Source organism: Paramormyrops kingsleyae, chromosome 9 (genome assembly GCF_048594095.1).
Source record: "Paramormyrops kingsleyae isolate MSU_618 chromosome 9, PKINGS_0.4, whole genome shotgun sequence".
Lineage (NCBI taxonomy): Eukaryota > Metazoa > Chordata > Actinopteri > Osteoglossiformes > Mormyridae > Paramormyrops > Paramormyrops kingsleyae.
Genome location: NC_132805.1, coordinates 22,110,287 through 22,182,375, shown reverse-complemented (window position 1 = coordinate 22,182,375; position 72,089 = coordinate 22,110,287). Strand labels below are relative to the sequence as shown.

The following is a 72,089-nucleotide window of genomic DNA, read 5'->3' as shown; positions in this document are numbered from 1 at the left end:
GGAATGGCTGCACTTAACACTATTTCAGCAACTCTGCTGGTCTCTGCAACCCATCTCTCGGGTCGGCGACCCTGGCATCTTGTTTCTCCTGCTGTTTCATGAAAGCCAGATCTTCTCCCACCATTATCATCTTCCGTGGCCCACACTGATCGACAAGAAAATCCCAGTCCTGGCGGATAGTTATCTTTTTCTCTGCTTCTACGTATGCCACGTCAAGCAGTTGTATTAGGCAATTTTTTAACTTTTCCTCGTTATCCCTTTGTATCTGAGACTTCCTTGGTTTGTTTTTTAACAAACCGACATAAGCTTCATACAACAACTTAAGCTTGGAGATGGCGTTTGGCTTCTGAGTCATAGGTACATTGGCATTAAGCCAGAATTGAAATATCTCGTCGATAGTTTGGGAAGCACTGTCTTACAATGTTCTGTTTTCCTTTGTCAAGAAGAAAAACAGGCATCCCAGGACCTGCTCGTTGGTTGGTAGCTGGTTTCCAACAATATTCGTCAACATCCTCCCAATCAATCAATCAGAAGTCTTTGCATGTATCTGCCTTCTTTGCTACAGCGGTCACCATATTCCACTAAAAAGCAACAGTGGTTTGCTGTAGAACAGCAATTTTAAAAGTCAAAATTTATAAGTCAATATTACAGTCAACACTCTATACTTCTGACATCAATCATCAAATGGTACGTTACAGCAATATCAAACAAAAACAAAACATATAAAGAATTACAAATTCAACAGCATTATTTTATATTTCAAGAAAGAACAGGAAAGTGTGATTATATAAGTGGGAGCAGCAGGATGTAGTGTATGCATATTGCACAATTAGCACAATGCACAATTGCACATGACAAATGCCAAAGACTTCAGCTACGTTGAGCGCCCAGTAAACGTTGATACACTGAACTCAAATTTTGCCCATTGCATTTGCTCATGGAACCTCATGATTTGAAAGGTTATGCGTTTTGATATTACAATTTTTTTCTTCTAAACAACTTAACGAGTACACAAGTATGGTCAAGTGCACATACTGAGATTCATCCTGAATGAGAGCATTAAGGCCAATTCATACTTTTTTCGTACACTTTTGGTTGTGGACGAGAGTAAATGATGTAAATCATCATCATCAAGGGTTGGCTGTGGATGGGTGTGACTGGCATGCGTGCGTGTAGCCCAGATTTTTGTCTGATGGAAACCATGAGTATCTGTGCATATTGACTGCACATGTGCAAAATAATTGATTATTTCCAATAGGTGGCAGCCAAGACTTTCACAGATCAGTGGCCAATGATGAAAGAGTAGAGGAAGAATAGCTGTTGTTGTACTAGCTATGGTGAGCAGCTGTATAAGGAGGGTTGGAGGTACCCGCATATCTAATTTTTCATACTGTCCAGACATTATACCTAGGTAAATGGTATTTTTAAAAACATTTTTCCGGCATTTTTAAATATTAATGATAAAATTCTTCAGGTGCGAGGAATTATGTGGTAAGTATCTGGTAAGGATTTCAAAATACTGTGGTAAGCTTTGTTACCTTATTACCGTAATACCACCCGAGCCTTGACTAATAACTTTAAAACAAAAGCGTGGCATGGCTGTTGGTGCCAGACGGGCCGGTCTGAGTATTTCACAATCTGCTCAGTTACTGGGATTTTCACGCACAACCATTTCTAGGGTTTACAAAGAATGGTGTGCAAAGGGAAAAACATCCAGTATGCGGCAGTCCTGTGGGCGAAAATGCCTTGTTGATGCTAGAGGTCAGAGGAGAATGGGCCGACTGATTCAAGCTGATAGAAGAGCAACTTTGACTGAAATAACCACTCGTTACAACAGAGGTATGCAGCAAAGCATTTGTGAAGCCACAACACGCACAACCTTGAGGCGGATGGGCTACAACAGCAGAGGACCCCACCGGGTACCACTCATCTCCACTACAAATAGGGAAAAGAGGCTACAATTTGCACGAGCTCACCAAAATTGGACAGTTGAAGACTGGAAAAATGTTGCCTGGTCTGATGAGTCTCGATTTCTGTTGAGACATTCAAATGGTAGAGTCAGAATTTGGCGTAAACAGAATGAGAACATGGATCCATCATGCCTTGTTACCACTGTGCAGGCTGGTGGTGGTGTAATGGTGTGGGGGATGTTTTCTTGGCACACTTTAGGCCCCTTAGTGCCAATTGGGCATCGTTTAAATGCCACGGCCTACCTGAGCATTGTTTCTGACCATGTCCATCCCTTTATGACCACCATGTACCCATCCTCTGATGGCTACTTCCAGCAGGATAATGCACCATGTCACAAAGCTCGAATCATATCAAATTGGTTTCTTGAACATGACAATGAGTTCACTGTACTAAAAGGGCCCCAATCAGTCACCAGATCTCAACCCAATAGAGCATCTTTGGGATGTGGTGGAACGGGAGCTTCGTGCCCTGGACGTGCATCCCACAAATCTCCATCAACTGCAAGATGCTATCCTATCAATATGGGCCAACATTTCTAAAGAATGCTTTCAGCACCTTGTTGAATCAATGCCACGTAGAATTAAGGCAGTTCTGAAGGCGAATGGGGGTCAAACACCGTATTAGTATGGTGTTCCTAATAATCCTTTAGGTGAGTGTATATAGAGAGAGGGATGGTTCAAAATAGGGAGTGGATAAGCATCTGTGTTCGTTTCTTTTTCTAATTAAGTGCACACATACTATTACCTAAACTGGCCGGATGCGTACTTTCCTAAAACTGGTAACAAAACAAGTTATCCAAAGCGTGTTAATAAATTAATACGAATCGAGAGCAAGAGAAGTTCTGAAGGTAAGCCTCGGGTAGTGAGTTCCCCTATAGGTTCAATCGTGTCATTACATCCAGCTGCGCAGCATTTAAGGTAATTCACATAAGTCAGGTAATTAAGGTAATTTATGGCATTTAATGAAAATTCGAATAAGGGGCTGCCAATAAGGAGTCTAAATGAAGAGGGTGTACACAGTACATAAATAAAGGTCAGGAAACCTGATGCCTTACCACATATCAATGTCACGGTAGTAAAGTCAATGCATACAAGACTAAGGAGGGAGTAACCCATTAAGCCTCCATGAAGCCAATCAGCAGTGATGCAGGCCAAGAGGACCTGGCTGCAAAACACGGGGTGATCTCCACTAGGAGAACCTCAACAGCGGGGCCGGAAATCGCATGACCTCCACCTCTGGCCCGGACATGACACTACTGAATTGATTTAATTTGCAGATTAAACCAAGGTGGGTGGTGTAGCAGATACTGAACTAGTGGCACAAAGGCTACAGTGGGATCCTGATTTAATTAGTGACTGGGCTGATACCTAGCAGTTGAAATGTAATGTAGTCAAATGTAAGGTAGTCCATGCAGGGAGCAGAAGTATAAAGTACAGATATTTTATGGGTTCCACTGAAATAAAGGTAGCTGATTATGAGAACGACTAAGGTGTGTATGAAAGCCGGAGGAGGAGGCGGAGGAGGAGCTCGAGTGGGACCCCACGGGGATCTCCCTGACACTTCCTCTGGACCCCTCCAGCAGAGGACCAGTCACTGCACCAGCATGGCAAATTCCGACCAGGTCCCAGCTTTTCAGTCTCCTGGAAGGGGAGAGGACACCTGCGGTGGGGTCGTGTTCTACCCGCCCTACCGCCTGGGTCGCCTGCGGGTTCTCCCGCTCTGACTCGTCAGACGCCTGCAGGTTCGCCCACTGTGGCTGCGCCATCGCCTGCCGCGGCTTCACCTCCCTCCTCACCTTCGCCGATGTCCCCTTCACCTTTCTCCTCGCCTCCTCTGGTGCCCTTTCTCCTCGCCTCCTCTGGTGCCCTTTCTCCTCGCCTTCTTCGCCTGTCCCTCCGTCTGCCTCCTCGCCTCCTATGAGGTCCCCTTATATACCCACTACTGTATATATAGAAATAGACGGTTTCTTTGTTGTTTTAATGCCTGTCAATGAAAGTGTTGAGGTAAACATGCCACATATGCGAAAACATTCCATGTCGTTTCGATGTTTCTGTGTTTTTGAAAATAATTAAAATTATCTTATTTCCTGTAATAAATGTTTGCTGGGAAAATAGAAAACGGTAGTATTGCTTGCAGGACTTGTTATGCGTGGCGTTCCATGTGATATTGTTTATTCTAATTATAACTTACTGTATAATTGTAGAAACATACTCCTTACATTTATCAGCTCAGCTAACAACGATGTCTGCCAACCAATTCAAACATAATTGGGTGATTCCTGTTTTGGGCCACATATTCATGTCCTCGTGTTTAACTGGCTCTTATTCTTTTATAAAATTACACAAATCTTTACACTGTAAAATTTTTTGTTGTGAATTTACAATAAATAATTGGATAAATTTTGCATGACTTTCACAGTAAGGATTACAGCAATATAATGTGAAATATACTCACAGTAATTTACTTTAATTTTATATCTGTGATATTACAATGCATTGTTGTAAAAGCACAACTGTATACTGTAACTCCACAGCTTCAATGACAAAGCAATTACTGTGATATTACAGTATATTACTGGGGAATTACAACCTTTTGCTGTACATCATTACAACAAGGCCCTGTACTTTTACAGTGTGCACTGTGAAAGTAATGTACAAGTTGACAATAATTTACTGTGAATTTACAATGTACACTGTGGAAGTCATGCTAAAATTGTCCAGTAACTTACTGTAAAAGTAATGCAGATGAAGCTTCCATTTACTGTGAATTTACAATCATTGTACAATTAACCCCCTCCCCCCAACAAACAACTCTGAGGTAAAGTCAATGTTAGCCCAATGGCATACTTATTAAAAAAATAAATATTTTTCAATGTACAGGTACATTACAGTACACGTACTTAAAATGCAGAAAATGCAGAGAAATTGTGCAAACTTGCAATTCAACTACCTGTGTCACAATAACAGTAATAAATCCATCTTAAAATAGAGAAATTGTGCAAACTTGCAATTCAACTACCTGTCTCACAACTATTCAGCTAGCTGTGTCACAATAACAGTAATGGACAGGATGAGTCCTTCATGAGGCCTTCATGGCAAGATAAGAGAGCAAGGGAGAGAGCGATGAAGGAATGTCGTAAAGGGGTCAGGCGCTCCTCTCAGTCTCAAACATTATAATGAGTCCACACGCAACAGCATTGTGTAAAAATCTTGTAGTGCAAAGTTGTCTTGAAAAATTACAAAAAGAACTAGAAACTGCAGGCAGTTACTGAAGGGTCCAAAGGGTATGACAAGTAGGACAGGTAGGACAGGTAGGACAACAGATGGTTTGAGTAGAAGGTAGAAATCAGGATGGAGATTGTTGAGTGTCCGTCTAACAGGTCAGGAAATGTAGGACAGAATGTAGGACCCTGTGGTGTAGTGCCTGAACCTGACTGAATGCAATGTTTTGGTCAGATAGTCTGAGTTGTAGGTAGAAATCAGGATATAGATTAGTTAGTATCGGTCTAACAGGTCAGCAAATGCAGGACAGAATGTAGAACCCTGTGGTGGAGTGCCTTAGCCTGACTTAATACATGTTTTGGGTCAGATGGCCTGACTAGTTGGTAGATTTAGGGACCTTCATACCTGGTCTGGTAAGTGTAGATATTACAGAGTTGCTTTTTTATACTGCCTGTGTAAACATAGGCTGTGTTGCATATTCTTAACAAAGTGCTGAGTTGCGTATTGTGACATGTAACAGCAGTAATATCGAGCTGTATCCTATTCTATGTTTTACATTTAGACAGGAGAAAGGCTAAAAGTATTGAAGGCATTATTGAAATGGAGCGCTGACTCCACCTGCTGGCCAATTTATTATAAAATTGTAATTGCTGCAGTGTACACAGGCTGAAGAAAGATTGAAGTTTGAAAGATTTGTAAAAGTCAAATGGCAGGAAAATATAAGCAGATTAAAAATATGGACTTAGATGAAGGGAAAGGTGATTAATATTTTAATTTTTAAATAAACAATAAGCAGATTTCAGCTGCATTAACCAAGGTTGGTCTTAGACATATTATGACAGTGGCTGTAGTGCCCCCGTTTGACCGATTGCCACCAAACTTGGAAGGTGTTTCTGAAGTCTAGTAACACAGATGTGCGTCACATTTTGTGAGGATTGGATGAAGCATGCCAGAGATATAGCTATTTGAATGAAATAGGCATGGAAACAGTGTGGCCAGCAGGTGGAGTCAGCGCTCCATTTTAGAAATTGTATTCAATACTTTCAGGCCTTCTTATGTGTAAATTAAGTCTGATAATGTTCTATGAGACAAATGGGTGAAAAATAAAAGTGAATAAAAAACATGGACTCAGGTGAAGGGAAAGGTAACAATTCTTTCAAGGTTTTATGAGAAATAAGGACATTTCAACTGAATTTGCTAAGGTGGGTCTTAGACATATATGGACAGTGGCTGTAGCGCCCCCGTTTGACCGATTGGCACCAAAATTGGAGGGTCTGTCTGAGGTCCCTTACTACATTAGGCCGTCAAATTTGATGAGGATTGGCTGAAGCACGGCTGAGATTTAGATGGTTGATTTGGTCAGATGGTTTGAGTAGAAGGAAGAAATCATGATGTAGATTGTTGAGTGTCGGTCTAACAGGTCAGGAAATGTAGGACAGAATGTAGAACCCTGTGGTGTAGTGCCTGAACCTGACTGAATGCATTGTTTTGGTCAGATGGTCTGAGTAGTAGGTAGAAATCAGGATATAGATTAGTTAGTATCGGTCTAACAGATCAGCAAATGTAGGACATAATGTAGAACCCTGTGGTGGAGTGCCTTAGCCTGACTGAATGCATTGTTTTGGTCAGATGGTCTCGGTAGTAGGTAGAAATCAGGATATAGATTAGTTAGTATCGGTCTAACAGGTCAGCAAATGTAGGACAGAATGTAGAACCCTGTGGTGGAGTGCCTGAACCTGACTGAATGCATTGTTTTGGTCAGATGGTCTCGGTAGTAGGTAGAAATCAGGATATAGATTAGTTAGTATCGGTCTAACAGGTCAGCAAATGTAGGACAGAATGTAGAACCCTGTGGTGGAGTGCCTTAGCCTGACTGAATGCATGGTTTGGGTCAGATGGCCTGACTAGTTGGTAGATTTAGGGACCTTCATACCTGGTCTGGTAAGTCTAGATATTACAGAGTTGCTTTTTTATACTGCCTGTGTAAACATAGGCTGTGTTGCATATTCTTAACAAAGTGCTGAGTTGCGTAGTGTCACATGTAACAGCAGTAATATCATGCTGTATCGTATTCTAGGTTATACATTTAGACAGGAGAAAGGCTAAAAGTATTGAAGGCATTATTGAAATGGAGCGCTGACTCCACCTGCTGGCCAATTTATTATAAAATTGTAATTGCTGCAGTGTACACAGCCTGAAGAAAGATTGAAGTTTGAAAGATTTGTAAAAGTCAAATGGCAGGAAAATATAAGCAGATTAAAAATATGGACTTAGATGAAGGGAAAGGTGATTAATATTTTAATTTTTAAATAAACAATAAGCAGATTTCAGCTGCATTAACAAAGGTTAGTCTTAGACAGATTAAGACAGTGGCTGTAGGGCCCCCGTTTGACCTATTGCCTCCAAACTTGGAAGGTCTTTCTGAAGTCTAGTAACACAGATGTGCGTCAAATTTTGTGAGGATTGGATGAAGCATGCCAGAGATATAGCTATTTGAATGAAATGGGCATGGAAATAGTGTGGCCAGCAGGTGGAGTCAGCGCTCCATTTTAGAAATTATATTGAATACTTTCAGGCCTTCTTATGTGTAAATTAAGTCTGATAATGTTCTATGAGGCAAATGGGTGAAAAATGAAAGTGAATAAAAAATATGGACTAAGGTGAAGGGAAAGGTAAGAATTCTTTCAAGGTTTTATGAGAAATAAGGACATTTCAGCTGAATTTGCTAAGGTGGGTCTTAGACATATATGGACAGTGGCTGTAGCGCCCCCGTTTGACCGATTGGCACCAAAATTGGAGGGTCTGTCTGAGGTCCCTTACTACATTAGCCGGTCAAATTTGATGAGGATTGGATGAAGAATGCCTCAGATTTAGCTGTTTGATTGAAATGAGCATGGAAATGCTGTAGGTTCAGTGTGGCTGGTGGCCATACTGTACAGGCAGGTGAAGTTATCTTTATAAATTATACATAAGGGCAGTGTCCTGATTGATCTACTACCAGAATGACCTACTTCGGCTGGACATTGCAGTAGTGATAGTAATATGTTATTTATTAAGTTTTTAAATATGACAAGGGAATGCAAATGACTATCATGCGACATTGCATATATCTTGATTTGGCATGAATCACTGAAATTGCTGGACAAATGATTTTAACCAGTGAAATGTCACTGGATCAACAATTAGATAAATGTAAGATGAACTGATTTTGCAGGTTTACACAGACATGTTATGTTGCTGTAGCGCCCCTGTTTGACCGATCGGCACAAAATTTGGAGGGCCCTTCCGCAGTAATGTCTTACATTATGGATTTAAGTTTGGTGATGATTTGGTGAGACATGCCTGAGATATAGCTGTCTGATTGAAATGGGCGAGGCACCAGTACAGTCAGGGTGTCCCTGGTGGCCATACCTTACTGAAAGTTTATGTTTTTTCTGTAAATCTTTAAAAGGACTGTCTCCTGATTATAATGACAACAGACTTATGTAGATTGGCCGAAAATCCTAGGAGATGAATGAAAAAGCCTGTTTTTATAAAAATATAAATTGTGCAAAAACGCAAAGATGAAGAGAAAAGCTCTATATGTTGTTTGATTTGTCATGACATAGTGGATTAGACTGGCAATAAATTTCAACTGTAGGCATGACAGTTCTGCAGATATAGGCAGAAATGTAAATCAGGGCACTGTAGCGCCCCCATGTGGCTCAGTGAGGTGTCCTTTGTATAGTGGGCTGCGGGTCGTAGGCCAAATATACAACCAAAAGTTGGTCTTGATTGGTCATTGATAAGCCTGTCAAATGGCTGCTCGATTTTGATTGGCTGATGGCGGCCACTCTTTAAGCAATAATGACTGCCATTGTATGTGACTGACCTCAGGCTGGGCCCTAGTACATATCTGCCAAATTTCAGTTTGATTGGCCAAGGCAGTCAGGAGATATTGCCAGTTTTTAGTTGTAGCGCCCCCTATGGACGAAATGCAGCCCGCCTTGGACCGTGTCCCCAGAATGGTGTAGGGAGGTAGCATTTCAAATTTGGTCAAGGTAGGCCAAGGCACGGCCAAGTTATAGCCGTTAGACCAAAACGGGCCAAATTTGGATATTGTTTGGGCATGGCTAATGGCCGTAGGATATAAAAATGTCTGAATTTTGTTAATGATTCTTGATCAGCTGAGAATTCTGATTCGTCTGACACCTCATTTGTCTGATTTGGTAGGACAAGCTTTGACTGTAAGGAAAAAGTATGATTTGCAAATTATGCAAATTAGCAAAAAATCTAAGTAGGCGGAGCTTCATGGTCCCATTGACTTTTTGGTAGGGCATGGCTGTCTGCATCAGTAGAAAAAAGAATTTCGAACGTAGGACAAACAGGACAGGAGATATCGTCCAAAACGCGTTGGGGGGCGCTACGGCGCCCCCCTTTGGCTGAGTCGGACGGGTCGGACACGCTGAGTAGTGGGTAGGAATTGCAATCATCCTACCAAATTTGGTCGGCCTAGGACTTACGGTTTAGGCTGGGCATTCAGTTTTACGGCAGAAAAATAATAATAATAACTAGAAACTGCAAGCAGTTACGAAAGGGTCCAAAGCGGAGGACGATCGGACTGGTAGGACAGTAGAGGAATAACAGCAGAGAACCGGTGGCCAGGGTAGTAGAAAGTCAGACAGAATTAGACTGCCATAACAGGACAGGCGATGTAGGACAGAGCTGGACGGTCTCAGTAGTTGGCAGACATTAGGATGTAGATGCTTTTTGTGCAGGTGTAACAGGCCAGTCAACATCAGAGAGTACACTGTGCACATCAGGATACCTAGCTGAAATAGCATCCTAAACTGGGTTCGAACCGGCGACCCTCTGATTACAGGCACACAGGATTAGCACACTGAGCCATCCGCTCCTGTGGGTAAGATGAGTGAGATCAGTAGACACCTTCCTACCTGATCTGGTAACTCATTATAGCTGAATTAGACTAGGTGAGGTTTAGACATATATGGACAGTGGCTATAGCGCTCCCGTTTCACCTATTGACACGAAAATTGGAAGGTCTCTCTGCGGTACAGCCTTTCATCCGAGATAGATATTTGGAAATGATTGGCTGAAGAGTGCATGATATATAGCTGTCTGATTGAAATGGACGTGGCACCAGTAGAGTCAGGGTGTGGCTGGTGGCCATACCTTACCAAAAGTTTCATTTTTTTCTCTAAATCTTTAAAAGGACTATCTTCTGATTTGAAGGACAACAGATGTAAGTAGGTTTGTTGAAAATCAAAGGAGGTTAACAAGAAAAGCTGTTTTCAGACAAATATAATTTATGTAAAAACAGAAAGAGGGAGAACCAAGTTATATATGTTGTTAGATTAGTCATGACATAGTTAATTGTAGTCGCAATAAATTTCAACTGTAGGCTTGACAGTTCTGTAGATATAGGCATAAATGCAAATCGGGGTGCTGTAGCGCCCCCATCTGACTGACTGTGATGGGTCAATGGTACTGAGTAGTGGGTAGGAATAGGAATCTTGTTGCCAAATTTGGTCAGCCTAGGACTTACTGGTTAGGCTGGGCATTAAGTTTTAGGGAAGAAAAATAATTATTGTTTAACCATCTGAAGTAGTGCCTTAGCACGTCTAAATTAACAATAATATAAGCTTCACTGATCCTCGTGAGGAAAACGCCTTCACGTCTCCCCAGCTCACTTCACGGAGGATATGCTGTGCACATCGGGCTGCCTAGCTCGAGTACCTACCAAAGCTGGGTTCGAACCTGTGACCCTCTGATTACAAGCATACAAGTTTAGCCCACTGAGCCACCCGCTGCTGTGAGTAAAATGGGTGGGATCAGTAGACACCTTCCTACCTGATCTGGAAACTGATTTTACCTCAATGAGCCTAGGTGGGTCTTAGATGTATATAGACAGTGGCGTAGCGCTCCTGATTGACCGATTGACACGAAATTTGGACGGTCTCTCTGTGGTACAGTCCTACATCAGTGAGCCAACTGTTGTAATGATTGGCTGAAGCATCCCTAAGATATAGCTGTCTGATTGAAATGGGCAAGATACCAGTAGAGTCAGGGTGTGGCTGGTGGCTGTATCTTACCGAAAGTTTAAGATTTTTCTGTAAATCTTTAAAAGGACTGTCTCCTGATTTGAATGACACCAGATTTATGGATGTTAGTCGAAAATCCTAGGAGGTTAACAAAAAAACCTGTTTTCAAAACATCTGTAAATCATGCAAGAAGGCAAAGATGTAGAACCAAGATCTATATGCAGTTTGATTCGTCAGGACATAGTGAATTGGACTGGCAATAAATTTCAACTGTAGGCTTGACAGGTCTGGAGATATAGGCAGAAATGCAAATCGGGGTGCTGTAGCGCCCCCATCTGACTGACTAGGACGGGTCAGTGGGACTGAGTAGTGGGTAGGAATAGGAATCTTGTTGCCAAATTTGGTCAGTCTAGGACTTACGGTTTAGGCTGGGCATTCAGTTTTAGGGAAGAAAAATAATTATTGTTCAACCCTCTGGAGTAGTGCCTGAGCACGTCTAAATTAACAATAATATAAGCTTCATTGATCATCGTGGGGAAAACACCTTCACGTCTCCCCAGCTCACTTCACGGAGGGTATGCTGTGCACATCGGGCTGCCAAGCTCGAGGACCCACCTAAGCTGGGTTCGAACCTGCGACCCTCTGATTACAAGCATACAAGTTTAGCCCACTGAGCCACCCGCTGCTGTGAGTAAAATGGGTGGGATCAGTAGACACCTTCCTACCTGATCTGGAAACTCATTGTACCTCAATGAGCCTAGGTTGGTCTTAGATGTATATAGACAGTGGTGTAGCGCTCCTGATTGACCGATTGACACGAAGTTTGGAGGGTCTCTCTGTGGTTCAGTCCTACATCAGTGAGCCAAATTTTGTAATGATTGGCTGAAGCATCCCTGAGATATAGCTGGCTGATTGAAATGGGCAAGACATCAGTACAGTCAGGGTGTGGCTGGTGGCTGTATCTTACCGAAAGTTTAAGATTTTTCTGTAAATCTTTAAAAGGACTGTCTCCTGATTTGAATGACACCAGATTTATGGATGTTAGTCGAAAATCCTAGGAGGTTAACAAAAAAACCTGTTTTCAAAACATCTGTAAATCATGCAAGAAGGCAAAGATGTAGAACCAAGATCTATATGCAGTTTGATTTGTCAGGACATACTGAATTGGACTGGCAATAAATTTCAACTGTAGGCTTGACAGGTCTGTAGATATAGGCAGAAATGCAAATAGGGGTGCTGTAGCGCCCCCATCTGACTGACTGGGACGGGTCAGTGGGACTGAGTAGTGGGTAGGAATAGGAATCTTGTTGCCAAATTTGGTCAGTCTAGGACTTACGGTTTAGGCTGGGTATTCAGTTTTAGGGAAGAAAAATAATTATTGTTCAACCCTCTGAAGTAGTGCCTGAGCATGTCTAAATTAACAATAATATAAGCTTCATTGATCATCGTGGGGAAAACGCCTTCACGTCTCCCCAGCTCACTTCACGGAGGGTATGCTGTGCACATCGGGCTGCCTAGCTCAAGTACCCACCGAAGCTGGGTTCGAACCTGCGACCCTCTGATTACAAGCATACAAGTTTAGCCCACTGAGCCACCCGTTGCTGTGGTTAAAGCTGGTGAAATCGGTAGACACCTTCCTACCGGATCTGGTAACTCATTTGAGCTGAATTGGCCTAGGTTGGTCTTAGTAATATAAAAACAGTGGCCATAGCCACTGTTTACAGGGTAGGCTGAGGGTCAGAGGACAAATGTACCAGCTAAATTTGATTTAGATTGGTCATCATTAAGCCAGTCAAATTGCTGCTTGATTTTGATTGGCCGATGGCAGCCACTGTTTCAGGACTCATGACTGCCATTGTACGTGACTGACCTCAGGCTGCGTCCTAGTACATACCTTCCAAATTTCAGTTGGATTGGCCGAGGCAGTCAGATGATATTGGCAGTTTTTAGTTGTAGCGCCCCCTATGGACGAAATGCGGCCCGCCTTGGACCGTGCCCCCAAAATGGTGTAGGGAGGTAGGATTTGAAATTTGGTCAAGGTAGGCCAAGGCACGGCCAAGTTATAGTAGTCAGACCACAATGTGTCAAATTTAGATATTGTTTGGGCTAGGCTAATGGCCGTAGGACATAGAAATGTCTGAAATTTGTGGATGATTCTTGATCAGGTCAGAGTTCTGATTCATTTGACACCTCATTTGTCTGATTTGGTAGGGCAAGCTAGGACTGTAACAAAAAAGTATGATTTGCAAAATATGCAAATTAGCAAAAAATCTAAGTAGGCGGAGCTTCATGGTCCCATTGACTTTTTGGTAGGGCATGGCTGTCTGTATCAGCAGAAAAAAGAATTTCGATTGTAGGACAAACAGGACAGGAGATATCGACTGAAACGTGTTGGGGGGCGCTACGGCGCCCCCCTCTGGCTGAGTCGGACGGGTCGGACAACCTGAGTAGTGGGTAGGAATACCAATCATCCTACCAAATTTGGTCGGCCTAGGACTTACGGTTTAGGCTGGGCATTCAGTTTTAGGGAAGAAAAATAATTAAAAAAAAAATAAAAATAAAAATAACTAGAAACTGCAAGCAGTTACGAAAGGGTCCAAAGCAAAGGATGATCGGACTGGTAGGACAGTAGAGGAATAACAGCAGAGAACCGGTGGCCAGGGTAGTAGAAAGTCAGACAGAATTAGACTGCCATAACAGGATAGGCGATGTAGGACAGAGCTGGACGGTCTCAGTTGTTGGCAGACATTAGGATGTAGATGCTTTTTGTGCAGGTGTAACAGGCCAGTCAACATCAGAGAGTACACTGTGCACATCAGGATACCTAGCTGAAATAGCAACCTAAGCTGGGTTCAAACCGGCGACCCTCTGATTACAGGCACACAGGATTAGCACACTGAGCCATCCGCTCCTGTGGGTAAGATGAGTGAGATCAGTAGACACCTTCCTACCTGATCTGGTAACTCATTATAGCTGAATTAGACTGGGTGAGGTTTAGACATATATGGACAGTGGCTATAGCGCTCCCGTTTGACCTATTGACACGAAAATTGGAAGGTCTCTCTGCGGTACAGCCTTTCATCCGAGATAGATATTTGGAAATGATTGACTGAAGAGTGCATGATATATAGCTGTCTGATTGAAATGGATGTGGCACCAGTAGAGTCAGGGTGTGGCTGGTGGCCATACCTTACCAAAAGTTTCATTTTTTTCTCTAAATCTTTAAAAGGACTATCTTCTGATTTGAAGGACAACAGATGTATGTAGGTTTGTTGAAAATCAAAGGAGGTTAACAAGAAAAGCTGTTTTCAGACAAATATAATTTATGTAAAAACAGAAAGAGGGAGAACCAAGTTATATATGTTGTTAGATTAGTCATGACATAGTTAATTGTAGTCGCAATAAATATCAACTGTAGGCTTGACAGGTCTGGAGATATAGGCAGAAATGCAAATCGGGGTGCTGTAGCGCCCCCATCTGACTGACTGGGACGGGTCAGTGGGACTGAGTAGTGGGTAGGAATAGGAATCTTGTTGCCAAATTTGGTCAGTCTAGGACTTACGGTTTAGGCTGGGCATTCAGTTTTAGGGAAGAAAAATAATTATTGTTCAACCCTCTGAAGTAGTGCCTGAGCAGGTCTGAATTAACAATAATATAAGCTTCATTAATCCTCGTGGGGGAAAACGCCTTTATGTCTCCCCAGCTCACTTCACGGAGGGTATGCTGTGCACATCGGGCTGCCTAGCACGAGTACCTACCAAAGCTGGGTTCGAACCTGTGACCCTCTGATTACAAGCATACAAGTTTAGCCCACTGAGCCACCCGCTGCTGTGAGTAAAACGGGTGGGATCAGTAGACACCTTCCTACCTGATCTGGAAACTGATTTTACCTCAATGAGCCTAGGTGGGTCTTAGATGTATATAGACAGTGGCGTAGCGCTCCTGATTGACCGATTGACACGAAATTTGGACGGTCTCTCTGTGGTACAGTCCTACATCAGTGAGCCAACTGTTGTAATGATTGGCTGAAGCATCCCTAAGATATAGCTGTCTGATTGAAATGGGCAAGACACCAGTACAGTCAGGGTGTGGCTGGTGGCTGTATCTTACCGAAAGTTTAAGATTTTTCTGTAAATCTTTAAAAGGACTGTCTCCTGATTTGAATGACACCAGATTTATGGATGTTAGTTGAAAATCCTAGGAGGTTAACAAAAAAACCTGTTTTCAAAACATCTGTAAATCATGCAAGAAGGCAAAGATGGAGAACCAAGTTCTATATGCAGTTGGATTCGTCATGACATAGTGAATTGGACTGGCAATAAATTTCAACTGTTGGCTTGACAGGTCTGGAGATATAGGCAGAAATGCAAATCGGGGTGCTGTAGCGCCCCCATCTGACTGACTGGGACGGGTCAGTGTTACTGAGTAGTGGGTAGGAATAATAATCTTGTTGCCAAATTTGGTCAATCTAGGACTTATGGTTTAGGCTGGGCATTCAGTTTTAGGGAAGAAAAATAATTATTGTTCAACCATCTGTAGTAGTGCCTGAGCACGTCTAAATTAACAATAATAGAAGTTTCATTGATCCTTGTGGGGAAAACGCCTTCATGTCTCCCCAGCTCACTTCACGGAGGGTATGCTGTGCACATTGGGCTGCCTAGCTCGAGTACCCACCGAAGCTGGGTTCGAACCTGCGACCCTCTGATTACAAGCATACAAGTTTAGCCCACTGAGCCACCCGTTGCTGTTGTTAAAACAGGTGAGATCGGTAGACACATTCCTACCTGATCTGGTTACTCATTTTAGCTCTATGAGCATAGGTGAGTCTTAGACACATATAGACAGTGAAAGTAGCACACCCATTTGACCGATCGACACAAAATTTGCAGGGTATCTCTGCGGTACAGCCCTTTATTAATGAGAGATATTTGGTAATGATTGGCTGAAGCATCCCTAAGATATAGCTGTCTGATCGAAATGGGAAAGGCAGCAGTACAGTCAGGGTGTGCCTGGTGGCCGTAACTTACTGAAAGTTTATGTTTTTTCCCTAAGTCTTTAAAAGGACTGTCTCTTGATTTAAATGACAACAGACTTATGTAGGTGTGGTGAAAATCCTAGGAGGTAAATGAAATGACCTGTTTTCAGAGAAATATAAATCATGTAAAAACGCAAAGATGCATAACCAAGTTCTATATGTAGTTTGATTCTTTGGGACATAGTGAATTGGACTGGCAATAAAATTTAAGTGTAGGCTTGGCAGTTCTGGAGAAATAGGCAGAAATGCAGATGCGGGTGCTGTCACGCCCCCATCTGGCCTAATGAGATGTCCTATACAGGGTGGGCTAAGGGTCAGAGGACAAATGTACCAGTTAAATTTGATTTGGATTGGTCATCATTAAGCCAGTCAAATTGCTGCTTGATTTTGATTGGCCGATGGCGGCCACTGTTTCAGGACTCATGACTACCATTGTACGTGACTGACCTCAGGCTGCGTCCTAGTACATACCTTCCAAATTTCAGTTGGATTGGCCAAGGCAGTCAGGAGATATTGGCAGTTTTTAGTTGTAGCGCCCCCTATGGATGAAATGCGGCCCACTTTGGACCGTTTCCCCAGAATGCTGTACGGAGCTGGCATTTCAAATTTGGTCAATGTAGACCAAGGCACGGCCAAGTTATAGCCATCAGACCAAAACGGGACAAATTTGGACATTGTTTCGGCGTGGCTAATGGCCGTACAATACAAAAATGTCTCAATTTTTTTAGAAATTCTTGATGAGCTCAGAGTTCTGATTCGTTTGACACCTCATTTGTCTGATTTGGTAGGAGAAGCTATGACTTTAAGAGATAAGTAGTATTTGCAAAATATGCAAATTAGCAAAAAATCGAAGTAGGCGGAGCTTAATGGTCCCATTGACTTTTTGGTAGGGCATGGCCGTCTGTATCAGCAGAAAAAACAATTTCGGTTGTAGGACAAACAGGACAGGAGATATCGACCGAAACGTGTTGGGGGGCGCTACGGCGCCCCCCTCTGGCTGAGTCGGACGGGTCGGACAACCTGAGTAGTGGGTAGGAATTCCAATCATCCTACCAAATTTGGTCGGCCTAGGACTTACGGTTTAGGCTGGGCATTCAGTTTTAGGGAAGAAAAATAATAAAAATAATAATAATCTTAACAAAAACAATAAGGTTCCATAGCACTACGTGCTTTGGACCCTTAATAATCCTAACAAAAACAATAAGGTTCCATAGCACTACGTGCTTTGGACCCTTAATAATAAAAGAGAAAAATCCTAAGAAAAACAATAATGGTCCATAAGGACTTCGTCCTTTGGACCCTTAACAAGGCTACTCAAAACTGAGCCTGATAACTACCGCTGCAAAAAAAAAAAAAAAAACTATGATGCCCACTCAAAGTCAATAACTTTCCTCAAAAGGGTGCTCACATGAGGGTTCATTGTTGTCCGCTTCTTGGTCTTTGAGCCTCTTTCAGGATTGATGCCCAGGAAGCACCTGTTAATAAGCAAAGATAGTTTCAGTTTTAAATAGACTTACAGTATGTATTGCAGACAGCATTTATCAAGGTGTGCTTTTTGCTGTGCTTTTTCCCCACATCAAACCCTAATAGATTTATAATCCAAACTTGTTAGATATTACTCTCACCATACTTTTTTTTTGCCATTTTTAGCCAAGGTGCCTCAGGTTAGGTTTGCCTGAGGCAAAGTGGTTGATTTTCTACTATGAGAGGCCATATCAACGTGCAACGCCACTGAAATGCGTCTTCACGCAATTGGCCAGTTGATAAATTAAAACCAAACCCTGTTGAAAGTATGACAAACATCTTTTTCAATTAAGGGCCTGAGAGCATTTTGTTTTGCTTTTAAAGAAAATTTCATCTACTTCATTCAATACATTAGCATTTCGCAATAGACGTTTCAAAATCATCATCACATAGCCTAGAAACTCAGACTGATCTGCAGAGCGAAATTGAATGAGTTCGCGAGATCAGGATGGTCTCACCAGGCTAACCTCAGTTACCTCGTTTGTCAGCATTTTAAACCTCAAGACAATCATTGAGTTGGAAGCCTGTACTATAATGTGAATTACAAGATTAAATGTGATCTTTATAAAATACCTTTGAATGAACTCCAGCGTTGACGATCCAGTGGCAGGATACTCAAGGTTGAAGACGTAATAAGAAGTCTTCAAAAAGAAAGGGTGTGGGCCCATCACGACATGTCCTCGATGGATAAAAGCCATCCAGAGGGCTTCATCATGTCACCTGAAATGAACAGATACAACATTATGTGTTATGAGCACTTTGTGATCTGCTTAAGATACAAAGGGCTATACAAATGTAATTCTTATTATAATTATAATTATTTATTTATTGTGGCCATATAGATTTCTAGAATGAAAACAAAATAATGAGAAATGTCGATACTAGATCAAAGTAACATTACCTTGAATGATCAAGCAGGGGGTGCTGGGGAGTTCTGTAGTATTGACGTCCACAGCAGTGGCACATGGCTGTAACATAGTAAATAGCATGGATGTAGGATAAAGGATAAATATTGTTCATTGGTCAGAGGTAGTAATTCATGCAAGGTAAATGTTGATAATGCAATCACTCATTTTGCATTTTAAATATTTGAATAAAAATCTTACATCAACTTCAAGCATCAAACTCTCTTTCGGCTCTTTGAAGTACAACATTAGGAGCAGCAGGATGCAGGCAGCCTTGTCAGAGTCTGGATCATAGCAGGCCAGAACATCACGGATCTTGGGGTTGTCCAGTGTTGCACAGTAATCCAGGATGGTCTGTCCTCGTCGACTAATTGCCTCCTGTAGCTTCTGAAGGACATCGACGTCCGTCAGGAGGCCAAAGTGTGAGAATAGGCATTTCTGAGAGAAGAGAAATGGCCATTCCTGTTTGATCTCAGACATCGCTGCAGCAGGCACTTTGTTAAGGTATTTCCGCAGGATGACGTATGTCTTTTCCATCATTGGTTCTGCTCTCTCTGCCCCACTCATTCCTTCCTCTGTGTTCACAGACATACAAATGTATTGTTAGTACCCAAGTAACAATTTGGTCTTGTAGCCTCCCAACACACACAGATCTTGACCAATTACTAAAGTCTAAACAAAATTACTTAAAAAGACAGTAGATGCCTGAGTAGATGTTCAGCAGATCCCTCTTCATATTCTCCAACGTTGCCTCGGTCTCCCCCTCTGGCAAATCTGCTGGGCCCCACCTGACACACCTAGGAGCGGGCATCACAGGGTAACAATACTATTGGGGACGGTTATAGCTCAGAAGATGGAGCAAGTCGTCTCATGACTGAAGGATCAGCAGTTTGATTCCCTGTTGTGACTGTCTAAATAGTCCCATCCCACAGAAGTTATGTTACAGTCATGGACATCGCTAGGCCATTTTTACGGGGGCTTTAGCCCCCCTAACATTTGTACTCAGCCCCCCTAAAAATTCTCCATAAACTTTACACAAATTGGTGATCGGCCACGTCCCCTTTAAATTTCATATGAAAACGGCGGCAGACTTCGGCTCCGCAACGTCTTTCAGCGCGGTCTTCAACTGAAGCATCACAGACTGCGGCATCACAGAGCGAAGATTAAGCCAAGGTGTGTGTTTTTCGATAAATTGTTATATCTGCATCAGTGCAGTCCTTTTTCATAAATACAGTTTACAAAAAATGTCAAAATTTTCGCTGTGTTACGTCATCACACTAGCTGTTTCCTCTAGCGAAAAGGAAGCCCTTAATACTTACCCTATTAATATAGTCTACTTTATAAAACAATGATGCTGTTTTAATTGGAAAACCTAACTGTCTATATAAAACATTACACAGTGCATGGCATTAACTGCCATAGAGTTATGCACATAAATGATTAAAAACAGTGACAGACAGCATTCAATGCACTCGTTTTAACTGCATAGCAGTGTGATTTACAGAGATAGAAAAATCCTGTTTTTTTTGTAATAAATATTGTATTAAATAATGTCCCAGATCGTGAAAAACATTTATTAGCCTTAGAGTAGCGTTTTTTTTGTCACTTTGATTTAGAAAAAGTTACTTTTTTAATGAATAGAAACAAAAAAAGAATGATATAAAAAAGATGTTTTGTTTAATTACATTAAAACAATGTTTGTCTATATTAATGAATTAGAATAAATAGCCTAGTAGATATAAAGTTTTAAGGGGTTGAATGTAGAACCTACTGTCTTATTTATGAGGAATCAGGAAGACTCATTTGAGTACTGATTCTGAACAAGCCAAATATGTGTTAAACATCTACTGTATGGGGGCCCGGGGCTGAGCATTAAATAAATAAATAATCCGTCTCCAGCAATATCACCGTGCTTGCCAATGTCGCTTCTAAATATACATATATCGCTTCTAAATTAAACACATGAAACAAATAAAATGTCATTTCTATGACATTACATGTCACTTACACTAACACATAAGAACATAAGAACATAAGAACTATACAAACGAGAGGAGGCCATTCGGCCCATCGAGCTCGCTTGGGGAGAACTTAACTAATAGCTCAGAGTTGTTAAAATCTTATCTAGCTCTGATTTAAAGGAACCCAAGGATTCAGCTTGCACTACGTTATCAGGAAGACTATTCCATACTCTGACTACACGCTGTGTAAAGAAGTGCTTCCTTAAATCCAGTTTGAAATGTTCTCCCGCTAATTTCCACCTATGGCCACGAGTTCTTGTATTTGAACTAATGCTGAAGTAACTATTCGGTTGAACAGCATCCAAACCTGTTAGAATCTTATAGACCTGGATCATGTCCCCCCTCAGTCTCCTTTGCTTGAGGCTGAACAGATTTAGCTCAAATAACCTTTCCTCGTATGACATTCCTCTAAGACCAGGAATCATTCTTGTGGCCCTACGCTGCACCTTTTCTAAGGCCGCTATGTCCTTTTTAAGATATGGTGACCAAACCTGTACACAATATTCTAGGTGAGGTCTCACCAAGGAATTGTATAATCTTAGCATTACCTCCCTTGACTTAAACTCCACACACCTGGAGATGTACCCCAACATCCTATTGGCCTTTTTTATTGCTTCCCCACACTGGCGAGAATGAGACATGGAAGCATCAACATACACACCAAGGTCTTTCTCATAATCAGCTACCTTTATTTCAGTAGGTCCCATAAAATACCTGTACTTTATATTTCTGCTCCCTACATGGAGTACCTTACATTTGTCTATGTTAAATTTCATCTGCCAGGTGTCAGCCCAGTCACTAATTAAATTAAGATCCCGCTGTAGCTGCTGAGCCGCTAGTTCAGTATCTGCTACACCACCCACCTTGGTGTCATCTGCAAATTTCACCAGTTTACTGTATATATTGGTGTCTATATCATTTATGTAAATTAGGAACAAAAGTGGTCCTAAAATTGAACCCTGCGGTACCCCACTATGAACGCAGGCCCACTGTGACATCGAGCCTCTTATAACTACTCGCTGCTTCCTATCCGTTAACCAGTTATCAATCCAAGTCGCTACAGTTCCTAAAATACCTGTCGCTTTGAGTTTAAGTGAGAGCCTCTTGTGGGGAACAACATCAAAAGCCTTTTGGAAATCTAAATAGATGACATCATAGGCCTTCTTATCATCAACTTCCTGAGTAGCTTCCTCAAAAAACTCCAACAGATTTGTTAAACAGGATCTACCTCTCCTAAATCCATGCTGGCTATCCCTCAAAATGTTATTTGAGTCCAGGTAATCTACCATTTTCTCTTTGATTATAGCCTCCATAACTTTACCAGTTATACAAGTTAGACTGATTGGCCTATAACACGGTTATGTTATTCGTTTTTTAACACCAGCTCACCTGTAGAAAAATACAAAATACTCAGTAGATGACAACGAACATTCACGTCTTACCTCAACAAAAAAACTCAGTTAATCTACTATGTCCCTGCTGAGATTCTCGTGAATACAGACTGATTCCACAGCGCGCGGCTGGTGTACTGAATAACTAAATACAACCAGAATGTCTAATGATACAACCCAAACTCTTGAACAAACACCACATCCCTGTTATCTTTCTTCTCAAATCACTTACATCGAACTGAGGGCACTACATATGCAGCAAAACACTTACATGTACCGCCGCAGGCTCTCACTCTAGAGCAGACTAGACCCCGCGAACAAACATGAATACAACAGGTAGTACTGAGTCCTGAACGAGAACACATCCGGCGGCTAACTGACCAGCATCCTCCAGTTCAGCTTCAAATCAAACATGGGCTACATGGCCTAACCATATAACACATTGAAAAATACACGTCGCGACAATAAACACTAGCTCAGTCATGTTGTAACTACTGTAGGATATCCGCTGGAATTTTTTTTATCTGTATTGTTATTTTTTTGCTGATCCTATGGATCCTGTCCTTTTTTTGTACTGTCTTTTTTTTCATTATTGCTGCTGTTTTCTCAAAGAATTTCCCCATTGTGGGATTAATAAAGTCTAATCTAATCTAATCTAATCTAAAGTTAAACCGCTAACGGTTAGCCCTGCTAATCTATGATAACCTTGACTAATTACAGAAATGTGCACACATAAATAGTAATGTTTGTCCCATCATTGGTTTTATAAACTTTACAAACACCAGATTTGTAGTGATGTTAAGCTTGACACCGAAGCTCCGAGGCATGTGTAAAAAAAACGATACAGTGCGTTCTGAAGCAGAACTTCGATGCTTCTTCTGTTCTACCCAAAACACATGACCATGGTGATCCGAAGCTTCGTTCTGCGCTCAACCACGTGACTGCTTCAGAAAAGTGAAAATGAGGCGTGAACCTCAGTGACCCCAATATACCACATACTGAAGACCCTTTGAGGTTCTGGGATATGCACCAGGCTGTGTATCCACACTCATACGAACTTGCAGTACAGTTTTTATGCACTCCAGTGTCCTCCGATCCATGTGAGCGGGTATTCTCCAAAGCAAGTGGCGAATAAAAAACGTAACCAACTTAGCCCCCGCACTGTTGAACAAATACTGTTCCTGAATAAAAATCTGTAGACTAATGCCCCCTCTTCCGTTACACAAGCACCCCTTCCCAGTTAAGTCAATGGTTTCCCAGTCCACAAGAAGTCACATTCAATTTCACCAGGTCATTAATGTTCATGACGCACTACAGACCATTAGAATTTTTGCCAATTTATAGATATTCAGATTGACTGCACTCATTCAAAATTAAGTGTTCTTTCCTTATTTGACCACTTGGTGGCACTAATGGTCACCATTTCGGAAGGCTTCGAGTACTGAACCATTTTTCGACACACTTGAAAAGGAAGCTTCAGTGCTTTGAAAAGCTTCATTTTGCCATCACTACAGATTTGTCTAAACGGTGATAGTCACAGTGACATGAAAAATTATTAGCGAAACTGTCGTCATTACTAACTACTATTAGCAAATGCTGTGAGAGAACTTTCAACAATTCCGGGCACTTGCTAACAAAATGTGAACTGTGTCATGCGATAAACGTTCATTTGAAAGTAAATTATCATATTAAAATAGCATGGGTGTAAGTGCTGCAAACATGCATGCTTCTCACCTTCTCCATTCAGCCCGGAAGAGAAGAGGGACACGACGGCGCCTTCAGTTTAAAACAGTTCGGTTATGTCATGTGACTTCCCAGGGCATATTTCAATACAATATTTCACTGTAATAATACTGTTTAATGCTGTGAAATCCTTAATTTTTTTTCATTGTGTTGCTGTGATATTACCGACCTTGTTGTGATATAACAGCAAGTTTTAGATTGCAAGATTTTACTGTAAAATAAGAGTTAAATGCTGTAAAATCCAAGGATACTGTAGTTTTTACAGGTATTCATTGGGATATTACAGGGAAACTTAATTACAACAAGTTACTGTAAAATAATACTGTTAATTATTGTGAAATGCTGGTAATTTCTAACAGTGTATAACAAACCTATTTTATTATGTGTTTAGGTGTTTTCTATTGCTCTAACAAAGATAAATGACTATATATATATTTTTTTACATCTCTTTAAAGCGCCATTTCTCTGGAATATGCTCTCATTTTAGCATGTCCCAAATTCAATGTATTCAACTTCCTCAGTAAATATAAACTATAAAATTATAAAAAACAAAACTTATTCTTTATTATTTTGATAGATTAGAGTATACTACCTTTAGAGAAAGAAACTGTCACGCCCAGCTCCGTACGATCCTTGTGTGTGCCACACCCACCTCGTTACCTCATGTTCATGCCTGATTGTTCTCACCTGTTGCTCGTTAAACTCAGTTTGTCTTGTGTATTTAGTCCTCGTCTGTGTCAGTCTGTCCCAGATTTGTCATTGACGTTCGTACATGTGCTTCCCCCGGTCCTGTCCTCCGATTAAAACCCCGTTTATTCGACTTCCTGGCTCCTTTTCCCTGTTTCCCTGCTCGCCTTCTTGCCGTGACGTGCCAGAAACAAATCTGGTGAAACTTATTTTGTTTTCTGTAATTATATATTATACACTCACCTAAAGGATTATTAGGGACACCTGTTCAATTTTTCATTAATGCAATTATCTAATCAACCAATCACATGGCAGTTGCTTCAATGCATTTAGGGGTGTGGTCCTGGTCAAGACAATCTCCTGAACTCGAAACTGAATGTCAGAATGGGAAAGAAAGGTGATTTAAGCCATTTTGAGCGTGGCATGGTTGTTGGTGCCAGACGGGCCAGTCTGAGTATTTCACAATCTGCTCAGTTACTGAGATTTTCACGCACAACCATTTCTAGGGTTTACAAAGAATGGTGTGCAAAGGGAAAAACATCCAGTATGCGGCAGTCCTGTGGGCGAAAATGCCTTGTTGATGCTAGAGGTCAGAGGAGAATGGGCCGACTGATTCAAGCTGAAAGAAGAGCAACTTTGACTGAAATAACCACTCGTTACAACCGAGGTATGCAGCAAAGCATTTGTGAAGCCACAACACGCACAACCTTGAGGCGGATGGGCTACAACAGCAGAAGACCCCACCGGGTACCACTCATCTCCACTACAAATAGGAAAAAGAGGCTACAATTTGCACGAGCTCACCAAAATTGGACAGTTGAAGACTGGAAAAATGTTGCCTGGTCTGATGAGTCTCGATTTCTGTTGAGACATTCAAATGGTAGAGTCAGAATTTGCCGTAAACAGAATGAGAACATGGATCCATCATGCCTTGTTACCACTGTGCAGGCTGGTGGTGGTGGTGTAATGGTGTGGGGGATGTTTTCTTGGCACACTTTAGGCCCCTTAGTGCCAATTGGGCATCGTTTAAATGCCACGGCCTACCTGAGCATTGTTTCTGACCATGTCCATCCCTTTATGACCACCATGTACCCATCCTCTGATGGCTACTTCCAGCAGGATAATGCACCATGTCACAAACTTCGAATCATTTCAAATTGGTTTCTTGAACATGACAATGAGTTCACTGTACTACAATGGCCCCCACAGTCACCAGATCTCAACCCAATAGAGCATCTTTGGGATGTGGTGGAACGGGAGCTTCGTGCCCTGGATGTGCATCCCACAAATCTCCATCAACTGCAAGATACTATCCTATCAATATGGGCCAACATTTCTAAAGAATGCTTTCAGCACCTTGTTGAATGAATGCCACGTAGAATTAAGGCAGTTCTGAAGGCGAAAGGGGGTCAAACACCGTATTAATATGGTGTTCCTAATAATCCTTTAGGTGAGTGTATATTATGGGACATATTTATTAAATATTATATTTTTAAAAACATGTTAAAAATAGCTATTTAAATACTGATCAGCTGTAGAGTGTGTGCTAGCTAAATGTTGCTCACTCAAAGAGCTAGAGCTAAATTAGTTAGAAATATTCCTCCCTGTTAGGTTCCACCCTGTTGCTATGTATGGGATATGCAGCCTACTGAGTAGAAATTGTACAAGAATATTTATTATTTTCATTAAAATGACTTGTAGATTTATTATTTGAGTGTATGATAATGAATAATAATGGTATAATCAAAAAGTATTATTATTATTATTATTACCATTATTATTAGTTGTAGTAGTAGTAGTATACTAATAATCCTTTAGGTGAGTGTATATTCTAGCCTTAAGGTAATAATGTTGCCCATTCATATCTATCTACAAACCTTTAATTGCTGGCTAAAAAAGTAATTCAGTTATGCATTAAACAGATTTGTATCACCAATTTCGTGTCAGTATCTGTGTGTTAGCACAGGAAACCATGCATCACATTATTTTACTAGAACTGAATTATATGTTTGAATTGGTTCAAATACATCATTTTTAGCAGTAGCTGATAAATGTAAGGAATAAGTTGACTACAATTATATATAATTGGAATAAACAATATCACATCGATTGTTACGCATGCTAAAGATTGTCCTACAAGCAAACAGCAATCATCTTATAGCAAGCGATTTAAATAATTTAGCTTATCTTTAAAAAATACACAAATATCGAAAAATACGGTTATGTTTTCGCATAAATGGTTTGACTCAACACGTTCGTAGAAAGACATATTAAAATGACAGTAAAACCGTCTAACAACAAAGTAGTGGCTGGGTGGCGTTATGATTCAAATCAGCGCGCGATGGGGGAACAGAGAGGAACTGAATTTTCCGTAGGCTAACAGGTGTACCGGTGGTTTTCAATCTAATTTTCCGATACAGAAGTATGGGGGTGCAAGCAAACATGTATTAATTGGTGCATTAAATGTAATTGGGGTACAAAACTAATTACATCTGCTCAATTTTTGCCGTTACATCTCTTTTTTTTGCGCTTTCGCGCAACTTTCATGTTAGCCCCAGTGCTTGTTGTGAACTAATCAGCAAGCCAACTCTGTAAGCGCCTCCCCATTAGTTCTTGTTCGAACGAAAGTACCTTAAGTTCTAAAAAAAGGGTTCTGGGACTACCTCCGAGGAACTACAATCTGGCGGTGTGAACAGAACAAAAGTCCCTGGTTCCAGAAAAAAATATCCAGTGGTGTGAAAGTACCTATTGAATCTGATGTCTGTGACATAAATATAGTATTGCGTTGTCTAAAAGAAAAATAACCGACAGTAAGAAACTAGGAAATTACTTTCATTGAGAGGTTTGCAGACGCCTGTAGGTGGGTATACCTACAATCCAGACAGACTTTCTCACAATATAATTATATATTTAGTAACTTCGTTTAAATGAAAATGACTATAGGCCTATACAGTGTTGCCAACTTAGCGACTTTGTCGCTAGATTTAGCGACTTTTCAGACCCCCTTGACGACTTTTTTTCAAAAAAGCGCCTAGCGACAAATCTAGCGACTTTTGGACAAACCTTACCAACTTTCCAAATGTCGCCAGTACTGTCCTGTAAGCGCGAGGTCTTGCTTTCCCGGTACAGCTACTCATCTCCCTGTGTCTGCTCTGATCAGTGAGCGCTAGCTCCGGCTGAAAGGAGCAGCATATTCCCGTGACCGCACGGCACCTGACATAGATGTGAATGAGCTGCGCATGTGCAAACGGTGTTGCCACGGACCAATCACTTACCTGCTTCTCCTTTGCTTGAAATAAAACTATTTAATTTGACCGTTTCTTCTTATTTTTTCTTATTTATTTATTTTTTCTTCTGATGCACTTATATTACTCACTGTTACAGAGCTTAAGTTCATTCCAGTTTCTGAACTCGTCTGAGATCGTTTACTGAGCTACATCTGATTGACTGTACGTGATTCTACTTACTCATACACAACGATAAACTTCATTAAACTTATTAAACTCATATACACATAAAAAACATATATACGTATAATATAAATGTTGTCTGACAGAAAATATGTAACGTATTTGACAGTTTTATATTGGACACGTGAGGAAGGATTAGGGAAAACACGCAGAATGCAAATACGACGTAATTACGTCATTAATATTCAAATATACGCATGACGTCATCTAGCGACATTTGGCGACTTTTCGAGCAGACTTTAGGTATGGAGTTAATTTAGTGCCAAAAGTATCAATCAAAATTTTGAAAACCGCAAGCAAATCATTAAGTATCAGAATGAAAATTTGTATTCCAAATATCAAAAAAGTCAAATAAAATAATTTTATCCTTCTTCTCTAATTTGTTTTGCTTTTGGAATGTTTTTCTTTGCTTTTGGAATTTTTTTTTTTGCTTTTGGAATATTTTTCTTTGCTTTTGGATTTTTTTTTTGCTTTTGGATTTTTTTTTTGCTTTTGACTTTTGGCACTGTTTTAACGGGTGGGCGGGCCTTAGCAGCTTACACGTCTATTGGTCAGCTGGAATTTGGAGAGAACACGCCTTTAACCATCTGAGCACGCCCACTCCATGACGCATCAGAACATCGCAACATAGCGGGAAGCTTCGGAGCCAGTTTACAGCATGGAATTGCATCTTTGTAGTTGTATAATAGTGTACTTTTATTAGGAATCGGTGTATGCAACACATATTTCGCGTTCATAAAATGTCACCAACCCATCCAATTCAGTAACTTTCGCTATTCCACCAACGCGCTGACCAGGGAAGTTTCTAGCTATTGAAAAGATGAGAGGCTAAGTCAAGTTTACCTGGGGCACCGCAGTTAAGTTAGCTTCATATTCGATATTCAGTTTTCAGGCTTTAATAACATTTAACGGAAGTAAGGTGGGGCGTTTTTAATGTCAGAATCTTGATGTCCAGTACACAGACAACGATGCACACCGATTATTTTTGCGCTTCAAACCATTTCGTGATTTGTGCAAAATCGTGTTAATAGCTAATATAATAGGCCCTGTCAGCTATAATGACATGGTGGTTTAGCATTTTGGGCTCATGGTGACTGTTGCACACCCCTTTCTTTCCCAGATTGCTTTACATACGATTTTTAATTAATTTTTGAATGTTCGAAGGTATCCGTATAATGTGCAATGGGATAATACATGAATGGGTTAATAACTTTAAAACTAGATAAGACAGGCACACATCTAGTGAAGTGTGCTTTGATCAGTGGACTACAGGGAACAATGCACACCCCTTGGATTTTCAGATTATTTTTGTCTGTAATAGTTACTAATTATTATATTGCATCCATTTAAAGTGCAATGGAGCAACACACACACTATAAGGGGTTAACAGCTCTGAAACAATTTTAAAATGGGACAGCCATGTCCTATGAAGTGTGCCTTGATCAGTGGACTCTGGAGGACAATGCACACCTCTTGCATTTTCAGACAAGTTATTAATTAGTACGCTGTATCCATATTATATATGGTCGATACCCGATATAATCATGGGCGTCGCCGCCATTAAATCTCAAGGGGACGTGTCCCCCTCACATTCCATAATTATTCGTTTGGACCCCCCCCCCCCCCCACATTTAACATAAAATATTAGTTTTATGCCAGTGCGTCCCCCTCCCCCCCTCACATTCAAAATGCTTCTGACGCCCATGGGTATAATAGAGATAACACATATTAATCAATAAATAAGTTGTAAAGTGTGATTAAGGCAGTGCACCGTGGGACAAAGCAAATGTACCGCAGCTGAATTGCTTGATTATGTGTTTCGTCACATTTAATACATTAGCATTAAGCTTTAGTGTGTTGCCTCAATGACATGTAATATGGATACAGCGCACGAATTAATACCTGTTAGAGAGAAAGTTATTCTGAAAATGTAAGGGGTGTGCATTGTCCCCCAGGTTCCCCTGATCAAGGCAAACTTCAGCTGGAAGCTAGAAGCTTTAGCTAGAAACTTCCCTGGTCAGCGCGTTGGTGGAATAGCGAAAGTTACTGAATTGGATGGGTTGGTGACATTTTATGAACGCGAAATATGTGTTGCATACACCGATTCCTAATAAAAGTACACTATTATACAACTACAAAGATGCAATTCCATGCTGTAAACTGGCTCCGGAGCTTCTCGCTATGTTGCGATGTTCTGATGCGTCATGGAGTGGGCGTGCTCAGATGGTTAAAGGCGTGTTCACTCCAAATTCCAGCTGACCAATAGACGTGTAAGCTGCTAAGGCCCGCCCACCCGTTAAAACAGTGCCAAAAGTCAAAAGCAAAAAAAAAATCCAAAAGCAAAGAAAAAAATTCCAAAAGCAAAGAAAAACATTCCAAAAGCAAAACAAATTAGAGAAGAAGAAGGATAAAATTATTTTATTTGACTTTTTTGATATTTGGAATACAAATTTTCATTCTGATACTTAATGATTTGCTTGCGGTTTTCAAAATTTTGATTGATACTTTTGGCACTAAATTAACTCCATACTATGGGCACTAAATTAACTCCATACCTTTAGCTACTTTCCATTGAAAATAGTTGGCAACACTGGGCCTATAGGCTAAATTTACACTCAGTTGTTCCACTTTTACCAGAGGGGGCGCACAGCTACGCATACCACCTATACATATTTTTTTTCTGGTCAGCGCAATGGGGATATGTTGCCATTTTCAGAAAAACTTCACCGGACATATTAAAATTCTACTTTCTTTCTTGCAATGGTTGTCTCCCTGGGGACCAGTCAAGTTGTGGTCCTCACCAGGATATAAAAACAAAAGCGCACACACACACGCAAACACACAATAATGGGCGGTTAGGTGTTTCTACAGATGGATGTATGGATCTTGATCTTTTTCTAGCTTTCTCAAGCGCAGACTTAAAATGTTCATAATACTAATGCTTATAAATTATTACTTGCACATATGTGTAGTTTAAGGGCGGTAATGCGCGTGTATGTGCTTTATATCTACTGGGTTATCTTAAATAATTGCATGCGATAAAAGCGTTGTACTTTGGTACCTACTGTTTAGTGCAATACCCCAGTGCGGCCATAATTACAACAATAAACGCAAGTAGTTCTCAAGAATGCAGGAAGAACGCACATTGCCTGCCCTCCGAATTTCACTTCCTGTGTACGGTCTGTTCTCATTCTTACAGATCTGGGTCTCTAAGATCTCTAAATAGTATACAATATACCCTACTTGTTTGAATTTTAAAGAAACATTTTCCCAGTGATTTGAGACAAAATGCCGAAAACGGTAAAAGATTGTTTGATTGACACATTCGACGATTTGGACGATGTAGAGTTTAAGAAATTCAAAAGTAAACTCGTCGATCGAAAGGAAGAGCCTAGAATACGTAAGGGTACGGTGCAAAATGCAGATAAATTGGACCTGATTGACAAACTCGTGAGCACTTTCACAGAGAAAGACGCGGGACAGGTCACAGTTGATATCTTAAGATCTGCGAATTTTACACAGGAGGCCAACGATTTGCAGAAGAATTTGGAAAACGGTAAGATTTTTTTCAAAAGTACGAATACTATAATATGAACTGTCTAAATCATCAGGTACATTTAGCATTATTGTAGTTAATAAATATGATTAATAGTGAATAATAACCAGAAGCAGTGAAACATAATTTAAATCATATTCGCATATGGACGTTTTATATTCAATTAAGAAATATAGCCCCCATGCATGTTTATTGTGATAAGTATTTTGCATATATTATTATTATTATTATATATTATTATGTAATGGGGAATAATAGGAAAATATTAAACTGTTCTTTATATGCAAGGACAAGATTTGTCATTTTCACTCACAGACTATGAACTGTGCTCGGTGGTATACACAGTATACTTAGGCCTATTTGCCTGTAAAAAGGTACTTCAACACTTTGTGTTTATAATATAAATACATACGTATATGACTATGGATTTCAACTTAATTATCATAATATATTCTCATGTGCCAGATATATTACACTGTTATACATTGATTTTGGTGCCAACGATGTCTGAAGGGTTTTATATTAAATTTATGGTGCTGCTTAAAAATATGACGGTTTCGCCAGATTGGCTCTAGTTTCTGAGATATTTAATAGTTAATTAACGGAACACGTTTGAAAAGCATTCAGAATTGCAAGAATATTTTTATTTTAGTTACAACTAGTAAGTAAACAGTTAGGGAAGCGCACTCGTAATCGGAAGATTGCAGGTTCAAATCCCCGACCAGCAAGACACCACTGAGGTACCCTGAGCAAGGTACCGCCCCCAAGCACTGCTCCCCGGGCGCTGAATTAGCTGCCCCCTGTTATGTCACGAAAGTCACATAGCCTATGGGTTAAATGCAGAGGACACATTTCGTTGTTGTGCACTGGTGCTGTGGTGTGTCAACAATGACAAATAATCACAAATAAAATAAATAAATAAATAATATCATTAAAAAACTAAATTAAAAATATCTAACAGTGACAGGAAAAAGTTATGTATGATTTGATAAATTAATACAATATTAATTAGTTATTAATTGTTATTAATGTCAGTGCTTCGAAAAACGCTGTTTATGCAATTTCCTTTTATGTGTGTCATCAGGACAATCACGTTGGAGACTCCAACAGTAGTCTGCCATCATGTGTATGTCCCATCTGCCTTGATATCTCTCCTCAATCACCTTCATATCCTGGTGGAACCTCTCGTCTTGTTCCTCGCTGTAGTCTCCAAGGATATCTGGAAATCTGTTTAAATGGCTATGGAGATGGAGTGCATCTTTATGCTCATATTAACTCCCAAATTTCTGAAGTTAGCAAGCATATCTTGCACTAATTCTTCATAATTGTCTGCTCTGTGATTACCCAAGTAGTTCTTCACAACAGACACAAAACTCTGTTAAATGTTAAAGGTAAATGGACTGCATTTATATAGTGCATTTTTGCTACTCTTTTGAGCACTCAAAGCGCTTTACAGTTATGTCTCACATTCACCCATCCATACACACACCGGTGGCGGAGGCTGCTATGCAAGGCAGCAACCAGCTCACCGGGAGCAATTCAGGGTTCAGTGTCTTGCTCAAGGACACTTCGATGGGGTCAGGAGGACCCGACGCTTGAACCTGCAACCCTTCGGCTGCCGAACGGTAGCACTACCTCCTGCACCACCATCACCCCAAGGTCACCCAGGCTGAAGCCTCAGTGTCATTCATGCATTTGGTAAATGCAGGCTCTTCTTGATGAAGTCATAATTTTTACATGTATTTATATATTTATTAAGACAGAACTTTTTGGGTATAAACCAAGACTGGGTTAACAAACTTATACTGTAGCCGACTTCTATCCTCTGCAAATTCACAGTTGAATTCTGGCTTCAAAAAGTGGCTTTTATAGCATTGTAGGCCTACAAATTGAAATACAAAATAATCATATGTGTCATGCCCCAATCGTCCGCTCCTCTCGTGTGCCACGCCCCCTCATTAACCTCATGTGGATTCCCAGTGTTTTACGGCTGTTTCTGATTGTTGTCATTAGTTCATTGTATTTAGTCCGCGTTTCCATTTGTTTCCCCAGTCCGGTCATTGTAATGTTATGTGTGTCTTGCAGTGTGTCGTCCCGGAAACAAAGCCCTTTTCTTTATATTCACGGCATCTGTCGCCTGCTTCCCCGTGGAACGTGACAATATGGGATATTTCATTACCTAAGACATTGTTAAAGAGTGAAAAGACAGACCAAAAGCTATTGCATTTGTTATCACACACAAGCCACATTGGGGGAATGCATTATTTTCATGGATGTCCATTATCCCAAAAACTAGAATCAATTCAGCAAAAGTAATGGAATTTTTTAAATTCAGAACCCTCAAAATACCCTAAATCTATTCAAAAAACCTTGGCACCTGAAAAAAAAAAATTGTAGACTTGTGTTATTCATCTGTCTTTCAACCACTTTCTCTAGACAGGGACATGGTCAGTTTGGAGCCTATTCCAAGCTGCACTGATGCAACTTGAAAGCAATGTAGTATTTAATGGGAACATTTTACAGCAGGGGTCTCCAACTCTGATTATCCAGTCGATTTTCTATTCTATCTGGCTTTTGATGACTCACACCTGTTCCGGGGAATTTACCTGAGAACAGGTGTGTCTCATCAGTAGCCAGGTAGGATAGAAAACCTCTACTGGACAGTAGCTCTCCAGGATGGAGTTGGAGGCTCCTGTTTTACAGTATCAGTTTAGTATTGATACTGGGGTACTAAAACTGGTAGCACTGTCAGAATTTTAGTATTGATCCAACTGCTTTGGGCCATGGGAGGAAACCTGAAGAACACCCACCTGGGGAGCACATGCAAACTCCACACATTCAGAGCAGAGGCAGGACTCGAACTTCCAGCCTTGGAGGTGCGACCCACTGTGCCACCATGGGCCCTATATTTAACGGGATGTTTCTCTTTTGTTGATGTGGTATATGCATTAATATATAAGGGCAAACCGTCTTTCAAATGATAGTGTGCTGATGTTTATGGTTAATTCTCTATTGTGTTTTTTCTAGTTTCAATGTCTTTTGGACTGACTGGTCAGAGTAGACCTACTTATGGTCCATCTGCAGGATGTTCAACTTCCATGGTGAATGGTAAGTTTTTAGAATGCAGATAGGGTTAGTGCTTATGTTTTAAGCACTTTCTTTAAAAAAAAATTGAAAGGAGTAAGTGAGAAGTAAATGAAGTATATTTACTTGTAGTGATGTATTTTCACTGTATTTTGTGATTCCAGAATCATGTGCTCATAAATGAAAATATCTCCTAATTATTAGTGTTCTTTGGCCATCATATTTAACTGTGGACAGACTCGGATTGTTTAAACACATACCACACACTTCTTTATAGGTTTTAACAAAAATGATTTTTTTCCCAATAGTCACAGTGTAATATCAGTGTCAATTTCTCTGAAATTTCAAAAGAAATTATATTATATTTCTTTACTAAGACCTGGGGTCTATTTTCCCAACAGGCGCTTAAGTTGAAAAAGGGCTTAAAAGGTCATGCGCTTTATGTGTATTCTCTCCTCATAAGGGTGTAACCCTTTAAAAGAGAAATCTAATTAATTCAAGAAAAAAAAAAGAAAATCAGGTTACATCCTCAGTGATTTTGTAAACCAGCAAAGCGTGGAACATGTAGGCCTACTCTTTAATCTAAATTGTGAACCTAATTGAAATACGTAGAATCCCACTCAGAAAATGAAAGCATGGTGGTATAGCTGAACATGGTGGTATAGCTGAACATAAGTATCTTTAGACAAATGAAATGTTATGGTGAAATGCAGTGTTTGAATTTTATGTATAACAATTGACAATACCTTATTAGCTGTATCAAAATGATGTCATCATTAGCTCCGATTTAATTATTTCTCAACCATTTTCCCCAAATAGGCACTACCGTTCAGTTTTAAGATAAAAAATAACACAAAACTAGATAAAATATTCTTAAGAATTTCAGCTTTATTACATGTAACCCATAATAGATACTTATTTAGATGTACATTCATTTCTTCAATTGTTTTGTATTGTATATTGCATTACTCCACAACTGATTAACTACCCCAGAGAAGTTGTATAATGTGAGTCTGTTGACAAACTTATTTTAAAAATTAGAAAAAATGTATATGTTGCTGTAAAGAATTCATAAGAAAATGGAATTTTAACATGCCCGTTTAAGAATGAACTCGTATAGGCCTGCTTCAGCTTTTTTCCTTCATTTAGAAAAATTCTGTAAACAGATATCCTTAACCAATAGATATGGTGTAAATGTTAGTTTTATTAGTAGCATGAACTGAAAGTTTATAATGCATTGCTGAGAAAATAATAGTGTAATCAACTGCATAGTCCAAACAAGCTTATAAGGCTGCAGTGTAGGCTACGATGTATTATTCCAAACCAACTGCTAGTCACTGTCACTAAAAACTGGCACGCCTACCCAAGTGTAGAATGGTTACCAGTTAGGCAAGTGTCCTCGTCAAGTAGTTCCTTTGGGGACCCCTGACGTAGTGTATGTATGAAGTATACATATGTGCACAAAAACACGGCACAAATTCACCTGGAAACATGATGCATTCAACCCATTATATTGCTGTAATGTGCAACACAAAGCTTATGCAAGTATTATATATGCACAGTTTGAGGACACATCGTCATATGTGTGTTTAAGATGTTCAACTCTATGGTTTGTTTCATGATGTTCAGAAATCCATACACAAACATGAAATGCTAAATAAAGTTATGTTAATAAAATGTATTTATATTTTAGTATTGTGTTTCTTAATCACATGAACAATCACAGATCATCCTACATTACTTATTGCTTTATCTGAATATGGCTTAAGTTATTTCCTGTAGACTACTGTCAAATTAATTTTAGTAAACCCTATTTCTCACCCCCAGAAAAGCACTTTTTGGATGAGCACCGAACCGCCCTCATCGAAAGAGTTAACAATGTGAATTCCATCTTGGACCGTCTCCTGGATAAACACATTCTCAACTCAGTCAGCTACAGTGATATTTCTACCTTGCCCAATGATCAGAGTAAGATGAGGACGCTGTACAACGGCCCCTTAAAATCATGTGGGAATAGGGGAAAAGATGAGTTATTCTCAATCCTACAGGACCTCCAGCCATATCTAATGGCTGAACTGATGAACAACAAAGGAGACATTTAAGCACAAGTAATGTTTGTTGAGCTTAACAGAATAAGTCAACAATTTGACAGGTTTTTAACAACAGGGCTATAACACTGAGCCAGTTGGTCTAGATAAAAATATACAATATAGAACACATTAATGGTGTACTTGATACATGCAATGGTATGTTATGGTAAAGAAGATACAAATGCCATTTAATTAAAATACTACATTTTAATTTCTTTGATTTTGTGTTTCTTGTGAAAGGTCTTTTTCAAGAACTTTTCAACTACAGAATAGTCGGTTTTTAAAAGTAACATTCCATATGAAATCAACATGAATATTAGCAAGTCAGTAGGTACTTTAACCTTTACTATGCATTAAATTGTAGCATGGTATGTAGGACATATATGCAGTCTTGGTAGAATATAGGCCAAATGAGCATGAAATACAGCCTTTTGAAAACCTCCTTAATGAATAATGCCTGCTTCTTCAGTTTTATGAGTGTGTGTTTCTGGTATAGGAAGTGTGGCTTTTTAAGGAGTCTTATTTCATAATTAGTATTAAAATATTGATAATTATGGTTATAATAATTCCATTTTGTAATATAGCAGGGGACAGAATCCTGCCGTCTCTGGTTGTGATTCTTGAAAAAATAAAAAAATGCTTCACACATAAGCTAAACCAAGTGTATGTGACATTTTTACACATGAATGTGACCAGTCCTTCACATACTATAGAAACTACAAGCCTGCATGGTGAATCTTTATATGAAACAATTGAAATAGTAATTATCAAAAGACTAACAATAAAATGTGACATAAAGTCATGTGAACATTTTAAAAATCATTCTGTTCCAATGTTTCCATGATAAGGTTGACCTTTGCATGGAATTGGCCATAAATATAGAAATACAAATATGTACAAAAAATGTACAGGAAACTAAATGGCTATCCCTCAAGTAATCCATGATCAAACAGGGTAATGGATGAGCCAAAATAATTTAACTAGCTAGCCCACTAACTACGAATCTGTCACGCTCGCGGGTAGGGCGAGTAGGAAGCAGGCGAGCGTAGCCAGGTAGTCAGGGTAACGGGGTTTAATAGCAGGCAGACGTACAGGCACGAACATCAACGGACACTACACAATGACTGATCTGGGGATAACTGACTCTGACAAGGACTAAATACACTAGACAAGCCACGGACAACAAGCCACAGGTTAGAACAATCAGGGCAAAACAGGAGGTAATGAGGTGGGCGTGGCACACATCGGGAGCGGACGGAGCGGGGCGTGACATAACCCCCCCCCAAGTGGGCGCGCCCGAGAGGAGGCGACGGACGGGACGAGGGAACAAGACCTGAAAGACAAAAAGCAAAAACCATCAACGAGACCAGGGAAACAGGACCGAAACACAAAACAGAAACAAGGACGAGAAGAAGGACAGGACGCGACAGAGGACGGGGAACGCAGACAGGCAGAGAGAAAAAGGAGACACAAAGGGGACACCCACAGGCGACACGAAGGGGCCAGGAGTGCACAGAGGAGGAACAAAGGGACCAGGAACAAAGACAGGCGGAACGAAAGGGCCAGGAGGGAACGGAGGAGGAACAAAGGGCGCCCGAAGGAACCCAGGCGGGCGACGGGCAGCGGCCGGAGGGGCCGCAGGGGAGAGGGAGAAGGAGGGGACCACCCAGGGGCCAAGGGAACGGGACGAGGGAGTGACGGAGGGGACACGGAGGGAGCAGAAGGGAACACCAGTGAAGGCAGGCAGGAGGGGGAAGCCGCGGCAGGCGGAGGCGCAGCCGGAGCCGGCGAAGGCGCCGTCCGACGCCAAGCCGGAGCAGGGGGGCCCGGAGGCGGCCGACATGGAGCCGGAGGCGGGACCGAAGACCGGCACCGAGGATCCAGGGGGGGACCCGGCGGCGACCGCCGACCCCGAGGCGCAGGACCCGCAGGCAGCCACCGAGCCACAGCCAGGGGCTGAACGGGCGAGCCAGGGGGCAGGGCGGGCGGGACCCGGGCCCGACGCCTGTGTCCCCGTCCCTTACGGGACACTGACAGGCGGGGTCCTGGGGGGCGTCGGCCTTGCTGGGGTAAGGGCGAGGGAGTCGGGGCCTCTAATGAGGCAACAGGCGTGGCAGTCATAGCCGCGGGCGTGGCCGCAGGCGGGGCAGTCAGAGCCGCGGGCGTGGCCGCAGGCGGGGCAGCCAGAGCCGCGGGCGTGGCCGCAGGCGGGGCAGCCAGAGCCGCGGGCGTGGCCGCAGGCGGGGCAGCCAGAGCCGCGGCCTCAGGCGGGGCCGCGGGCAGGACCGGAACGGCGGCCTCAGGCGGGGCCGCGGACAGGACAGGAACGGCGGCCTCAGGCGGGGCCGCGGGCGGGACCGGAACGGCGGCCTCAGGCAGGGCCGCGGGCGGGACCGGAACGGCGGCCTCAGGCAGGGCCGCGGGCATGAGTCCAGCAGGGGGCGCCTCGGTGGGCTTGGGTGCAGGCGGAGGCGGCATCGGGACCTTAGATGCAGCTGCAGGCACCACCAGCACGTGGCCAACAGGGGGCGCCGCAGCAGGCACCACCAGCACGTGGCCATCAGGGGGCGCAACCGCGGCGTGCACCTCAGGCAGAGCGGAGGCAGCTGCGGGCGTGCGACCAGCAGGGGCCGCTTGGGCAGGACCGGAGGGGCCGCAGGGGAGACAGGCAAAACCGGCGGGTCAGGTGGTGCCGCTGGCATAGCGGCGGAAGCTGCAGCAGGCGGTGCCGCGGGCAGAGCGGCGGCCGCTGCAGCAGGCAGGACAAGCAGGGCAAGCGGGTCAGGCAGGACAGGCGGAGCTGCTGGCATCGCAGCGGCATCAGCAGCAGGCGGTGCCGCGGGCAGAGCGGCAGCATCAGCAGCAGGCGGTGCCGCGGGCAGATCGACGGCGGCGGCAGGCAGCGCAGCCGCGGGCAGATCGGCGGCGGCAGCAGGTAGCGCAGCCGCGGGCAGATCGGCGGCGGCGGCAGGCAGCGCAGCCGCGGGCAGATCGGCGGCGGCAGCAAGATCCGGAACATGCAGGTCCGGAGCCGGCAGGAGGGGTGCCGAGCGCGTAGGCGCCTTCCCTTTAAGGGCTCTCGGGACCCGGGGAATAGCGTCTCTTACGGCGCGGATACCTCCGACGCCCAGACGCTCCAGTCGGTAATAATACGCCTCTAACGGCGGTGGCTTTTCCGGGTGGAGGCTGGTCAGGCGGATAGCGGCGGTGTCTTCCCAGACGGGGAGGAGAGAGCAGGCTCCCAGGTAGAGCGAGGGAGTCGCCTCCTGCTTGTCCTCTCCCGGCTCGGTGAGCCGGCGCTGTAGCCGACGGAGGCATTTCCGGGCTTTCGTCAGCGGGTAATGCTGTCCGGGCGGGCGCTCCTCTTGGAGCAGGTCCCGGCCCCGGCTAGCCAGCTCCAAGGCTACCGGGTCCTCCAGGACCTCTGGCTGGGATTGCCAATACACGAAGGTTTGCAGCAGTCCGAGCCGGTGGTGCTCGGACTGCTGCTTCGTGCTTTCGCAGAGATCAGTCATTCTGTCACGCTCGCGGGTAGGGCGAGTAGGAAGCAGGCGAGCGTAGCCAGGTAGTCAGGGTAACGGGGTTTAATAGCAGGCAGACGTACAGGCACGAACATCAACGGACACTACACAATGACTGATCTGGGGATAACTGACTCTGACAAGGACTAAATACACTAGACAAGCCACGGACAACAAGCCACAGGTTAGAACAATCAGGGCAAAACAGGAGGTAATGAGGTGGGCGTGGCACACATCGGGAGCGGACGGAGCGGGGCGTGACAGAATCTGGCTAGCTAATTGATATAATTGACTTATTAGTACTGTTTATTCTGTTAGAGGGAACTTGGCATCAAACTGGTGGAAGGGTGTTTGCTGATCGAAGGCCCTGTTACCAGTTATAGCAATAATCTCCCAACATAATGCTTCTGACCATAACTGGTCTCTTTTTGGCAATACGCAAAAAGAAAAATACACAACAGTTTCACAAATGTACAAAGTCCTATGCCAGTGGATTTGATGAAGCAACTGATGACATTTGCAATTTCATGAACCCTATTGGTTCATGAAGTGTATTGAGTCAAGCGAGTACTGAATCACAGTAAGGAATTAATACCATTGACTGGTCCCCATGCTTGTCTCATTTGGAGCATGCCCCAATGTTGTCAGGCATACAAACAAGCATGTGGGGGCCATACAAACTAGAGGTCGACCGATATATCGGCCGGCCGATATATCGGGCCGATATTTATCATTTTTTAATGTATCGGCATTGGCCGATATCCGAGTGCACTACGCCGATTTTCAGACAGGCACGTCTGCGGGCAGCCCAGTGTTATTGTTGCTGTGGAACACGTGACCCATGCTGCCTTGTGCAGGACCACAGCCAGAAGTTTTGGAAGAGTCCTGGGATAAAACGGTAAGGCTTAAATTCTGATCTTTTAATGACCTGTTTATTTAAGTAGTTTGCTATGAAATGTTGCTTTAAAAGAAAACGCGAATTACGCTATTTGGAACTGGGGTAATGATAATGAGCCTTCAACCAACTGTAGCTCACAGGTAACATTAAGGATCATTGATTCTAATAGAGTTCGTTTTGTGCGCTTATTGGTGGGCTCACAGACGTTTTTTAATCGTTAAAAATCATTTTAATTGTTAAGATTTTAATTATTACCATATCAGCCCGATGTTATCAGTTATGTTTTTTTTCTTGTGTCGGAGAGTTTCACTCTGTGAGTGTGTGGGGCGGAGCGGGCAGCTCTCAAATACTGCAGCGTGTGTGAGAGTTGCGTTACTCTGCCCTGATCACAGACAGCGCCGTCCTCGGAGACACAGAGCTGCTATAAGAACAATGCATGGCGGAGAAAAGTGTTTGTTCGAAAGCGTGGTTACCATTTACTTGAGCTGATGCTGACAATGGTCCTTCTGTGCAACTTTTTTTCATTTGAGACCGGAGATTCAAACAATTTGTCAGACGTCTAGATAAAAAGTGCATGACTTTGCGCAGTTAGTTTCCTCATTAAACATGTCTATCCTTTATACGGGCTTATGCGTAGACAACGTCACAATCACTAGGGGCTTATGTTGTCCTTGCATACAAGGCTGTGCAATACGACAGTTATTTTATTTTATTTTCCGGGATCACTAGATTCTGATTGTGAATTTGGCTTTAAGCTATCTGTCTGCTAACAACAGAAACAACATGTTAGTGTACACTACTCATCATACCATGATGCACTTAGTGTTTTTTTTTTCTTCAAAATGTATTAGAGTGTAATTGTTTTAATGTGCATGGAATACTGGAATTGTAGAATGAATTGAAGATGAAGGTACTATAATAAAAATTCTAACCTTGCATTTATTCTTCTGTTTTAGTAATTGCTGTCTGATGGCTGAACAAAAATCTAATCCTGTATGGCAGCATTTCACAAAGCCAACACCAGGAAAAGCCAGGTGCAATATCTGCAGCAGACTGGTGAGCTTGGGAGCTGAAGAATGAGTTTGCTGCTAAAGTGATTCTGATGCTGCTATCTTTATTGTTTATAAGTTTAAGTTGTTTATAAGTTGTATTGTGTTTTTGTTATTTAAGTTTATATTTAAATTTACACAAGTCAGTATTCAATAAATGCTAAGTTGAGAAATTTTGTGTATCGCTTGTTATTATTAATGTGATATTTTATCATGCAAATAGAGCGGAAAACGTCCAATTTTCGGCCAAAAAATATCGGCCCTGACTCCTAAATATCGTCATCGGCATCGGCTATTGAAAAACCCATATCGGTCGACCTCTAATACAAACCACTGAGTACGTTTTTGAGTTGCTGCAATGAAATTCTCCAAAATGGACTAGCCTGCATTTTCTTACTTTCATTTTTGGGGTGTCTTTCAATTCAGCCCTCTGTAGGTTGATAATTTTCATTTCCATCAAACGATGTGGCATCCTTTCATTCCTAGCACTTTACCCAGTCCATATCAGTATAGATATCCAGCATGAATTTTTTCACATTGAGGTCTGATATGTTTTCAAAGTGTTCCCTTATTTTTTTTGAGCAGTGTATATACAATTACGATGCAAATGGACATAAATTATATGGGTTGGAAAGTGCAATAATGTATTATGGTTACAGTATTGAATATGCAGTATGGAGTTTTGTTACAGTTATGACAATATAGACAAAGTAAGATCAGACTATTCAGCAGTTAAACTGCCTGGGGGAAAAACAAACTGTTTTTAAGCCTCACTGTCTCAGTTTGTTTCTCAAAAGCTCCAATTAGCAACTTACATAGTTGGACCGATTCAGCTGCATAAATCCAATTTGCTAATGCTAAGTGGCTAATGTAGTACTCATATACTTCCCACATACAGTGTCAGAAAAGTAAAATATGTGATATATTTGTAAAGTATCAAATTAATATGCTCATGTCTAGAGGTTGGTTAGCTTATTTTTGGTTATCATTGAAATTCATACTAACATACTTTAGTTTCCACAAATCTTATTCAATGAGATTATCTTGGTGCTCCTCATCCAGCCTGCCTACTAGTGGTCTTCAGTCCATCAGATGTCACTGTTCAATGTACTGAAATAGCAACACTTTTCCAGATATATTGAGAGGGACATCTCCTGTGCCTCATGAGGCGCTGCCCATTCTTAGTTAGAACTAAATGCAAGGAAGGCAGAGGAATTGCTAGGAAGATACACGTACAAGAAACACATTCAACATCTACAAATTCTAGTGACCAACAGTGGAACAGGGCATGGATAGGCAAATTTATACACAGATGATGAGGAGAGGGCTATTTCCAATACACACAAGCAACTGGGAGTTACAGGGAACAGGTGAGGGTCATTAACAAGCACAAAGCACTAAAGAATAAAACACTAGGAAATATAAGGGACATAGGTGAATCAGACCAGAATTACAAAGCTATACACAAACAAAAATAACTAAAAACAAGTGTACAAAACAAGAACCATAAAGAACTACATAAACACCGGAACAAAACATAGAACACCAGATAACTAAAATCTCTAGCATAGTAGAGACTGGATTTCCTTGATTGCCCCAATGAACCCCTCCAGTGGGTCACCCCAGCCACCATCCCAGCTTGGTACAACCCGGCCATGTCCCGTCTCTCAGTCTCCCAGAGAGGAAGAGGATACCTGCGCCAGGGTCAAGTCCCACCCGCCCAGCCCACTGGTTTGCCTTTGGTCCCCCTGGCTCCTGCTCAGTGATCACCTGCGGGTCCTCCGACTCGTGGTCTCCGAGGGTCCTGCTTCCTCCGGTCTCACGGTTGCCCATTGCCCCTGCAACTTCCCTCCGGCTCCCTGTTTCCCCCCGCCCTTTGCTTCCTTGCCCCCTGGTTTTGTGCCCCCTGTATTTGCTCCTCGTCCCTCTGTTCCACCTTTGTTACCTCCTAGTCCATTTGTTCCTCCTACTACTAAATACTGTAGTAGCACTAAAATTAAGCAACAATAAAACTACACTGCTTGTATTTCAAGATTGCTTTAATTGTTATTTTACGCACAGTTTCACCTGTACGTTAGGGTTATGACAAATCTCAAATTTATTAGCCTGGGGTTGTAATTGATGAAGTTTTACCTAAAACTCACAAAAATGACTTTGGTTTTGCCAGAACATGAAAAAACCTAATATTTCACATTGAAACACCTAGCGGCTCAAACACTCTTTATTATAACATGTAAGTTTTACATACAATACACATGAGGAATACATGGAAATGAGTACATATAGCATTTTAGTGTATTTAATAGTGTTTCAGATTTGTGTATTAGTGTTGATAAATTTGCTGTTAAGATATTTGTCAGTTTTGCAAGTAGAATGAACCTCCTCCATCAACTTTACAGCTCTCTCAGCTACTATGTTGGAGCGAGGCACATCAAGCACTGATGGTTCATTTTTCCAGTGAGTAGAGAAGCATTTTACAGCTTTGGGACACTGAAGTTTGGATATTGCTGACAGCAGGTCTTCATAATCCATCTCTGAGTAGTGTTGGTTAGAAAACCAGACCCGCGGCCATGAAGCAATTACCTTACAAATAATATTATGCAGTGCAATGATAATTGAACTACTTACAGTCTTTGGCCAATTAATTGTGAAAGTCCACTTTTCACAAATCCGGTTTGTTCGAAACGTTATCCAGGTAAAATTGAATGTCTACTGGAACAATTCTAGAAGTTCCGGAATTTTCCATGGATCCACAGACTTCTTGAAATCTTAATAGCTTGATTACAATCAGATTGTCCACTGCAGAACCAATATTTCTAGACAGTTTTGTACTCTCAATGGAGCCACAATCTTCTTAAATTGGTAGTCCCTCTAACTACCCACACATGATTAAGAAATGCCAGATGGGGTGCTAGGTGCGGGAGATTTTTCCATTTTCCAATAAAATTAACTTCGAAAAAGTGTTCTATGGGTAAAAGTTCAACAAATGCAACATCAGGAAAATTCAAGTTTTGAAAGAGATTTTGTAGTCATAACCATAATATATATATATATATATATATATATATATATATATATATATATATATATATATATATATAATAGCAATTTGATAGACTATACTAAACTTTATTTTATTATGCAATTGAATCTGGTATAACTTATTTACTTTTTTCTTCATATTGTACTTGTCCCAGTAGTAATTTTCCACCCTGTTAGAATGTTGCCTTAAAAAAACTACAATTCCATAAAAGCCATTTACAGGAAGTGACATCATTTTTGGAGGGAATTCAACTGTGGAAACTGAGGTCTCTCACTTTAATTTTTTTATCTTAAACATGTCACACCTGTATGGGTCACTAGGGTTATGACTACAAAATTTTTTAAAAAACTTGAATTTTCCTGATGTTGCATTTAATGAACTTTTACCCATAGATCACTTTTTCAAAGTAAATTTTATTGGATCATGGAAAAACCTCCCCCCCCCCCCCAAAAAAAAGTTTTAGGTAAAAGTTCATCAATTACAACCCCAGGCTAATAAATTTGAGATTTGTCATAACCCCAATGGGTCACTCTTAAAGTTCCACCCTGGTAAGGTAAATTATGGAAAATGTTAAGTAGAATGTTTTGAAAAACATATTAGATTTAGTTATTAAAGGTGTGTTAATCTATTGAATGTTAGCTAGCTAAATGTTGATCAGTTAAAGAGCTACAGCTAGATTAGCTAAAAAAAAAATCCACCCTGTCGGGTTCCACCCTGTTACAGTAGGTCTATGAACCTAACAGGGTAGAAATTCTAAAGAGAGAGCAATAATTATTATTTTTATCATTAATTAATAATATTAAGCAAAGTCCCGTTTCCCTCACCCGGACTAGGGTCACCGGGGCCCCACCCTGGAGCCAGGCCTGGGGGAGGGGCCCGTTGGCGAGCGCCTGGTGGCCGGGCCTTGGCCCGTGGGGCCCGGCCGGGCATAGCCCGAAAGAGGCACGCGGGACTGTCCCCAGGTGGGCCCACCACCCGCAGGGGGAATGTCAGGGGTTCGGTGCTTTGTGGATCGGGTGGCGGCCAAGGGAGGCCCTGGAGGTCCAATCCCCGGCTGACAAAACTGGCTTTCGGGACATGGAATGTGACCTCTCTGGTGGGGAAGGAGCCTGAGCTTGTGCGTGAGTTTGAGAGGTATCGACTAGATATAGTCGGGCTCACCTCAACACATAGCTTGGGTTCTGGAACCAATCTCCTGGAGAGGGGCTGGACGCTCTTTTACTCTGGAGTTGCGGCGGGTGAGCGACGCCGGGCTGGGGTGGGGCTATTAGTGGCCCCACAGCTCGGTGAATTAACAACGGAGTTTACCCCGGTGAACGAGAGGGCTGTTTCGCTGCGCCTTCGGGTCGGGGATAGGTCTCTGACTGTCATCTGCACTTATGCGCCGAATGTCAGTTCGGAGTACCCGGCCTTCTTGGATTCCCTTAGCGGTATGCTATTTGGTGTGCCGCGGGGGGATTCCATCGTTTTGCTGGGGGACTTCAACGCTCACGTGGGCAATGACAGTGTGACCTGGAAGGGGGTGATTGGGAGGAACGGCCTCCCTGATCTGAACCCGAGTGGTGTTCTGTTATTGGACTTCTGTGCAATGCATGGTTTGTCCATAACGAACACCATGTTCGAGCATAAGGGTGTCCATAAGTGGACATGGTACGAACATGCCCGGGGCTACAGATCGATGATCGACTTTATAATCGTATCATCTGATCTGCGGCCTTCCGTCTTGGACACTTGGGTAAAGAGAGGGGCAGAGCTGTCAACTGATCACCACCTGGTGATGAGTTGGCTCAGGTGGCGAGGGAGGAAGCCGGTCAGACCTGGTAGACCCAAGCGCATAGTGAGGGTATGCTGGGAACGTCTGGCAGAGGCTCCTGTTCGCTGGAGCTTTAACTCGTGCCTCCAGCAGAATTCCAACTGCATGCCGGGGGAGGTTGGGGACATTGAGTCTGAATGGACACTGTTCCGGACCTCCACTGTGGAAGCGGCCGTACGAAGCTGTGGCTGCAGGGTGGTCGGTGCCAGTCATGGCGGTAACCCCCGTACCCGATGCTGGACACCAGAGGTGAGGGGGGCCGTGAAGCTGAAGAAGGAGGCTTACCGGGAATTATTAGCCCGGGGGTCTCCAGAGGCAGCTGACGGGTACCGGCGGGCCAGGCGGAACGCAGCTCAGGCGGTCGCAGATGCAAAAACCCGGGCCTGGGAGGAGTTCGGTGAGGCCATGGAAAGTGACTTTCGGTCGGCCTCAAAAAGGTTCTGGCAAACCATCCGGAGTATCAGGAGGGGGAAGCAGCTCCTGGTACCTACTATTTATAGTGGGGGGGGGGGGGGTGCTGTTGACCTCACCTGGGGACATCATCCGGAGGTGGAAAGAGTACTTTGAGGACCCTGCCTCAGATACATCTACGCACACTGCCTTTGAGACATCTGAGGGCACAGAGCCCGAGGGTGCTGGGGGGGGCTTGCACATCACTGGGGCTGAGGTGGCCAGGGTGGTTAAAGAGCTCCGTGGTGGCCGGGCCCCGGGGGTGGACGAGATCCGCCCGGAGTACCTGAAGGCTCTGGATGTTGTGGGGCTGTCGTGGCTGACACGCCTTCTCAACAGTGTGTGGAGGTCAGGGACGGTGCCGCTGGATTGGCAGACCGGGGTGGTGGTCCCCTTGTTTAAGAAAGGGGACCGGAGGGTGTGTTCCAACTACAGGGGGATCACATTTCTCAGCCTCCCTGGGAAAGTCTATTCCGGGGTACTGGAGAGGAGGGTGAGATCGATAGTCGAATCTCGGATTCAGGAGGAACAATGCGGTTTTCGTCCTGGTCGTGGAACACTGGACCAGCTTTATACCCTTGCAAGGGTACTTGAGGGGGCCTGGGAGTCTGCCTATCCAGTGTACATGTGTTTTGTGGATTTGGAAAAGGCTTACGACCGGGTTCCCCGAGGTGCTCTGTGGGGGGTGCTTCGAGAGTATGGGGTCCGGGGTCCGCTGTTGTGGGCGATCCGGTCCCTGTACGAACGGAGCAGAAGCTTGGTCCGCATTGCCGGTAATAAGTCGGACGTGTTCCCGGTGCGTGTTGGGCTCCACCAGGGCTGCCCTTTGTCATCGGTCCTGTTTATAATATTTATGGACAGGATTTCTAGGCGCAGCCAGGGTGTGGAGGGTGTCCAGTTTGGTGGCCTCAGGATTGCCTCGCTGCTTTTTGCAGACGATGTCGTCCTGTTGGCTTCATCTGCTGGGGATCTCCGGCATGCACTGGGGCGGTTCGCAGCCGAGTGCGAAGCGGCAGGGATGAGGATTAGCACCTCCAAGTCCGAGACCATGGTTCTCAGCCGGAAACGGGTGGTTTGCCCTCTTTGGGTTGGGGAAGACGTACTGCCTCAAGTGGAGGAGTTTAAGTATCTCGGGGTCTTGTTCACGAGTGAGGGTAGGCGAGATCGGGAGCTGGATAGACGAATCGGAGTGGCGACTACAGTTTTGCAGGCGCTTAACCGGTCCGTCGTGGCTAAGAAAGAACTGAGCCAAAAAGCAAAGCTCTCGATCTATTGGTCCATCTTTGTCCCTACCCTCACCTATGGTCATGAGCTATGGGTAATGACCGAAAGAATGAGATCACGAATACAGGCGGCCGAAATTAGGTTTCTCCGCAGGGTGTCTGGGCTCTCCCTTAGGGATAGGGTGAGAAGTTCGGATATCCAGGAGGGCCTCAGAGTAGAACCGCTGCTTCTTCACGTCGAAAGGAGCCAGTTGAGGTGGTTTGGACATCTGGTGCGGATGCCTCCTGGGCGGCTACCCGGAGAGGTTTTCCGTGCATGTCCTACAGGGAGGAGGCCCCGGGGCAGACCCAGGACTCGCTGTAGGGATTATATCTCTCGGCTGGCCTGGGAACGCCTCGGTGTCCCCCCCGAGGAGCTGGTGGAGGTAGCTGGGGAGAGGGAGGTCTGGGTGCCTCTCCTGAAGCTGCTGCCCCTGTGACCCGAACCCCGGACAAGCGGTAGATGATGGATGGATGGATAGATGGATTAATAATATTATTAATAGGGGTGTAAATCACAGCTTTCCTCGCGATACGATACAGTATCGATTCCTTAAGCTAACAGTTCGATTTTTTTTGATACCTCAGAAATTCACACGATACGATATGATTCGATTCAGTTCGATACTGGGGATAGCAGTCGAAATGATGAAAGTTCACACAATCCTTTACATTTCAATGGATTAAAAAAGGCAAATATAATTAGCATTTTATCATATTTTATTGGGAACTGTAAACAAAATCTAGTGTTGTCAATTATGTCCCATAAATCAAGCAAAATAAAGTGCAATAAGGTAAAAATAAAAACTTTGGATGGGTGTAGATTAACATGGTGAATAATTTCTATTTTGAATCAAGTTGTCACGATCCTCCGTGGGTGAACCGGCAAGCAGGGGAGAGGAACCAGGAAGTCGGGTAAAACGGGGATTTATTCAGGAAACAGGACCAGGGAAGCATGACGGCAAACATCAATGACAAGTCTGAGGAAGACTGACTCAGACGAGGACTAAATACTAGTGATGCACGATAATGCATTTTTCAACTGATACCGATAATCGATAATTTGCTCCTCCTTACAGCCGATAGCCGATAATGTCAAACCGATATTTGTATTAAAAGACCTAATAAAAAAAAGGAGTACAGAAAAACAAGAACAAATGTAACTTTACAAAAGCAGAATTTATTTCTACTTTTTCACATTAATGTGGACAGGCATCAAATCCAACATCCAACCTACAACAAATTGTCAATGTGTAATGGTAAGCTTTTAAGAAAAAAAAAATTAAATACTTCATTGCACAACAAGGCTCTTAAAAGTAAGCCATTTTTTGTAATGTTGAACATAACATTAAAGAATAATGCGAAGTCAGTGTCAACATAATTGGTCTATTCACAGAACAGAATATAACCACAAAATTCATACTAGTGAAAATCAAAATAACACTCAAAGTGCAAGAAAATGCAATGTGGTTCAATTTAAAACCAAAACGAGCACAAAATGCTACTCGTCAACCTCTTTTTTTTTTAACTGATGGTGAATCAGTGGAAGATTTTTCTTGATAAATAGAAGCTGCTCTGCCTTCTCACAACTTAAGCGGTTTCTTTTTTTGTCCTTTACATTTGCACGGAAAAGTAGACCCATACTGGTGAAGGAACCGCCATGTTATCTTAAGCATCACACATGCGACATGAGCAGTGGTGGCGCCGCAGTAGGATCTGTGCAGAATTACAGTAGTAGGAAGTGCGCAAATTTGGAGGCTAGATTAAGTTCATAATTATCGGATTTCATTATCGGTTGAATTTTTCATTATCAAAATTATCGGTGTGACATCATAATTGCCATTATCGGCCGATAATTATCGGTGACCGATATTATCGTGCATCCCTACTAAATGCACAAGACTAGCTGGTATTAACAAGAGACAGGTGAGAGCAATCAGGTAGAAACATGGGGTAATGAGGGGGGCGTGGCACACACGAGGATCGGACGGAGCTGGACGTGACACAAGTCTTCTCCAGACAAATACAAAAGTGTAACAAAAAGTATGTCCATAACTGTCGTGACCCGCTCGTATGACCCTCTCGTGTGCTAGAGGCTTCTTACTTGGTCCAGCTCCCCCATTCATTTTTATACCCTTTCTTAAGTTTAGTAGAAATAAATTGGAGGCTAACTAGGCGACTCGGTAGTAGGCATAGCAGCTGGCACGGTTGAAGGATTCAGCTTGCACTACGTTATCAGGAAGACTATTCCATACTCCGACTACACGCTGTGTAAAGAAGTGCTTCCTTAAATCCAGTTTGAAATGTTCTCCCGCTAATTTCCAGCTATGGCCACGAGTTCTTGTATTTGAACTAATCCATCCATCCTCTATTTTTTATGCCATACGATCTGCCCACACTACCTTTGCAATCGACCAGTAGATTGCGATCGATGTATTGGGCACCCCTGGTGTAGACCATGTATACATCGGAGTGGATCATGAAAACAATGATCCAGAAAATAAAAGGCCAGAAAATAAAAACGCATGTATCGATATTTATGCAGTCACATCGATGCATCGGATCGTTTGCTGTTGAATCGATATATCGATACAAATCGATGTATTATTACACCCCTAATTATTAACTTCATATAGTTTGTGTGTATTCTACCATTAAGACCATTAGAACTTTACAAACGAGAGGAGGCCATTCGGTCCATCAAGCTCGCTTGGGGAGAACTTAACTAATAGCTCAGAGTTGTTAAAATATTATCTAGCTCTGATTTAAAGGAACCCAAGGATTCAGCTTGCACTACGTTATCAGGAAGACTATTCCATACTCCGACTACACGCTGTGTAAAGAAGTGCTTCCTTAAATCCAGTTTGAAATGTTCTCCCGCTAATTTCCAGCTATGGCCACGAGTTCTTGTATTTGAACTAATGCTGAAGTAACTATTTGGTTGAACAGCATCCAAACCTGTTAGAATCTTATACACCTGGATCATGTCCCCCCTCAGTCTCCTTTGCTTGAGGCTGAACAGTGTTATGAAAATTTGGAGGTAGGAAGTAACAGATGAGTCCAATGGTTTAGCTTGGTTTCATTTATTGAGATATCTTTCTATGCGAGCTCGGGGAGACTCTCCACAGACAGTTCTGAGAAGTTCTCCAAATAGCAGACGCAGTTGCTTTCATTTTATATTGACAGACAAATGACCTTTCTCTGCAACCACAACCGGAAGACCCATGTCTGCTTTTGCACATTCTATGCTCAGGACAAGCTTTTCGTCTAGCACAAGCATCTTATATTTACCATATATAGAATAAAAATTCATCTCTTGTCTAGCTTAACATGGGTAAGGTCTAAAACCCCTCCCCAGTCTCTTGCATCTGTTTCTTCGAGCATAGCAACCTTATTTTGCAGCCTAACTTCCTTAGTAACCATCAGACATCATGCTTGGTGGTAATTTTCCACTACATTCCCCCCTTTGATACAAAATCATTCTTGTATCACACACTGACGTCGTCCTCGTCCGAGGAGTAAGGGTTCCCAGGAGCAGTCCATTCCAGCTGGGCATGAGAGGCAGCAGAATGTGCTGTCTGCTGCTTCTTCCTCTGTGGTGGAACATCCTGCATAAGCTGTACCATCTGATGATGTGACGCCCGAGGATGAAATTGAGCCATAGTAGAACAACATGGTATACAGCATGGAACAAATAAGCACACACAGACAAGCAATAAAACAATAGGGAGAGCAGAGAGGATAATCAAGGTCCACTTCCCAAACCATGCCTGGAACACATTCAGGGGCCATGGCCATATGCCATTATCATGAGACTCCTGACTGTACAGCGCATGGGCGACCTCATGCATTTTGGCGATGGCCTGTGACAAATTTCCGTTGTCCTCGTCATTTGGGGGAATGTACGTGCAGCAATGGTCCCCAACCATAGCGCAAACTCCTCCTTCCTTGGCTAGCAGTATGTCTAGGGCTAATCTATTTTGGGTGGTCATTAAACGGACAGCCGTTCATCCACATACAATTGAAATGGCTTGGAAAAATTTGGTACTCCTAAAGCGGGCGCATCGCATAGCGCTTGTTTAAGGTCAGAGAACGCCGTCTCAGCCTTAGTCGTCCAGTCCAGTCTGTCATTAGGTCTAAGTCCTTGTCCCCCATGCATAAGGTCTAGTAAAGGTTGGGATCTTTCAGCAAAATCCTGGATCCAGAGACGGCAGTAGCCGACCATTCCCATCCATTTCATCAATTGCCTTTTAGTATCTGGGATGGGGGCCTTGCGAATCCCTTCTACCCGTTTTAGACCTAGGCGTCTGCCTAGGTGATTGAGGACATGTCCGAGATATTGAACTTCTTGTTTGACTAACTGCAGTTTTGCCTTTGAGGCTTTATGGCCATTTTGGGCTAGAAACAGCAACAGCGCTTTGGTATCTTGCTCACAACTCTGCCTAGTGGTGGAACACAACAGCAGGTCATCTACATATTGAATTAGTGTGCTCCCGCCCGGGGACTTGAACCCCTCTAAGTTCTTCCCTAATTCTTGAGCATAAACGCTAGGTGACTCAGTGTACCCCTGGGGCATCACTGTCCACGTATAACGCTTGCCTCTAAAGGTGTGCGCGAACCAGTACTGTGAGTCTGGGTGAACAGGGATAGAGAAAAATGCATTTGCTAGATCAATAACAGAAAACCACTGAGCCTGAGGTGGTATGGATGATAGGATAGTTACTGGATTAGGAACAATAGGTGCACGGGGATGTATGGCGTCATTCACCCCCCTCAGGTCCTGTACAAACCGCCAGGATCCATCTGCCTTCCTCACAGGCAGGATCGGAGAATTAACGGGGGAGTAGGGAATTTCCTTCAGAGCCCCCTTTTGTACCAGTTCTTGGTGCACCATGGTGATACCCTTCTCTGCCTCAGGTGAGAGTGGGTACTGAGCTTTTACTGGTCTGTGGTTGGACTTTGGCTGGACTTGCAGTGGTGCCGCGGTGCAGATTCTCCCAAAGTCATTCTTGCCACTCGCCCATAGGGTTTCTGGTATCTCAGACAGCCACTCAGGTTCAGTTGGTGGGGCTGGTAGGTTCGTGGTCTGGCGATGTTCTCCAGAGAGGAACGCTTCTCTCCTGACATCTACTGTGAGGGAGATGGTATGTCTTTGAATGGTTCCATCAGTAGTAATACTTCGGCCATCCTCGACTTGAATCCAGTCTTGTCTCTCTTCACAGTCTTTGATCCATGGGCCTAGGTCTTTCCATTGGTGGGCGTCAGTTTTTCCCAGTGACACATGGGGCATATGATGATCGAAGATCCATATACTTTGATCTTGGTTGAGCTGGACAGACATGCCGGCCATGGACGCGCTTACATACAGAAACTTCATTAACACGGTCTCAGGGGGTTTCTGTTCTTCCAGGAAGAACATCATCCATTCCCTTATCTCATGGTCGCAGTGTGAACTATAGAGAGCCGTGCAATGGAGGATGGGGGGTTGTTCAAGTGAGTGTGGCACCTTGTCTCGACCAATGGTGTTATCAGTGAGGACCCATGCGGCGTAGCATGGCTTACTTTCTTGGGAGACATACAATCCAAGTGGGGGAGAGGTCAGGTGGACTCCCCTCTCGTCCAAATCAATTTTGCATTGCAGTTTACATAGTAGGACTCTGCCCAAAAGGTTAACTGGACAGTGGTTATTCAACAGGAAGGTGTGATGGACAGGACCGGACCTTGTGGCAATGGATAACGGAACAGTCTCTAACAAGGTGTGGGGTAGGCCAGAGGACCCCACAACTGTCACATGATTTCCAGACTTAGGGACTCCAGGGAGGTCTGTGTCTTTCACTGTGGACTTGGTAGCTCCTGTGTCCACTAAGAAGACAACAGCATGATTGTCAATCTCGAGGGTTATCGTGGGGTCCTCCCTTGATGTCTCTGTGAGGGACAGGAACTGGCCGTTTCCTGGTCCCTCAGTCCCCTCGCCTCTTCATTGTGGGCCATCTGCACCCCACTGGGGTGGGGGCCCCTCCCACTTGGTTTGGGTCTGGCAGACTGTTGACCACCTCCTTCAGTTCACTTAGATCCCAGTTCCTCTGCACCTGTACCATCCCGTCGTCTCTGGGGTTTGGCATTTCCACCAAGGGGAACTGTCTTGGCACTCCAACAGGTGCCCTTTGCTCTTCAGTCGGAGGCTGTTGCATGCGTTGTTGAATACGCTCACTCCTTCGAGGAGGAGTATCTTCTTCATCTTCTGCCGAATCTGCAGCTCTTGTGGCTTGCGCTGGCGAGTATGCAGGGGGCGGATCCTGTCTCGCTGGAGGTGGCAGGATTTCCTGAGCAGGGGGAGCTGGCGGCGCTGAAGGGAGGGGTGGGTAGATGCAGCTGTCTTCCGCTTTCATTTTTCGCACGACAGACGCACTGCCTTTGCCTCTATCTTCTTTCTCTTTTAACAACATATTCAGTCTTTGTTGTGCTTGGACTGCCTTTGCTTTTTCCTCGCCTATTTTTTTTCATGATTCCCTCATTCTTGCGTCTCTCAGCCTCTATTTCGATCTGTCTTGCCACATTTTCCCACATTTCCAAACATCTCTGAAAAGTCCTTTCCAGTCCTCTACTGCTTCCCTACATGTTTTACCCCATAGTAAACCCTTATTTCCCTTATCACGTTTACGCATTTCCCTTTCAAATGCTGTTTCACCTTCCGGATCATAAGCCGGATCAGGAGCCCAATTTGACTTGCTACTGCTATTTCCCATTTTGTCGCACCAGACTTTCAGTTCTGATTTTTTTTTTTTTTTTTTTTTTTTTTTAAGATAGGTTACTTAACAAACATGCACAGAATATGTTAGTCAAGCCAGTCTTCTTTGCATAAAGAAAAAGAGAAAAGGTAAACTTGTTTTCTTTGCAGGGAAAGAATATATATATATATATATATATATATATATTAAAATCGTCACACAGTAGAAAACTTCTATGCCTGTGTTATTTTGCAAAGCAAGTTCTTCATTGCAACAATGCAGACTTTTACAAAAGACTTATCACAAAACAGTTATATTTGTATAATTTATGTATCCCAAATGCACATCCCAGTAACATAAATCTCAATTCGGGGCGCAGTTCTGATAATAGGGACAAAGCAGTCGTGGGGATAATCTACAGTACATGGAGGTCTTTGTCTCAGCCTCTCCGTTAAACTATATGTTTACGGAACCTTTTACACCTTAATTTCTGCTTAATTATTATTTTATTTTTATTTATTTATTTATTTATTTTATAATTATTATTATTATTATTATTATTATTATTATTATTATTATTATTATTATTTTTTAATAATACTTATGAGCTCATTTATTTGATATTCTTAACTTGTCAGGTTTCTAATTTCACACTCGGCACACTCATCCAAACCACAAACCTTACACATTCATACCGTGCACGTTACATTCATACAATCTTATTTTATCTAGTTTGCAGACAAAACACATTTCACATCCCGCTGGACGTGATACAGATATTTTACGACTCTCTCAGTCGAAACTGGTTATTTTACGACTCTCCCAGTCGAACTTGGTTATTTTACGACTCTCCCAGTCGAACTTGGTTATTTTACGACTCTCCCAGTCGAACTTGGTTATTTTACGACTCTCCCAGTCGAACTTGGTTATTTTACGACTCTCCCAGTCGAACGTGAGGCCTTTACCTTCAGAAAGATACCGCAACAAATTTTCTATTCCACAAAATTTGTCCTACCTTTTAGTCCGGTCGGAGTGACGGGGGACCGCAGGCCTCAGGAACTGCGATGGGTCAGGCTAAAATTCTCTGTCCTCGACTCCAGACGGGTACCTCGTCGTCCTTCTAGGACTCGCGTCCTTCTGAAGGTCCTGGCGGTCCCCGTGCAACCGAATCCCGGACGAGCCCCCAAGTCTGTTATGGAAATTTGGAGGTAGGAAGTAACAGATGAGTCCAATGGTTTAGCTTGGTTTCATTTATTGAGATATCTTTCTATGCGAGCTCGGGGAGACTCTCCACAGACAGTTCTGAGAAGTTCTCCAAATAGCAGACGCAGTTGCTTTCATTTTATATTGACAGACAAATGACCTTTCTCTGCAACCACAACCGGAAGACCCATGTCTGCTTTTGCACATTCTATGCTCAGGACAAGCTTTTCGTCTAGCACAAGCATCTTATATTTACCATATATAGAATAAAAATTCATCTCTTGTCTAGCTTAACATGGGTAAGGTCTAAAACCCCTCCCCAGTCTCTTGCATCTGTTTCTTCGAGCATAGCAACCTTATTTTGCAGCCTAACTTCCTTAGTAACCATCAGACATCATGCTTGGTGGTAATTTTCCACTACAACAGACTTAGCTCAACTAATTTTCCTCGTATGACATTCCTCTAAGACCAGGAATCATTCTTGTGGCCCTACGCTGCACCTTTTCTAAGGCCGCAATGTCCTTTTTAAGATATGGTGACCAAACCTGCACACAATATTCTAGGTGAGGTCTCACCAAGGAATTGTATAATCTTAGCATTACCTCCCTTGACTTAAACTCCACACACCTGGAGATATACCCCAACATCCTATTGACCTTTTTTATTGCTTCCCTGCACTGGCGAGAATGAGACATGGAAGCATCAACATACACACCAAGGTCTTTCTCATAATCAGCTACCTTTATTTCAGTAGGTCCCATAAAATACCTGTACTTTATATTTCTGCTCCTTACATGGAGTACCTTACATTTGTCTATGTTAAATTTCATCTGCCAGGTATCGGCCCAGTCACTAATTAAATCAAGATCCCGCTGTAGCTGCTGAGCCGCTAGTTCAGTATCTGCTACACCACCCACCTTGGTGTCATCTGAAAATTTCACCAGTTTACTATATATATTGGTGTCTATATCATTTATGTAAATTAGGAACAATAGTGGTCCTAAAATTTTATCCTGCGGTACCCCACTATGAACGCAGGCCCACTGTGACATTGTGCCTCTTATAACTACTCGCTGCTTCCTATCTGTTAACCAGTTATCAATCCAGGTCGCTACAGTTCCTAAAATACCTGTCGCTTTCAGTTTAAGTAAGAGCCTCTTGTGGGGGACAACATCAAAAGCCTTTTGGAAATCTAAGTAGATGACATCATAGGCCTTCTTATCATCAACTTCCTGAGTAGCTTCCTCAAAAAACTCCAACAGATTTGTTAAACAGGATCTACCTCTCCTAAATCCATGCTGGCTATCCCTCAAAATGTTATTTGAGTCCAGGTAATCTACCATTTTCTCTTTGATTATAGCCTCCATAACTTTACCAATTATACAAGTTAGACTGATTGGCCTATAGTTTGACAAATTACTTCTATCCCCTTTTTTGAAAATGGGCATTATGTTGGCATGCTTCCAAACAGAAGGTACCACACCTTCAGATAAGGATTTTTGAAACAGTAAAGTTAAGGGTCGGCAAATAATATCCCTCATCTCTTTTAACACTATAGGTAAGAGGCCCTGTCAGGGCCCTGTGATTTATTTATTTTGAGCTTAGCTAGGCTTTGCAAAACATCAGCTTCAGTTATATATACACTTACCTAAAGGATTATTAGGAACACCTGTTCAATTTCTCATTAATGCAATTATCTAATCAACCAATCACATGGCAGTTGCTTCAATGCATTTAGGGGTGTGGTCCTGGTCAAGACAATCTCCTGAACTCCAAACTGAATGTCAGAATGGGAAAGAAAGGTGATTTAAGCAATTTTGAGCGTGGCATGGCTGTTGGTGCCAGACGGGCCGGTCTGAGTATTTCACAATCTGCTCAGTTACTGGGATTTTCACGCACAACCATTTCTAGGGTTTACAAAGAATGGTGTGCAAAGGGAAAAACATCCAGTATGCGGCAGTCCTGTGGGCGAAAATGCCTTGTTGATGCTAGAGGTCAGAGGAGAATGGGCCGACTGATTCAAGCTGATAGAAGAGCAACTTTGACTGAAATAACCACTCGTTACAACCGAGGTATGCAGCAAAGCATTTGTGAAGCCACAACACGCACAACCTTGAGGCGGATGGGCTACAACAGCAGAAGACCCCACCGGGTACCACTCATCTCCACTACAAATAGGAAAAAGAGGCTACAATTTGCACGAGCTCACCAAAATTGGACAGTTGAAGACTGGAAAAATGTTGCCTGGTCTGATGAGTCTCGATTTCTGTTGAGACATTCAAATGGTAGAGTCAGAATTTGGCGTAAACAGAATGAGAACATGGATCCATCATGCCTTGTTACCACTGTGCAGGCTGGTGGTGGTGGTGTAATGGTGTGGGGGATGTTTTCTTGGCACACTTTAGGCCCCTTAGTACCAATTGGGCATCGTTTAAATGCCACGGCCTACCTGAGCATTGTTTCTGACCATGTCCATCCCTTTATGACCACCATGTACCCATCCTCTGATGGCTACTTCCAGCAGGATAATGCACCATGTCACAAAGCTCAAATCATTTCAAATTGGTTTCTTGAACATGACAATGAGTTCACTGTACTACAATGGCCCCCACAGTCACCAGATCTCAACCCAATAGAGCATCTTTGGGATGTGGTGGAACGGGAGCTTCGTGCCCTGGATGTGCATCCTACAAATCTCCATCAACTGCAAGATGCTATCCTATCAATATGAGCCAACATTTCTAAAGAATGCTTTCAGCACCATAATTAACTAACTCACTATGACCCCGTACTCCCAGCCCAGTAAATTTATATAGTGTATTTAACTATAAAGATTAATTTGCATAACGATAAATGCAGTTAAGTGCCGAGTATACTAAAACAACAAGTTATTACTTGTGTTAAAACGGAACTTAATTATTATTTTTATTTTAAAATTTAAACCTGATAAATTTACCACTACTTACCAGAAGAACTTCTGTCTGAACCAAATATGAACTAAAAACAAAGCGAAATCGAAGTTGCTCTTGGGAGGTCGAAAAACCACAAAAACCCCCTCACAGCAGTGGCCTGTACTACGAAGCGGGGTTACTGGCTTATCGGGGTAACTTGTCAGATTTAAGGTACCACAGTTTAAATGGACTTCATATTCGCTCACTTACATTTTGCCCAGACTACCTTAAATCCAACAAGTTACCCCGATAAGCCAGTAACCCCGCTTCGTAGTACAGGCCACAGGTTAGGGTAAGGGTAAAATGCGGACCGTTTACAAACAGCGGATTCCGTGTTTATAAACAGACGTGTCGCAAAAGACGCACGCCGCGTAGACAGATCACGTGGCATAGAAAGAAACCCATACGACGTTACCTAATCACGGGGTGCGTTCGAGGTGCGTCTGCAGCTGATGTGACGTGGAGCGCGATCTGCCGTCAGCTGCAGGGGTGGAGTATACGCTGGACATAAACAAATTAGTGTTCGAGGAGCTCAGCAAGGCGCAGCAGCTTGCGCGTTCAGCCAGTGCAATTTTGTCATCCATATTACAGAGTACAATACGATTGTCCGAAATCCTTATTGTTGTTAATGTTTAACAATTATTTTATTGTTGGTTTTTTTGAAAAAAAATTGAAAATGTTCTATATATCATTTGTTGAGCGTTCTCTAGTCGCGTATAATTTGCATTTGGACGTCCAGCTACTGTACCATGAACGTCACAGTTTGTGGGTGCCTGTTCTGGATGACTAAAATACATTGTAATAAATCAATAAATAAAAATGTTTCTTTCACCAAAAAAGTGTATTCTTAAGTATTTTTGTAGATCTCATATCGAAACACTATCGAACTATATCTTCGTGTTGTCTGGTTTCATTTTCTCATATAAGTAAGGCTACTGTACACCTTGCAAACACTCTCGTGAAATATCTACACAATTATAGAAACGTCACATTGGTTGGCACTGTACAAGTCATTATATCAGAATTACAGTTTTTTTGCGATTGCTTACACACTAAAATTAAAACTTTTCCACAATTACCAAAACCAAACAGTCAAGGAGCAAAACACCATCCCAGATCTGCACAACTATAAGCACATTAACAGCTTCACACTTTTTGCAAAACATTACACACAGTGATTTGCAAAACACGAAACGCACTTATATACCTTTGACACTGAAATCGATCATAATGTTACTTCCTTGCAATATCAAAGCAAAGGCTTTCAAATGAACACACCCATGAACCAATTAGTTAAACACAGCCACCAGGTATGCACACACACAGGTGAATAATTATAGACACACCAATCAGGTTAACAAACACTATAAAAAGGCAATAGGTCACTGTCTTCAACAAAAATGGACGGTGTGAGAGGAAGAAGGAGAGCGCGGGTGAGGGGAGGAATCCAGAGAGAACAAGGTGGAGGAAGAGGAAGAGGAAGACCTGGAGGAGGAGTAGGACGTGAACCAAGAAGAAGACAACCAAATTTGTCAAATGAAATTTGTGCTACACTTGTGGACCATGTAATAAATCACGGACTAACACTTAGAGAGGCTGGACTGAGAGTACAGCCTAACCTAAGTAAGTACACGGTGGCATCAGTAATTCGGACATTTCATCAAGAGCACAGGTGAGAAACGTATCTTCTGTCATCAGACAATCCATAGCTTACTACATATACTATCTCTATCAACAGTTTATAGTTAGCAACAATTTTGTTTCGGCCCACAGAATTGAACGTCGAGAACACCGAGGAGGTAGGGGTTGCATTTTTACACAGGAGCAGGAGAGAGAGATCATAAACCTTGTTTTGGCCAATAATGCAATCAAACTTAGAGAAATTCAAACCCATATTGTCAGTGATCACATGGGTTTCAATAATGTCTGAGTCTCTCTGTCAACAATAGCCCGTATCCTTAGAAAACATCAAGTCCAGATGAAACAACTGTATAGAGTTCCATTTGAGAGAAATTCAGATAGGGTGAAAGTCCTGCGGCGTGAATATGTGGAGGTAAGTTTTGTTTATTGACTGTAGTATGGTGCAGTGCACACATAACGTTTTGGAACTGGACATGCAATTTACCTGCATAGCAGATTTACAGTCTACTGATCTACACAATGTGATTTTTTATTTCAGAGAGTTTTGCAAATGGATGAGGATGAAGTCCAGCATGAATTTATATACATTGATGAGGCTGGATTTAACCTAAGTACAGTGAGAAGAAGAGGAAGAAATATCATTGGGCACAGGGCTATTGTCAATGTACCAAGGCAACGTGGGGGTAATATTACCCTTTGTGCAGCCATATCACAGAATGGGGTCCTCCATCGTCATGCCAACTTAGGTCCTTACAACACTGACCTCATTCTTATATTTCTGAACAGATTACACCACATTATCACAGCTGCAAACCAAAGGAACCAGATGAGATACATTGTCGTCTGGGACAATATATCTTTTCATCGTTCTGCTGAGGTCCAAAACTGGTTTCAGCAAAAACTGGAATTTACAGTTCTACACCTTCCACCATCCTCCCCCTTCCTAAACCCCATTGAGGAGTTGTTCTCAGCATGGCGGTGGAAGGTGTATGATCTCCGGCCGTATGTCCAGATGCCGCTCATCCAAGCTATGGAGGAAGCCTGTGACGAAATTGATGTAACATCAATACAGGGATGGATTCGTCACTCCAGAAGATTCTTCCCACGTTGCCTTGCTAATGATAACATAGCCTGTGATGTTGACGAGGCCCTGTGGCCAGACCCAGCTAGGCGAAGAGATGCAGATCATGTTTAGTGTGATCTTTCTTTTCTGGGCTTATGTATTTACAAAAACTGTGGCATGAAGATAAATAAATAATACCATTGGTCTTCACAACCAGTGTCATGTAATGTTTACAAATCTATTTTTACACTTTCTCTGTGTAAATGTTACAAGTATTTTAAGATAAGCACAGGAGTGTTTAACTGAATGAAACAGAATCAGACCATATGATGGATTTGTGGGATGTTTTGACAAGAAATAGGGTTTTTGTAAGAAATTGTAGAGTTCTGACTAAAATGTTCCATTTTGCTAATAATCTGAGGTGTTGTGCTAATTGTGTGAAGTGTTATGAAAAACCGGGCCCCGTTTTCAAAATTGTGCTTAAGCAATTGAAAAAAACTGTAATACAAGAAAGAAAAAGAAAATTGCAAAGCAGATCTGTTACATTTAAACATAGAAGTAGCATGTAGAAATAAGTCCCCCGGGCTTGGCATATAGTAGTGGAAAAGGCTAAATTTGTATTTTACGAAAACATTTAAAAGTGTTTGGGGCAGCATTTGTAATTATCCATTTTGTCCTATACACTGTAACAATAGGGAAGCTGCCCTGCATAATCTAAAAGTCCACAGAAGTGGCATGTAGAAATGAGGCCCCAGAACATGTGATATATTGCCAGTAAGGTCGGAATTTGTACTTTACAAGAATTTAAGATTGAAGATTCAAAATGTTTATTCGTCATGTACACAGTTGTACACACACAACATGTAGTGGAATGTAACCCTGGTCACTCTGAGCATCTGTGCATGATAAGAGAGTAACAAAATATAGAAAAATATAAGAAAAATAATAAGATAAAAAATATATGAAATGTTCAGCTGTACATAATCTATACATAAGTGATAGGTAAGAGGTATTTTGCTGTGCAATGTGCAAGAGGCCTGAGGTATGTGCCAATGATTTGGACAGTGTATAGCAGCACCTAGTGGCATTGAGTATTGTCCTGATTTAGGAGCATTATGACCTGGGGGAAAAAGCTCCTCTTTAACCTATCCGTTCTGGGATGCATTTTCCAAGACCATAGTGGAGCAACACTGTTGTTAAGTTGCGTAGTTCGAACTACAGTTCTTGTGCTGTAGTTAGAAGCTTAGTCCCGGGTAAATACATCAGCGATGGTGGAAAATGCAGTCTAATAAGCGTATAGTCACCGTGTAAGTAAGAAATTTAATAATCTTTCATAACTAATAAGGAATAATTTAGATCACATATAATGTGAAGTTGTCTGAAAATGTAGTTTGAAACGTAATTGATGTGTGGGTCTCTGGTCATAAGTACGGTAACTGTCGGTAGTGAGCAATAGGGACACCTTGCTGGGTGTGGCGGGAAGAATCCTCTGTGTAACCCATTTGTACATTGACGTCGAAATTCAACTCACCAGTGGCACTTGCACTCTCATCTAGCACATATTGTATGTTCTAGTCACTCTTTGGCTTCTTCTCATGTTTAGAAACATGTGTGAACAGTTTTGAGTCATTGTGTTGAAATGATGAGTACTGTATGGTGGCTGTGCTGAACTTCTGCAGCCTGTGTTTTCTATTTTGCATCAAAGTTCACCACAGTGCAAAATGTGTTTTGATGAATGGGAATGTGTTTAGAGTTTTGCTCAAATCTGCAAATTGTGTTTAAAGTTTCAGCAAAAGAGTGATTGATTCGATAAATGAGTTTTGGCAATTGGAAGTTTTGTTCCAAGAATGAGTCTTTTAGCAATTCAGAAAAACTGTAACAGAAACATAAGGCAAGGTAAACTTTAACTTACCAAAGCTCTTTGGGGCGGTCAAACCAGATGTGTCCAGTTTATACAGATACTGCACAGTTAGGGGTAAAATGCTGTTATGGGCAGGGTTAATCAATTGTACAGTTGTGCTTAAAATAGGGTATAAAATCCTTCAAATACTACAAAAGTTATGTAAGAGAACTTTTGTTTTTTGTTTTGTAAACGAGTACACCTACTCTTACAGTTTTAGACTTAACAGGTTTTAAAGAATTTTGTATTATATTATATTATATTATATATATTATATTAACATGACTATAGCGAATGTCTGTCAGCCCCTTTTGACAGAAGGGCCTTTTAGCTATGTTTTCACAGAATCTGAGCCGGAAAAGTCAGGGGTACAACTAATTTGCGATAATGCAAAAAACAGTGTGAGAGGAATGGATGTGTGGTTGCAATGACAAATAACATCACACGGTATGTGTAAAAGTCATTTGAAGACTGAATTGTGTTACAGTGAAAAAAATCCACAACAGCACAATAAAGGGCAAGTGACTCAGGCAAAGTCAGTCAGAAGGGTGTGTGAACATGCTTGGCAAACTGGGTGATAAGTATAATGATGAATGCCTGCTCACCAATAAGTTCATGCTTATTTCCTTACAGTATCTCTTGAGGAGGCCTGCCAATGGTGCCAATTCAAACACATAACAAATGTTAAATGGTATTGCACTGCTTGTGAAGAGGAGTCTTCTTTATAAAAACGCAGCCACACTACAGTGGTATGCAAAAGTCTGCAACCACTTGTTAATTTAGCATTTTTTCCAACTTTTGACCTTTTGTTTTTAACCCCTTCGTTGAGCCAATATATTTATTTGAAAACAGTGTTACAGGGGACACAGTAATAAAAATCAAGTTTTTATTCTAGCTTGGATTTACTTTTCTGAGTTTGTTTGTTAAAGCTCCCATGTCAATTGTCTTATTGAGTAATATGCGTAATGTACTTCTCTGGCCAAAGGTGCAAAATAAATGAGTATACTTCATAGATAGTAGAACAGACATGTGTCAAGCTTTCTTCATGTTCGTGTAGGTGGCCTTGAAAAAGGACTTTTTGTGTCTCAGTGATGGCTCAGTATCTGGTGGGCCACACTTTGTTCTTCATCACCTGCCTGCACCGTGTCGGCATTGAGTGAACCAGTTTGATGAGGTGATCATGGCTGATAACATGATTCCAGGCTGCAATGAGTGACTCAGTCAACTCATGTTTTGATTTTGGATGTGTCTCTTGGATATCTCCAAAGCCACCTTGTGCCACAAGTTCTCAATCAGATTCAGATCGGGAGATTGGGCAAGCCAGTCAATTGATCGATGTTGTTCTGACACTTCCAGTTGATCACCTGTTTGGAGCAATGGCATGGTGCGTTGTCATCTTGGAACAGGAACCGGCCTTTAAACAGCTTCTGCACTGACGGCACCATACACTTTTGCAGTACTGTGATGTACTTGGTCCCACTGACCATGCCGTCAAGGATGTGCAGACGTCCAACGCCACTGGCAGCCATGCAGCCCCAGACCATGACCTTCAAAGGATGCTTCACAGTGAGGTTGAAATATTCCTTGTTGAAATATTCCTTGAATTTCACTTTGTTAGTAATCTGGCAGCATGAAAATCTATGAAAATTTGTTGTTCCAAGGAATATTTCTTAAATAATAGTTTATTTTCATTTGTAATTCTTCATTCTGCCAATGCATATTTATTTGTTTAATAAATGGTGTAGTTCACAAAACTACAAAAAGTAATGTGAGAACATAGTAATTCACTACATTCACTACTGTTCATGGCTTAAGGGCCATTTGTTAGACTGCACAACACAATTGTGAAAGTGAGAGCTCCCCTAGTGGCTATTTCCATAGAGCAGATATTATGTGTGGCAGCCTCATTGCTTTTAGAGCACAAGGTGGGATAGAAGGACAAATCAAATCAATTTGCTCATTTAATATTTAAAAAAAAAATTTAGGCTTGATTTTTGGAAGCCCAAATTTAGAAACCCACCGCAACTGAAAATGGAATGCCACAGATATAAGTCTCTTCCATGTATTGTTAACCATTTGTTGGCCCAGAGTAATACCTTTTAGGCTAGAGATCTGTGTCAGCAATTGGAATATTGCTGGCTTAAATTATGTGAATGCCATGAAAAATCCTACTTTATTAAGTACTTCAGCAGTTGCTCTATTTTGGGTGTGATGTTGATTTTCATGTAGCCTGGTAGGGAGGTTCAATGTACAGGGAAATTTGGTGGTTAGTGGCTAAATTATCACTCCAGCTGCAAGAAATAAACTGTGCATAGTTATTGTGCCTGAGATGGCTTGTTATGAGGACACAGCAATATTGCAGCAGGAAAACAAGCATTGAGAAAACACTTTTTTTTTCATTATTCCATGGACATACAGCTTTCAAGACACCACCAAAGTACCCCCCATGGAATACAAACCAATAGATCCTACTAAGACCTGCTGTTGGAAATGCAGTCACTACTTAACGTCTCTGGGGTATTTATACTGTTGCCCTATTCAACACCATCATGGTGAAAGGTTAAATCCAAGGCAGTACCCTGTCATGCTATGCAAATATACATCAGAGCTATTGGTCTTCAGGAGAGTGCTTACCTGGAAATTAACTTAAACGTGTATTACATATTACAGGAGGAATACTTAAAAATTAATTAGATTGGCTGGCTGGCTCTTGAAAGTAGGAACTGTAAATAAACTGACCTTAATGAGTATTATAGTCAGGTACATTGCAATTCATTCCACTTGAAAAGTTACAACTTGAGTTAGTTCAGTGTAAGTGTATAGCTCAGTAGTCTAAGTACGTGGGCTTGTAATCCAGAGGTTGCTGGTTCAAATCCAGCTTCAACTAGATAAGTGCATGTTTATGGGTCCTTGAACCATGAAAAGTAGTGAATTGCCATATTCTCAAACTACTTTTTGTAGATTTGTGAACAACACCATTTATTAAACAAACAAATCTGCATTTGCAGAATGAAGAATTAAAAATTAAAATAAACTATTATTTAAGAAATATTCCTTGGAACAACAAATTTTCATGGATTTTCATGCTGCCAGATTACTAACAAAGTCGGCTGCAGTCACAGAGCACTTGTAAAGATTGTACATGAGAAGAAAGCGAGTTTGGTGGCAGACACGCCTCAGTCTGGTCATCCACATGCATCAAAATCATGCTAGGATCATGGACTTTGACGCATTCCATTGAGAAGTCACAAGTTAACCTCACCGTGTCATGTCAGTGTCACCTCATCAACAGTTTGTTGCCGGTGCCCGCAGTTTGGTCTGCAGGGTTGCAAGGCACACAACAAACCACTGATGACTGATGTCCAAAGGTGCAACCGGATTTACTGGACACGGAAGAACTCACGCTAGACATGTGAAACGGTGGGAAAAGGTGCTTTCCAGCGATGAAAGCACTTTCTGCCTGTTTGGTAGCCAGGCCGACACCAATGTGAGGAGGTTTCCTGGAGAGGAGTTCAAGCCTGAGTGCCTCAACCTCACTGTGAAGCATCCATTGAAGGTCATGGTCTGGGGCTGCATAGCTGCCAGTGGCGTCGGATGTCTGCACATCTTTGATGGAATGGTAAGTGGGACCAAGTACATCACAGTACTGCAAAAGTGTATGGTGCCGTCAGTGCAGAAGCTGTTTAAAGGCCGGTTCCTGTTCCAAGATGACAACGCACCATGCCATTGCTCCAAACAGGTGATCAACTGGAAGTGTCAGAACAACATCGATCAATTGACTGGCTTGCCCAATCTCCCGATCTGAATCTGATTGAGAACTTGTGGCACAAGGTGGCTTTGGAGATATCCAAGAGACACATCCAAAATCAAAACATGAGTTGACTGAGTCACTCATTGCAGCCTGGAATCATGTTATCAGCCATGATCACCTCATCAAACTGGTTCACTCAATGCCGACACGGTGCAGGCAGGTGATGAAGAACAAAGTGTGGCCCACCAGATACTGAGCCATCACTGAGACACAAAAAGTCCTTTTTCAAGGCCACCTACACGAACATGAAGAAAGCTTGACACATGTCTGTTCTACTATCTATGAAGTATACTCATTTATTTTGCACCTTTGGCCAGAGAAGTACATTACGCATATTACTCAATAAGACAATTGACATGGGAGCTTTAACAAACAAACTCAGAAAAGTAAATCCAAGCTAGAATAAAAACTTGATTTTTATTACTGTGTCCCCTGTAACACTGTTTTCAAATAAATATATTGGCTCAACGAAGGGGTTAAAAACAAAAGGTCAAAAGTTGGAAAAAATGCTAAATTAACAAGTGGTTGCAGACTTTTGCATACCACTGTAGTGTGGCTGCGTTTTTATAAAGAAGACTCCTCTTCACAAGCAGTGCAATACCATTTAACATTTGTTATGTGTTTGAATTGGCACCATTGGCAGGCCTCCTCAAGAGATACTGTAAGGAAATAAGCATGAACTTATTGGTGAGCAGGCATTCATCATTATACTTATCACCCAGTTTGCCAAGCATGTTCACACACCCTTCTGACTGACTTTGCCTGAGTCACTTGCCCTTTATTGTGCTGTTGTGGATTTTTTTCACTGTAACACAATTCAGTCTTCAAATGACTTTTACACATACCGTGTGATGTTATTTGTCATTGCAACCACACATCCATTCCTCTCAGACTGTTTTTTGCATTATCGCAAATTAGTTGTACCCCTGACTTTTCCGGCTCAGATTCTGTGAAAACATAGCTAAAAGGCCCTTCTGTCAAAAGGGGCTGACAGACATTCGCTATAGTCATGTTAATATAATATATATAATATAATATAATATAATACAAAATTCTTTAAAACCTGTTAAGTCTAAAACTGTAAGAGTAGGTGTACTCGTTTACAAAACAAAAAACAAAAGTTCTCTTACATAACTTTTGTAGTATTTGAAGGATTTTATACCCTATTTTAAGCACAACTGTACAATTGATTAACCCTGCCCATAACAGCATTTTACCCCTAACTGTGCAGTATCTGTATAAACTGGACACATCTGGTTTGACCGCCCCAAAGAGCTTTGGTAAGTTAAAGTTTACCTTGCCTTATGTTTCTGTTACAGTTTTTCTGAATTGCTAAAAGACTCATTCTTGGAACAAAACTTCCAATTGCCAAAACTCATTTATCGAATCAATCACTCTTTTGCTGAAACTTTAAACACAATTTGCAGATTTGAGCAAAACTCTAAACACATTCCCATTCATCAAAACACATTTTGCACAGTGGTGAACTTTGATGCAAAATAGAAAACACAGGCTGCAGAAGTTCAGCACAGCCACCATACAGTACTCATCATTTCAACACAATGACTCAAAACTGTTCACACATGTTTCTAAACATGAGAAGAAGCCAAAGAGTGACTAGAACATACAATATGTGCTAGATGAGAGTGCAAGTGCCACTGGTGAGTTGAAGTTTGATGTCAACGTACAGATGGGTCACACAGAGGACTCTTCCCGCATCACCCAGCAAGGTGTCCCTAGGGACAGTTACCATACTTATGACCAGAGACCCACACAACAATTACGTTTCAAACTACATTTTCAGACAACTTCACATTATATGTGATCGTAGAGCTAAATTATTCCTTATTAGTTATGAAAGATTATTAAAATTTTTACTTACACGGTGACTATACCCTTCTTAGAATGCATTTTCCACCATCGCTGACGTATTTACCCGGGACTAAGCTTCTAACTACAGCTCGTGAGTTGTTTGAAATACGCAACTTAAGGACAGTGTTTGCGAACGTTCGTTCGAACTATGGTCTTGGGAAACGCACCACAGAACGGAAAGGTTAAGGAAGAGCTTTTTCCCCCAGGTCATATTGCTCCTAAATCAGGACAATACTCAATGCCTCTAGGTACTGCTCCACCCTGTCCAAATCATTGGCACATACCTCAGGCCTCTTCCACATTGCACTTATATACCTCTTACCTATCACTTATGTATTGATTATGTACAGCTGAACATTTCATATATTTTTTCTTATTTTTTCTATATTTTGTTACTCTCTTATCATGCACAGCTGCTCAGAGTGACCAGGGTTACATTCCACTACATGTTGTATGTGTACAACTGTGTACGTGACGAATAAACCTTTTGAATCTTGAATCTTCAATCTTGAATTTTCGTAAAGTACAAATTCCGACCTTCCTGGCAATATATCACATGTGCTGGGACCTCACTTCTATGTGACACTTCCGTGGACTTTTAGTTTAAGATTATGAATGGCAGCTCCCCCATGGTTACAGTGTACAGGGCGAAATGAACATTTAGAAATTCTGTGCTGGGAACTTTCATGCATTTTCGTATAGTACAAATTGCGAGCTTTCCGGCAGTATATGACATATCCCGGCGCAGGATTTCTACGCGCCACTTCCGTGGACTTTTAGTTTAAGATTATGGATGGCAGCTTCCCCATGGTTACAGTGTACAGGGCGAAATGCACATTTAGAAACCCTGCGCTGGGAACTTTCATGCATTTTCGTATAGTACAAATTGCGAAATTTCCTGCAGTACATCACATGTCCCTGGACAGGATTTCTACGTGCCACTTCCGTGGACTTTTAGTTTAAGATTATGGATGGCAGCTTCCCCATGGTTACAGTGTACAGGGCGAAATGCACATTTAGAAACCCTGCGCTGGGAACTTTCATGCATTTTCGTATAGTACAAATTGCGAAATTTCCTGCAGTACATCACATGTCCCTGGACAGGATTTCTACGTGCCACTTCCGTGGACTTTTAGTTTAAGATTATGGATTGCAGCTTCCCCATGGTTACAGTGTACAGGGCGAAATGCACATTTAGAAACCCTGCGCCGGGAACTTTCATGCATTTTCGTATAGTACAAATTGCGAGCTTTCCGGCAGTATATGACATATCCCGGCGCAGGATTTCTACGTGCCACTTCCGTGGATTTATAATAGTTTAAGATCAGGGGTGTCAAACGTACGGCCCCCCAAGGGATTCAATCCGGCCCGCAGGATAAATTTGAAAATGAAAACATGAACTAGACTTTTTTACAGTTTTTTCCAATTGCTAAAGCACAATTTTGACAACAAGGCTCATTTTTGCAAATCATTTAGCACAATTCACAAAACACCTCACCCAAAGAGCAAAACACCTCACATATTCTGCAAAATGAAGCTCTTCAGTCAAAACTATATAAACACTTATGAAAACCAAACTTTTGCCCCAAATAGTAAACATTTCTTTCCCATGCCTAAATTTTTCCTCCAACCAACCAAACACCACTATGTAAAATCCAAAACACTTTTATCTCTTTAGGGACTGTCAGAACTGCAAGTGCTGAGAATTGGACACAGAGACATATGTGCAGAAATAAATTAGGTTCCAACAAATCATTTATTTAGCTACAATTTGCAACAGAAAAACCAACAAAATCCATATTACTGTACAATTCAACAAATTCTAAACCTTTGAAAACAGAATGAGAAACGTGCAAGTGAAAAAACAAATGAAAAACGAAACAAGATTTATGCAGCGTCATGTCTTCTCAGTGGATCTGGCCACAGCACCTCATCCACTTCACATGCGACATCTTCCCTTGCTAGACAGCGAGGAAAGAAGCGTCGGGAGTGTCTTATCCATCCCTGGATGGCTCCTACGTCAACTTCCTCACATGCCTCCTCCATTGCTTGTAGAAGCCCCTCACGCACATGGGGTTGATGATCATAGACCTTCCAACGCCATGCTGAAAAGAACTCTTCTATTGGGTTCAGAAATGGAGAATA

The 72,089-nt window shown here is 42.2% G+C and overlaps 1 protein-coding gene and 1 long non-coding RNA gene across 2 annotated transcripts; both read left to right on the top strand.

The window, feature by feature from the left end:
* The first annotated feature begins 31,108 nt into the window (after positions 1 to 31,108).
* Positions 31,109 to 36,950, top strand: pycard (PYD and CARD domain containing). Its single transcript, XM_023837126.2, has 3 exons — positions 31,109 to 31,565; positions 34,593 to 34,673; positions 36,477 to 36,950. The coding sequence occupies exons 1-3, from the start codon at positions 31,298 to 31,300 to the stop codon at positions 36,749 to 36,751; spliced, it is 624 nt and encodes a 207-aa protein (XP_023692894.1). The 5' UTR covers positions 31,109 to 31,297; the 3' UTR covers positions 36,752 to 36,950.
* Positions 36,951 to 39,695: 2,745 nt separating this feature from the next.
* LOC140592655 (uncharacterized) lies at positions 39,696 to 42,380 on the top strand. The gene is made up of 2 exons (XR_011993031.1): positions 39,696 to 41,158; positions 42,115 to 42,380. It is a non-coding gene; the product is annotated as an uncharacterized lncRNA (long non-coding RNA).
* The last annotated feature ends 29,709 nt before the right edge of the window (positions 42,381 to 72,089 follow it).

Excerpts from the sequence above, each read along its gene's own strand:
- pycard (XM_023837126.2), top strand. The coding sequence starts at position 31,298 with ATGCCGAAAACGGTAAAAGATTGTTTGATTGACACATTCGACGATTTG. Across the intron at positions 31,566-34,592 it reads GCAGAAGAATTTGGAAAACG|TTTCAATGTCTTTTGGACTG; the intron begins GTAAGATTTTTT and ends TGTTTTTTCTAG. Across the intron at positions 34,674-36,476 it reads TTCAACTTCCATGGTGAATG|AAAAGCACTTTTTGGATGAG; the intron begins GTAAGTTTTTAG and ends TCTCACCCCCAG.